This window comes from Protopterus annectens, chromosome 11.part0 (assembly GCF_019279795.1).
Source record: "Protopterus annectens isolate FY-2018-M chromosome 11.part0, PAN1.0, whole genome shotgun sequence".
Classification (NCBI taxonomy): domain Eukaryota; kingdom Metazoa; phylum Chordata; order Ceratodontiformes; family Protopteridae; genus Protopterus; species Protopterus annectens.
The window spans coordinates 632,933,233-633,005,321 of NC_056745.1; positions in this window are offsets into that span (position 1 = coordinate 632,933,233).

The window sequence follows — 72,089 nt, forward strand, 5'->3', positions numbered from 1 at the left end:
AGGGTTCAATAGGTCTTTGTGTATTTTAGGTTGACCATATATAACTGGTATAACTGGAGATGAAATAGTGAGATACCCAAATAGATCTTTGTCTATTAAATTGCTCTTAAAAATATCATGAATTGTCTCATGCACATATTTAATAGTGTGTTGTACGTTCTGTAGAGAAGCAAATACATAAAAATCATCATTTAACATATTTGTCATTTTCTCTATATAGTCAGACATGTTCATTACAACAATTTTACCCCCTTATCAGCAGGTCTTACTATAATATTGGGGTCATTCTGTAATTTTCTAAGACTTAATCTTTCTTTATATGTTAGATTATCTCTTTTTTTAGATGTTTTGTTAACTGTTATTTTACTATAATAATTATGTAGTTCTTCTTCAGTAAGTTTCATATAGGCCTCTACCAGTGGGTGATGTGATGGTGTAAAATCACTTAAATTCTTGAATTTAAACGTTTCATTATCAATTGAATTGCTATTACAGTCTTTGTATATGAATTTAAGCATAATATTTCTACAAAACAGTTTCAGATCCATAATTGTATCCACTAGTTGACTTTGACATCTAGGAATGAAGTTCAATCCTTTACTTAATAGTGTTATATCATCATGTGTCAGTATAATGTTAGATAGATTGTGGACTAACAGACACAAAGAATGCACTTTCAGTTTTGCCTAGATCGTAATATAATTCCTAGAGGTTTACGTGTCTTCACGATGCCTAGTCAAGGAAGGGAATACCCGGATTTATTAGCAGAATGGCAGCGGCTTAACATAGAGGTAAGTTGCAAGTATTTGAAACTTCTGATAGACTTTTTTCGCCCAGAAGAGGCGAAATTAACAGATGACATTAATACTAAACAGCGACTGCTGTTTAGAGACTATCCTGCTGAAACTGTGCAGCCACTCTTTGAAAACTTACTGGATAGTGTTCTAGCCTTTGAAAGGAAACTTTTGCAACAGAAACGCCACAAGACCACCAGGGACATTAATGATTTCAAACAAGGTCATGTCTTCATGTGGCCCAGGCGTAATCAAGGGGCTGCAACAACTACATTAATAGAACAGAATAACAATTTTTTACATTTAAGTGCTCAGAAGCAGGATATACCTGCCAAAAAGAATTTACAAAATAGAGCCAACTTGCCTATTAAAACTGCAAGCGTGAACTCTGTAGTTAATGTAAATGGAGCTGACGATATTTGTCAGCATGATGTAGATTCGACGAATATGGACATTAATGTAACTCATGCTGATAATTTAGATAGGAATATACCTAATAATGTTATAAATGCTGGAAATACTGATCATAGTAATGATTCAGTGGATGTGATACATCTTATACATTCTGGTGAAAGTGTGGATGCTAATTTGTACCCAGATGTACAGATTGTTAAAAATAAATCAGTTCAATCTAAGCATAACAGTGATGTTGTAGTTAGACCTAAAACAACCACTAGTTCTAAAGGGCCTATCCCTGATGAACCACTTCAGTTGTCTTTTCCCCTGCCAGTGAGAACAGAGAAAGGTCCGTACAGATCACGTTCCATGAGCAGGGGGAGACAGAAGAGGAAGCTATCAGAGGAATATGTACCTCAGAAAACACTCAAGAAGATGTGGACGAACAAACGTTAGTCCACAATCTATCTAACATTATACTGACACATGATGATATAACACTATTAAGTAAAGGATTGAACTTCATTCCTAGATGTCAAAGTCAACTAGTGGATACAATTATGGATCTGAAACTGTTTTGTAGAAATATTATGCTTAAATTCATATACAAAGACTGTAATAGCAATTCAATTGATAATGAAACGTTTAAATTCAAGAATTTAAGTGATTTTACACCATCACATCACCCACTGGTAGAGGCCTATATGAAACTTACTGAAGAAGAACTACATAATTATTATAGTAAAATAACAGTTAACAAAACATCTAAAAAAAGAGATAATCTAACATATAAAGAAAGATTAAGTCTTAGAAAATTACAGAATGACCCCAATATTATAGTAAGACCTGCTGATAAGGGGGGTAAAATTGTTGTAATGAACATGTCTGACTATATAGAGAAAATGACAAATATGTTAAATGATAAATTTTATGTATTTGCCTCTCTACAGAACGTACAACACACTATTAAATATGTGCATGAGACAATTCATGATATTTGTAAGAGCAATTTAATAGACAAAGATCTATTTGGGTATCTCACTATTTCATCTCCAGTTATACCAGTTATATATGGTCAACCTAAAATACACAAAGACCTATTGAACCCTCCAATGAGACCTATAGTCTCAGGTTGGAATTGGGTTACTGAACACCTTTCCGTCTATGTTGAGAAACATCTTAGATCTGTACTGAATACTAATATGGTGGTATTAAGAGACTCAAAACAATTCTTAATTGAATTTTATGAATGTATAAAAAATGTAACAATCACAATGGAATATATCTTTGTCACTTTTGACATAAAATCCCTTTTTACTGTAATTCCTAATGAATTGGGACTAAGTTATATTACAGAATATTTGAAGGAACACAGTAATTACTCTGCTGTATCTATTGATTTAATTGTACATTTCTTAGAGTTAGTATTGGAAAACAACTTCTTTATGTTTATGAATAACATCTATAAGCAAAGAGAAGGTGTAGCTATGGGCACACCGTGTGCCAATAGCTACGCAAACATGTTTCTTGCATATTGGGAAGAGCATGTTTTGTTCCATGATGATATGTTTAAACAACATGTAATATTTTATCGACGTTTTGTCGATGATTTATTCTTACTTTGGAAAGGTTCACTAGAGGAACTTCAACTTATGCATACTATTATGAATGACCTCACACCTTATCTTGAATTTACTATGCATTATTCATCACATAAAATTGAGTTTCTAGATCTGTATATTGAGAGGCTTGATAACAATCTTATAAACACTGGGGTACATAGGAAGTCTTGTTATACAAATACTCTGCTTTTTAGATCTAGTATGCATCCACACTATGTTTTCAAAAACATTATAAGAGGCCAAGCTATCAGAGCCTCTAGGTTGAATCCCTTAGACGAAGGATTTGAAACTGAATTAATGGGCCTTAAGGGTAGACTGATGGATAGGGGTTATAACACTACTGAAATTAATTTACAATTAAATGATGCACATCAACTACGTTCCTCAAAGGCTGAACCTTATTTTGGGTCTATAAATTTTAAGAGCACTGCTGACAGAAGTATAAACCATAAAGAACATGTTAAATTCTCTACATACTATTCTTCCGACTACTTAGAGCTTAGGGAAGTGATTAGTAAACAGTGGGATATTTTGCATGTAGATAGTGACCTTAAGCAGATTGTTGGTGATGAACCTAAATTTTTATATAGAAATAAGAATAATTTAAAAAGGAAGCTTTGCTATCCCACGCTTGGCTCTAAGGATAAGAATGATGGTTATACTAAGCCATGTGGCAACTGTAATTTCTGCTCATTTATTGACAGTACAATGCATTTTTTTCACCCTGATTTGCAGAAAACATTTAATATACATGCCCAAGCCGATTGTATGACACCACATGTCATATATTTAGCTATCTGTCAATCATGCTCCTCATTCTATGTGGGGAAAACCAATCGCCCACTTAGAGATCGAATGAGAGAGCATGTATATCATATGAAAAAGGGCACATTACATAATGCACTAGCAAAGCACTTTATAACACATGATTCTGAACATACATTCCTATTTAAAGTATTGGAAGTAATAGTCCCTAATCTGAGAGGAGGTGATATAAAAACTTATACTGAAGCAAAGGAAACAGAATGGATTATCTTGTTAAAAGCCGATAAAGGCTGTGGGCTGAATGAAAGGGCTTCAATTAAACCGAAGTTGAGACAAAGGAGGAATATTAAATAACATAAAGTTTTTAGATATTTTAACTACTTTATGACTATTTATTTGCTGTTTTTATTTATTGCTAGCTTTCACAAGCATATATTAGTTGTTTTCATGTTTTATATGTTCATAAGTGTTATTATTAATGTATACACTTGATGCTTCTATGTTATGTCTCTTTAAATGCTGTAATTAATAGATTGCTTACTTAATTGTTTAATCTGGATAAGTATATATTATAGAGATATTAATTGAGTATGTATTGGATCTGAAGAAGCTACATAGCGAAAGCGCTCATCTGATTTATTTTCCTGTTGACTTTGGATTAAAGTTGGATTTTTTATATTCTGCTCGATTGGATTTTTTTCATTCAGTAACCAGTTCCTGCTCACGCTTTGGTTCATTTGTATTCAAGATTATTTTCTTGTGAGAAATAGTATTTAAACATTACTAACAACCATGTCTCTAAGGCCCTTCTAAATTACATAATTTTTGACACTTAGGTTTTCCCAATATTCATATTGCATCACCTTAACATCTGGTCTGAGTTCTCAGGCCACAAACTGCATTATTTAGCAATCTAACACCTGCTCAGAACTTACAACAATACAAGGCATTTCACATGTATATTCTAACAGAAACTAGAGTAATAAAGCACCTTCTACATCTAAATTCTGGTCATAAACTTTAGCCTTAAAACAATGGGCATGAAACCTTCATCCAGCCGCACTGGAGCCGAGTTGTAAAACATTAAAGAGATTCATAAGATCTTTTCAACTTAAAAAGACACAGTTGAAATACTTGGCTTGGGTTTCCTTACAGTAGATGGGAATGTTGCAACAATCTTGAAGTTCACATTTTACAGTGTTGTCTTACATTTAAAACACAAGCCTGTATTTTACATTTATTTATACAGTTGATAGAATTATGTATCAAATTCTATTTGACTAGGCTGGCAGCCTTCTACCATCTCTCCCCAATCGTCACCTCTCTTCCCCCCAAGGAACTCAAGCAAGTTTTTCAAGTGCCCCTTGAGAAAAATCGCTTGAGAGTGTGAGGTCTATCTGGGTGTACCTCACCCCATTCCCTGTCTTGAGAGCCCATCTACAATGGCATTGCTACTCCCACTGTGGTGCTGCACTGACATATCATATGCTTGCAACCCAAGACACACCCTTAGTAACTTGGCATTTTGCTGACTGGCTCAGTTTAACCATGTTAGAGGGTTGTGATCTGTCATCACAGTGAATTTTCTTCCACACAGATAAGGCTGAAGTTTTTGTAGTGCCCACACTATGACTAGACATTCCTTTTCTACCACTGCATAGCATTCCTCCCTGAGTTGGAGCCTGCAACTCAGATAAACCACTGGGGTACTCTTCTCCCTCTGAAGAAATCTGGCTAACTACAGCCCCCACCCCACAGTTTGAAGCATCCACCTGCACAACAAATTATTTGCTATAGTCTGGACTAGGTAACACAGGGAGTCCTCTCAAAGGTTCCTTAAGCTTCTGAAATGCCTGCTCACATGCTGGGGTCCACACTACCTTATCTGGCCTGTTCTTCCTTGTCAGGTCTGTAAGGGGAGCAGCTATGGTACTATAATTGGGAACGAACTCTCTGTAGTACCCTGCTGTCCCTAAGAATGCCCTCACCTGCTTTTTGGTAACAGGTACAGGCCATGCCTGAATTGCTTCCAGTATGGCAGGTTCTGGCCTTATCTTACCACTCCCCACTGTATGTCCTAGGTAGGAGACCTCTGCCATACCCACCTGACATTTGCTCAGCTTAATGGTCAGCCTTGCCCTCTGTAGTCTGCCCAGCACCTCCCTGACATACTGAAGGTGCTCTTGCCAGGAATGGTTGTAGATAGCAATATCATCCATGTAAGCAAGGGCAAACCCTCCTTCTCCTGCTAAGATATGATCTATCAGCCTCTGGAAATGCGCTGGGGCATTCTTCATCCCAAAGGACATCTTTGTGAACTCATACAAGCCAAAAGGAGTCACAAAGGCTGACTTCTCTCTACCACTGGGAGTCAAGGGTACCTGCCAGTAACCCTTGGTTGACCAATGGTTGTAAGATACTTAGCCCCACCCAGCTGCTCTAGGGCCTCATCTGTCCTAGGCATGGGGTAAGCATCTGCCTCTGTGTGATTATTTAATTTCCTGTAATCCACACAAAACCTGGTGTTGCCATCCTTCTTTGGTACCAGTACCACTGGGGAGGCCCAGGGACTGTTGGACTCCTGAATCACCCCTAGTTCCAACATCTCCTGTACCTCCTCCCTCAGAGTCTGTTTGACTCTCTCAGGCACCCTATAAGGCATTTGGGGTCCTGTATCCACCTGGTGCTGCACCAGGTGGGTGCTCCCTGATTTCCCGGTGAACATGTCCCCAAACTCTTGCAACACTGCTCGGATTTCTCGAACCTGGGTAGGAGACAGCTGCTGGGATATTGCTACCCCTTCCATCGAGGTGTCAGCTCGAGCCTCACTGAGGAGATCAGGCCCCAGATCTCCCTCAGACTCCTCCTGCAATCCACTGCAAATGCTCAGCACAAGGGCCTCCCTATCATGGTAAGGTTTCATCATGTTAACATGGTACAATTTGTGCCGCTGCAGTCTGCCTAGCACTTCCACCATGTAGTTAACATCACTTAACTTTCTTACCACCTTGTAGGGTCCCTCCCAAGCTGCTTGCAACTTGTTGTGTCTGACAGGAATGAGAACCATCACCTGCTGCCCTACAGCATACTCTCTAGCTTGAGCATTCCTGTCATACCACAACATTTTCTGTTGTTGGGCTTCTGCCAGGTTCTCTTTGGCCAGGCCCATGAGTTCTCATAGCCTTGTCCAGAGGTTCAGGACATATGCCACAACAGACTCCTTGTGAGACTCACACTCACCTTCCCATTCATTTCAAATTAAATCTAGAGGTCCCCCTCACCCTATGCCTATACAACAACCCAAAGGGTGAAAAATCTGTGGATTCCTGGGGAACCTCTCTCTAAGCAAACAACAGATGGGGCAAATATTTGTCCCACTCCCTCTTAAACTGATCTGTAAATGCCTGTAGCATGGACTTGGTTGTAGACTTTAACCTCTCAACAAGACCATTAGTCTGGGGATGGTAGGGGGTGGTCTTCATGTGCTTCACCCTACATGACTTCCACAGACAAGCCAGCAGCTCTGACATAAAATTGGCACCTCTGTCAGACAGTATTTCCTTTGGGAAACCTACCCTGCTGAAAATCTCTAACATAGCATTTGCCACCTTCTCAGCCACAATGGAGCCACTGCCTCAGGGTATCGTGTAGCATAATCTGCAATCACTAGGATATACCTTTTCCCTGTGGAACTTGGGGTACTCAGAGGACCCACAATATCCATAGCTACCCTCTGAAATGGCTCCTCAATCACAGGCAAAGGCATCAAAGGAGCTCTCACCTTATCTCTTGCCTTGCCTACCTTTTGGCACTGCTCACAGGTCATGCAGTACCCTGTTACATCTCTGGAAATTCCAGGCCAATAGAAGTTTTGCATAATACGCCTCTATGTACATTTTATGCCCATATGACCTGCAAAGGGAATATCATGGGCTATGGCTACAAGCACCAGATGGTAAGCTCTAGGCACTACCAACTGCTGTACTCTCTCATCTTCTAGCCCTCCCTCAGGGGTCCACTCTCTGTACAGTAACCCTTTGTTCCAGTATACAGATTCCCCCTTCCCTTGAGAATCAGGTGCCTCCCTAGCTACCTGCCTCAGGCCTTGCAATGTAGGGTCTGAGAGCTGAGTCTTTCTCAAGTCTCTCCTGGTAACCCTTCCCAGCTCCCCTTTCACAGGAAGTCTGGCATCCTCTGACAGTGGTGCCTCACTGTCAGCCTGGGTACTACTACTCACCTCTACCTTTGCAGTTACCCTGTCCAAGGGAACATCAGTACCCACAAGCAGTCGTGGCCCACATTCAGTCTCACTGCTACAGAGTAGCTCACTCCCTGAAGTAACCACCTCAGCAGTCCTGCCTGAAAGTATGCAGTCTATCTGGGTCTCCTCCAGGCTACCAGACCCACATGCTTGACTCCTAGCCTCACTGCATGTAACTGCATAAGTATACAGTACTGCCTGATCCAAATCCTTCCCTCTCAAGACATTTGCAGGATAGTGTGCAAGATATTTGTCTCAATACAACCCACTGTTGGCATTTTGTCTTTCCCACTTATTGGCTCCCTCATCTCTGGTTCCCCACCTTGCCTCCATGGACACTTGTATGCCACATGGCCCCAATGGTTGCATTCAAAACATTTAACCCTAGCTCCTGGACGTGTACCTGGACTAGTGGCTTCCCCTGCTACTGGCGGATTCTGTTGGGGCAGTCTGTGCTGCCCACCATGGGTTCCTTTATTCCCATGAGCAGTACTGGGGGTCCCTTTCCTGTGCAGGGCTGCCCTGCTTGCTAGGTACAGGTCTCCCTTCTTCCCCAACTCTTCTGAAGTAGCACACTGTCCGCTAACCAGATTCTCATGTCCTCAGGCAAAGTGATAAGGGCTTGTTCCCTTACCAAAAGGTCTGCCAGCCCTTCGACACTGGTGACCTGACATCTACTCACCCAGCTATGAAAATAAGTGCTCAGTTCAGCAACATATTCATATACATTTTCATCTGCCTTGCGTCTATGCTCACAAAACTTTTTCCTATACATTTCAGATGTTAGCTTAAAACATTCCAACAAGTGTCTTTTTACAGCAGTATAATCAAAACAGTCAGTGTCATGCATTTTTCCTAAAGAAGTTACAGCTTTACCATTGAGTAAGGGGGGCCAGGAACCATACCCAGAGCCCTTGGTCAATTTCATACTGTTTACATACCCGTTCAAACATATGAATGCAGCTATCAAAATTATCCCCTTCTTTGAACTGTGGAAGAAATTTACTCACCTTTTGTGCTTCTGGGGTCCGGTTACTCCCTTCCCCATTACCTCCATGACTCTGGCGAAAAGTCAGCATTTCCCTCTCATGCCTCCACTGCTGTTCCTTTTCCTCAGCTTGTAGACTCCTCATTTTCTTGGCTGCTTCTAGTTCCATACGCCTGGCCTCCAACTCAAGTCTCTTTAGCTCCAGCAGGATTTTTAAGTCCACTGCAGAAAGGTTGAGCTGTTCATTCTCCGAGGACATTGTATCTCCACTGTCAGTCTGATTGTCCTCCAGGCTGCTGTTTTCTGATGCAGCTGTAACCAAGGTTGCAATCAGGTCTGCTTTAGTCAGGTTTCCATGCACCAGTCCCCTATCCTGGCACATCTCTGCCAGCTGGCTCATTGTCAGCTTTCCATACTCTTCTGCTGACATGCTGCCTGCTCACCCTGACTAACACTAAGCTAACAAAAGAAATAAAACAATTGTGATCTGAACTCCGAGTATACACTGCGTGGCTGTTTTACAGTGCAAAACACTTTCAGAGATTACTGTACATAAGCTGCAGGAATTCGCTCTACCCACACCACTACAAACCAATTAGTATGTGAAGTAGATCCCACCACTGCCACCACTTCTGATGACCGTGCCCTGGCCCAGCAATCAAGGAGCCTCAATTCTCACCACTAACACAAGTGTGGTTGTCTCATAGAAGAGAAAAGGATAACTAATACACACAATAAAGTACAATTTCCCTTAAGTGCACACAGAGATCACAGTCAGTCTGGGGCTGGCTGCTCCCTTGCTCACCAGATCCCCAAGAAGACTCCCCACTGGCACAGCTATAGGGTCCAGGTCTCAGCCTAACTGGGCAAGCTAGAACTTCCAGTACCCTCTCTGTCCAACCAGTGCTTCGTGCATAAGATCTTTTCAACTTAAAAAGACACATTTGAAATACTTGGCTTGGTCTTCTTTACAGCAGATGGCAATGTTGCAACAATCTTGAAGTTCACATTTTACAGTGTTTTCTTACATTTAAAAACACAAGCCTGTATTTTACATTTATTTATACAGTTGATAGAATTATGTATCGAATTCTATTTGACTAGGCTAGCAGCCTTCGCCCATCTCTCCCCAATTGTCACAGTCGACTCCCAAAAGAGTCATGTAAAATGGAAGTCCTTCCCAGACTTTGTAAAGAAATATAAAACCAACAGTAAAAAACAAAAAACAAAAACACTGTGGCAACACAAACAGCTGCATAAAAATTTGAAAGTAAAGCAATACAGTTATAATGTAAATATTTAGTATTATTCAATAAAAATAACCCGGCTAAACTACTCTAGCATAGACAGAGTTAAACAGATAGCCCTTTATGCAAAATGCCTGAAAAAAGATCCAAATGCTAAAAATAATCCACTGTACCTCTAACAGAAGTCATTTTGACTAATTAGCAAATGCATTAAACAGAAGAAGCTGAGCTGGGATGATAAAACAATTGCTCTCCCAAGCAGCACTGAGCGCAGTTCTCATAGCTGACATTAAAATCACTGATAAAGTCCATAACAGATCAAGAATGGAATTACCAGCTGTCTCCAAGGAAGTTTGACATAATAGCAAAAAGGAAATAATGAGTTTCAAGAGCAATGGAGAAATATCCATAAACATAAACAGTTGCAATCCATTTTAAAACTTGGATGTGTTTGGCAAAAACAGGAATCACATTGTACAAGGAGCAAAACAACATGGAAAAAAAAAAAAAAAAAAAAATTGTCTCCATAGGCAGCTATCTAACGCCATGTTTGGACTGATGTTATCTAATCTCCACCGTAATGCAACAACTTAGGGAGAGGGATCTTGCTTGAGAAAGATAAAAAAAAATCAATATAGATGAGTACTATTGTGATTTTCTCAACTCCAAAAATGATGCCAACATAGCAATTAAAAACAATTAAGGAAGTAACTGAGGTCCTAAATGCTAAACAGGGTTATACTGTACCAAATGATCATGAGACCAGGTTACAAACACATTTAAATAGCATTATTTTAAAGTCTGAGTAGTCAGTTTCAGTCAGATGAGAGCTCAGGCGACCTCATTTCATTTAGTAGCATGGGTGTCTAAAGGAGCTGGAAGAAAAAGGTGAGCATGCGCATCCTATGGGAGAAAGGTGGAGTGGAGTCGGCTGTGCACTGCCAAACAACTTCACAGGAAAAGCAGCAACACAAGCGCACAGACTGGGATGGGTATTAGCTGTAGTTGCAGCCTTCAGCAAATGTATTCAGAAACATGCACTCATGGGAAAAACATTGTAGACATCCATGGAAATGAGATTCACATTCTTCTATGTCCAGGGGCAAGGTTAGGGCTATTACAAATGACCTCACTGGTGTGATTCCAGTAAGGACTCAAAACATCCTTATTGCTGCCTGAATGACATCTCTTCTGGACGGCTCTTGCTGTTACAGTGGGTAAAACTTCCAGTGTTGGGGAAACTCTGGGTGAAGTGTGATAGGCATGGAGGACAGAAAGTGTGTGTGTGTGTGTGTGTGTGTGTGTGTGTGTGTGTGTGTGTGTGTGTGTGTGTGTGTGTGCGTGTGTGTGTGTGTGTGTGTGTGTGTGTGTGTGTGTGTGTGTGTGTGTGTGTGTGTGTGTGTGTATATTAAAGTATGGGGTAGTAACCCTACCAGTTCCAGTTCTATTCCTTTAATTCACTACCACCTTTATAAATCCATATGACATGGAAATCCCTGCTTATTGCTTAAGAAGGTCTCAGCTGGATAGCCAAAGAAATTACTGAAAAAAAAAAAAAAGAACAACCACATGACTTTTCACCTGCACCACTGCTTATAATCTCTTCCCCAAAATCTGGACTTTAGACCCATGTCTAACATACTACCCATAGCTCAACAGGTTGAAAAGAATGCACATGGATAATTATTAAAGTGTGTGCTAGTAAGTATGGGTTATTTTCCTCTAAATAACAGTGCTTAAGGAGGGTGTTCACTACATTTATGGCCTTCTGTTGTGCCACAGACATTATTTACTCTAATATGAAGACTGGTTAGGTGACAAATATACTTTCATGTGGCCCTGATCATAAATTTCATATCTTTAAGTTATGATGATTTGTTGTTGAAATATTAAATTATGCTTATATTTGCTTTGAGACTAAATGCTAAGAAATGTATAATCATACCCTTCAGTAAAATCAGATATCCCTGCAAATTAGACGCAGTGGCGAGGGACCTATGAACACGCACATACTAATCTAAATTTGACCACCAGGTAGCTACAGTAGTAAGGAAATTCTTCTGTGTGGGTTGGTATCAAGATCAAAGGAAGTCATAGTGCCATTGTACTCGGCCCATATCAGGCCCATAATTTAGTACAATGCTCCCTTCAGCCTAACCAGGCACTTACACCAACTGGACTGGCCCCAGAGGTTTTTCATTAAAATAATACAAACTATAAGACATGTCTTATGCAGGCTGACTACATGGCCCAAGCTCTTTACTCCATCTCATATCGTTTACTGAGTAGTGACTTATTCCTGACCTACAAGGCATTCTCTTTTCCAATCCTGATGAAAATATTACATATTCCCAAGAAAAACTATATAAGGGCTACATGTTCCGTGGACCTGAGCCTTATTTGAGACTCTAACAGAACTTCCTGGAGAGAGAGATTCATATCCCAAAGGCTACCTCATCTATGGAATAAACTTCCCATCTTTGTAAAGCAAAGGCCTTACACCACTCTCTTCAAAAAGAATTTGGATGAATGCATGGGGAACTGTAAATTCACTTCCAGGGCTCTGCCCATGTCCCTTATGGACAGAAGCAGTCTGTAAAATGACTCAAGGGTCCAAAACACAAAGACCTACTACCCTGAAACTACCCTATCCCATATCTGGAGAAATTAAAATATAATACTGTCATATTCTGGGTATTATTGGCTAGGCTTGTAAAGGCTCTTGTGCCATTAGCCCAGGAATCATCTATCTACCAATGAAGACGGAAATGGATAGCTTAGCCCAGAGTAAACTAGGATACCACTTTATGCATAAAAGAAGGCTAAGTTCTCAAGGCAACCTTATCTTTGTGGAAAATTAAATAAAGTTGACCAACTATGAGAGGTTGCAAGTCAGACACTCTTCTTGCAGAAGTCAGAGCAATTAACAAACATGTTTTTCCAAAAGATACCCACACCTCCAGGTTAGTGGCAACGCACGAAGCATCGGAGACCATCCAGGTGCAACTAACCATAGGCAAAACTGCCTTACAGTTTGTAGCATGCTACAGACCACCCTCTCAAACTCAGGAACCCCACACAGCCTTCCTGAAGACATTGGAGAGTATGAATGTCTCTCCAAATACCATCATATTGGGAGACTTCAACTACCCAAACATAGACTGGGAACATTACTCAAGCCCCAACACCCTAGCCCAAAGGTTCCTAGAATTCATAAACTCAAATGCGATGGAACAACTAGTCACCATTCCCACAAGAGGAGACAATATACTTGACCTGATCATCACAAACATGGGGACAAAATGCTCCACACCGGAAGTATATCCCTCATTGGTAAGATCAGACCATAAATTAATCTCACTGGAAATCCACATCCCGCCCCCACCCCCTGCACAAAAGACCACAGTGAAGAACTTCTCAAAAGCCAACTTCACACTTCTTAAGACTAAAGTGATATTCTACAAGGCCCCTGGGCCAGAGGAAACCACAACCCACACTGCTGAATCCTTTACAAATGCCTTCTACGGGCACCTTCAAGAATGCATGGATCATGCAATCCCAAATAAAACCAAGACCCATTCCTCCAAAGGCAGGCGCCCGGTCTGGTGGACCCCAGCCATAAACAAACTTTACAACAGGAGGAGGAAGCTACTACATGACAGAGCAAAATCCCTAAAAGGGAAGGCATCTCTGATCAGTACTAGCAAAAAACTACGATCACTCATAAAATCATCCAAGGCCAACTTTGAGAGAAAAATCGCAAAAGATACAAAAGACAATCACAAGGCCTTCTTTAGCTATGTTAGAAACCTGGGTGGAAACTCCCAGATATGCTCAGAGTTAGTCCAAAATGAGACAAAATACACTGAACCCACTGACATTGCCAACATTCTGGCAGACAGGTTCAGTGGAAATTTCTCCTCCCCCTCCCCCCCAAAAGAAGAAATAACTATCCCAGCAGAGTGTAGCCTCCCTAACATCTCAGATGCCCAGGTGAGAGCCGCCCTCTCTAAAGCTAAAAACACAGCATCAATGGGACCGGACGGTGTCCCGGGCTGTGTGCTACATGAACTCCAAGAGGAACTAAACCCACACATAAGGCTGCTGTTTAATCTTAGCCTTACTACGGGATACATACCCAAAGAGTGGCGTACGGCAACAGTGGTCCCACTTCACAAAGGCGGTGCTTCTACGGACCCTGGAAATTACCGCCCCATAAGCTTGACGAGCCTGGTCTGCAAAGCTATGGAGAGGATCATTATGGAACTCATAAACAAAGACATTGGGGACCTACAGACATTGGATCCTACCCAATTTGGCTTTGTCAAGGGCAGATCCTGCCTTTGAACTTGGTCGACTTTTTTGAAACAGTCACTAAGGCCATTGATGAGGGTAAGGCAGTTCACACAGCCTACCTTGACCTTGCAAAAGCCTTTGACACAATACCCCACTCGGGCATCATAGACAAACTCACCAGCTTAAATGTAAACCCATATGTCACAAGATGGGTTGCAAACTGGCTCAAGGACAGAACCCACAGGGTCAGAGTTGCTGGAGCTATGCCAGACTCTAAGCCGGTCACAAGCGGTGTCCCACAGGGCACAGTCCTGTGACCCCTCTTGTTCGGGATTTATTTTTCCGAGGAACAGGCAAACAAAGGAGGATTGTGGTTGACAAAGTTCGCAGATGACTGCAAACTGGACGCCATAATTGATACCCCAGCGGACACAAACATCCTTCAGAGAGGCCTCATAGAAATGGTAAATTGGTGCCAGAGCCATGGCCTTAAGCTGAACACCAAAAAATGTAAAGTCATACCCTTTGGGAAAAACAAGGTACCCACAAATTATCACATAGGTGGTAATCCATTAAGTACAGAAGAGGTAATCAGGGACCTAGGGACCCAGGTTGACAGTAACCTCTCATTTGACACTCACATTGCCAAAGTGGTTAGGAAGACCTTCTATATTGCCCACCTTATCATGAAGGGTTTCACATCTAGATCAAGAGAGGTCATTGTGCCCCTGTACTCTTCTCTTATCAGGCCAATGATTGAGTACAATGCCCCATTTGAGATGTATCTTACCCAACACCTGCAGCAGTTGGAAAGACCCCAAATGTTCCTCACCAAGAGGACAAAGGGTCTTAAACATATGTCATATGCTGCCCGACTGAAAAAACTCCAGCTCTATTCAGTCGCATACCGCCTACTCAGAGGTGATCTGTGCCTGACGTACAAGGCCATGTCCAACCCGGAATTAATGGACATGCTCCACCTCAGAAAATCCAAATCCATCAGAGCCACGAGAGCAAGAGACTTAAACCTCAACACAGAAATAAATAGGACGTGCTGGAGGGACAGATTCATAACCCAGAGGCTCCCTACACTCTGGAACAGAATCACAATCCATGTTAGGCAGAGCCCCTCACTAACTCTATTCAAGAGAAATCTTGACGAGTGGATGGGAGATCGTAGGTTTACCCCGGGGGTCATCTCTGTGTCACTACTAGACAGAGGCACAGTAAACTAAACCCTAAATGGGCGTAGTATTCTCATCCTAAGGGGTGGTGAAAGCCACACACACTCTGGCTAGGCTTATAAATGCCCTAGGGCAGATAGACTAGTATGAACCTATGAACCTATAATCTTATGAACCTCAAGTCAGTCTGATGAGCTGACTCAAATGCAAAGAGTTAATTTTTCCAATACAAAGTTAAAATCCCAGTAACGAGACACCTGTTTTCCAGGTGGCTGAGTACATAGCACCCCCTTTCAAAAACACTTTAACATGTGAATGCATTTAAAGGGAAGGATCCATGGGCAGAGTTGCTGATATGGGTAACAAATGAACATTATGGGATCATAGGATCACAGGAGATTACCAGGGTATCGACCTATAGGTAATTTTAAGCCTAGCCGTTTCATCCCAATGTGATACCACAGAAATGCTAATCAATACCCAAGATTGCATTTAGTGATGACTGCCCATGTCCAGGAGGGTTGTGAGCTCTATCCACAGTAAGAATTTACAGTGCTCCATTCACTCCTCCAGGTTTCTCTTGAACAGTGTCATAGAGGTGCTCTGTTTCACATGAATTGGTGGCCTGCTCCAAAGATGAGGCAGTCACTAGGAGATTAATCTGTCCCTCCAGCATGTCCTATTTAAGTCGCAGGCCATTATGTAGGTCCCTGGAAAGGGTAATGTAGTCCCGTTTGATTTACCCATATACAGCGAGTTCATTAGGTTTGAGTCTCGGATTACTCTGTAAGCCAGGCATAAGTCTCCCCTAAAAAGTCTATACAATACAGAATATAGAGATAGGGACTTTAGTCAGTCTTGTTACAAACCTTTGCGGTCTCTCTAATTGCTGCTGGTGCTTAGTACAATACACGCCAAATGGGGTGTTATACTCAATTATGCGCTGGATAAGTGACAAGTATATGAGGGTTATAACTTTTTTTTTGCTCTTGAGGCGATGCTTTTACTAATCAAGTGTACTACGCATAAAGTTTTCCTTACTACAGTAGACACATGGTGGAGGAAGTTAAGGTCGCAGTCAACTTGTGATCCCGGGTCCCTTACCATTTCATGGGTGCTTAGGGTACTGTTGTTGATTTGATAGTGTGAGGGGATATTGTTTGTGCCAAAGGGAATGATGATGCATTTCTTTGCATTCAGTTTGAGACCATGACTAAGACACCAGTCGGTGGTCTGCGCGAGACCCTCCTGGAGTATACTGACATCATTTGGGGATTCAATCATTGCACCTAGTTTGCAGTCGTCTGCAAACTTGGTCAGCCACAACCCTTAGTTTTGACCTGAATTTCTGAGAAGTATATACCAAACAGTAGGGGGCTCAGGACTGAACCCTGTGGCACCCCAATGGTAACAGGTCTACTGGTTGATGTGCAGTCACCCACTTTGATAGTGTGTGTCTGGTTTGTGAGCCATTTGGCAATCCACCTTACAAAGCAGGGGTTTACATTCAGTTTCCAAAGTTTATTGTTAATGTCTGAATGTGGGATTGTGTCGAAAGCGTTTGCCAGGTTGAGGTATGCTGTGAGCACAGATTTGCCCTTGTCAGTGGCCTTGGTCACATTTTCAAAGAAATCCATCAGAATTACCAGGCAGGATCTGCCCTTCATGAAGCCGAATTCGGTATGTTCCAGAGTTTGGAGGTCACCTACGTCTTTATTTATGAGGTCCATAATGATATGTTCCATGGGCTTACAGATGAGATTGGTCAGGCTTATGGGTCTGTAATTCCCCGGGTTTGTTGCTAGGCCACCTTTGTGGAGGGGAAAAACTGTTGCTGTTCTCCATTCTGCAGGAACAAAGCTTGTGGTTAGGCTATGATTGAAAAGGGTACTTACTGGTGATGCTAGTTCATGTTTTAGCCTGTTTAGAAGACAGCCTGGAATGTCGTCTGATCCCATAGAGTCTGTGCTTTTCTTGCCTTGGACAAGGCTTTGAGGACTTGCTCTTCAGATATGTAGGGTGCAGGGGGAGTTTGGGGAAGGTTTATTTGTAAGTTAGGAAGGTATAAGGGAGTGAAATTTTCACCAAAACTATCCACTAGCAGATTTGCTATCTCTATGGGGTCAATGTGTGTGATTCCGTTGGTTACTAGTTCTGTATATGCTTGGGATCTACTCTTTACGTCACGTTTGTAGCTGTAAAAGACCTTATTGTAATCCTTGGCTGTACTTGCTAAGTTTCTATCAAAGGAACCCTTGGAGGTTCATAGATTAGTACTAGGCTAACTGTCCTTGTGAGCCATTTTAAGCCTAGCCAAGTATCCCTTGTGAGATTCAAACCCTGCACCTTGTGTTTGTAAGGCAAACACCTTAACCATTAGGCCACCCTCCCTGTGACAAGTTGTCTTATTTGCCTGTTGAGGCTTAGGAGGGTGCTATTCTACTGTTTGGGGCCTTACCTGTGTTTTCATGGACAGCAACATTTTCCATTTATTGTAAAGTTTGTTGATTCCGGATGTCCATCATAGCAGCTTGTTTTGACTAGGGGCTCTGGCTTTGATTCTTTCTGGTACGGCCGAGTTTATACACTTGTGCAAGTGATTGTACAGGGCTTTTGTGTAAGCTTCGGAGTAGTTACCACCTCCAGCTTGGGGTGGGGCTTGGAACACATTTATACCCTCACCTAGGAGGGTATAATTTGCCTTGGCAAAGTTTTCTTAGTCTAATTTCACCATTTTTGACTTCTGGTGTTAATGCCAGCTCGAAGGTGACTGATTTGTGGTCAGTTTTAACTAATGGGGGTCCGACAGTTGCTCAGTGCATCAGTTTGATATGTTGGTGAGGATCAGATCCAGAATGTTTGTTCCATTTGTCAGGATATGGACAATTTGTTCCAGGACATTTGAATTAACAATGTCAAGAAATTTTGCGCTAGGGAGTCATGGCTAGCATAAGTTTCCGAGTTGATGTTGGGATAATTGAAATCTCCCATAACTAGTGTGTTCGGTAAAATTTGGATTGTCTCCAGTGCTTCATGGGCATCGTGACCCATGGAGGTAGATCTATAACTCGCTATGACTTGAATGGGGGTCTTACCCACAGTAACATGGACCTGGAGTAACTCCATGTAGCTGTCTAGTCTAACTAGATGGGAGGTGAATGTATCTCTAATATAGACTGAAACACCACCTCCTTTGGTTTTCACACATTCATTTTGCGGTCTAAAGGTGTGGAAGGCATTGTAGCCTTGCAAGGTTGGGGTACTCTCTGACACCTTGAACCAGGTTTCTGTTAATGCACAGACATCACATCTTCGAGTGATAGAAGTGTTTCCAGGGAGTGCAGTTTTTGGCTTAAGCTCCCAGCATTTAGCAGCATGACCCTTATTTTGTTAAGATTGGTTAATCTCACATCGGTAACGTTGTTTTTGAGACCTTGTTTAAAAAAGGCACTATGGAGGAGGCAAGAGCCTTTGCCAGCAGACGAAAGACTAGAGGCGCCCGGTGCAAACCATCTCTGGCAAAGCAGCGAGGTTTGTCGACCATGGCTTCCCAGGCTGACAGGAACTGGATCCCCTTTGAATGAGACCAAAAACTGAACCATTTATTGAAATCAATCATTTTTATTATACCATGGCATCATTCTAGGTGAGGGTAGTATGCTGTTCAAGGCTAGGGCCATACCTGCCTGGGACACATACTCAAAGAGCTCAACTATGTCTCACCATGTAGTGCAGTAAGGTACATCTCAGGTCATTCACACCAACATGAACTATGACAGAGTCATAATGGTACTTGTTGCTGGGAGATCTCACTCCACGCATGATCTGACGAATCCTGGCACCGGACAGGCAGCTGACCATGACTTTCTCTTTGTACAATGTGGTGAGTGGGACATCCGTGTGCCTCATTACTGAGTCTCCAATGACAAGAAAATTAGTTTTTTTAAGTGTTACTCATTACTGGCTTGGTGGGTGAGACACTGGTGTCACTGTGTGTCATGGGTGCCGTGTGGAGTGTATTAGCCCTGGTTTAAGCACTTGGGCTTTAGGCCAGTTATTTTACGTTAATAAGGTTTGTGGTCTGCACTCTTGTGGGAGAAGAGGCTAGAATCTGCCCTTCTGAGCTGGGAATTTCTGGTTAAAGGTTTATTGCGCTTGCTTATTTGAACTGTTTCTTTCTGAAATTGGTGTGCCTTGTTTGCTGTAGCATAGACTATATTCAGGCCTGCTGAATCTAGCTTTGTTTGTATAACTTGAGCACTAATCCAGGTCATCTGTTTTGGAGAAGGTTCTCCTGCACTCTAGTGGCAGTAGTGTGCAGTTAGAACTTGTCTGATTGAAGACTGCTGGAACAGGGCTCAGTTTTGAGCTTTTTTACTGGTTAATTGGGGAATTTGTTTAAATCAGTTTGCTTGTTTTCAATTGTTATATATATATAAAAAAATGCACTTTATTCATCTGCTTTTACTGCATTTGTATTTCTTCCTACTTTATTTTGCTTTTGCTGCCTGTTCTTAAAAGTACTTAATTACATTTATTCTGCTGCATTTATTACTGCTTGTTAGTAGCCTGATTAAATTCTAACTGTTGTTCTAAGCCTTTGGTTTAAACACTTGGGTTTCAGACCAGTTGTTTTACATTAAGAAGGCTTGTGGTCTTCACTGTTGTGGCAGAACAGGTAGCTTACATCCTTCTAAGTTGGGAGTTGCTGATTGAAGGATTAGTGTCTGTTATTATAAAAGTGTATTAGTTCTGGTTTAAGCATTTGGGCTTAGGGCCAGTTAGTTATTTTACATTAAGAAGGTGTGGTCTGCACTCTTGTGGGAGGACAGAGTAGATTCTGCACTTCTGAGCTAGGAGTTGCTGGTTAAGGACTTATTGTGCCTGCTTATTTGAACTGTTTCTTTCTGAAATTGGTACGCCTTGTTTGCTATAGCACAAGACTAGATTCAGACCTGCTGAATCTAGCTTTGTTTGTATAACTTGAGCAGTAATCCAGACCATCTTTTTCTGGAGAAGGTTCTCCTGCACTCTAGTGGCAGGAGTGTGTAGTTAGAATTTCTCTGATCGAAGACTGCTGGAATGGGGCTCAGTTTTAAGCTTTTTATTGGTTAATTTGTTTAAATCAACTTGCTCATTTGCTACTGTTATACTAAAAAAAAAAATACACTTTATGCATTGCCGCTTAGCTAGGGTTAAAATATTCCCGGCGCCATAAAGTCTGTTCTTCAAATTTTCCTTTAGAACTAACCAGTTTTTTAGTTTTAGCACTCAAATCTGTTTCTTTGAGCTCAGCACTTGTTCAGAACTCATTGTAAACACTAAATAAGCTACAAATTACTACAGCACTCAACTTTCCTCACTTGTCTAGAGGAAAACAGTTTTTAGTACTTAATAAATAAGCACCTATGCAGGCATGTCTATGGGTCAGCTTTCTGTGTTTTCTCCTGTCTACCTGATGAATCTGGGCATCTTAGTGCAATGCAGCAATTGCCTCATGAACACAGACAACCCTCTCCGCCTACTACCCAACACTACAACCTGTGAGGGATGCACTTATATAGCCAAACTGGAAGCAAAGCTCTCTTCACCCAAGACTGGACTAGACACTCATGAGGAGAGGATAAGTACTTGCACCACACCACACTCATTACATAGTCCCTCAAAACCTACACCACCAAAACACACACACAGAAACACAAAACACACACGTACATTCATGAAGGCTCTCAATAACAATCTGCCCAAGCAACAGAGACCTTCAAAGCAGAAGGGCGAGCACCCTCCACCCCCCAACACAACCCAAATGACACATAGCTCACAAACTCAGTGTGCCACCCAACCACAGCCCAAAAGGCATAACAACGTACCCAACACTCTAGTCATAGGGGACTCTATAATCAGGCACACTGATGTTCCACTCACCAGGCTAAACAAGGAGAAAGTTACTGTCAGCTGCCTGTCGGATGCCAGGATCCGCCACATAATGCACATACTCAGGTCACTCACAACAAGTACAAACATGACTCTGTCATTCTCCATGTTGGTGTGACCTGAGACGTACCTCCCTGAACTACATGAAAAGAGACATGGAGGAGCTCTCTGATCTTGTAGCTCAGGCAGGTATGACCTTAGCCCTGAGTAGCATCCTGCCATCACCCAGAATGATACCACAGTACAAGGACAAAATGACTAACTTCAACAATTGGCTAAGCTTCTGGTGTCATTCTAAGGGGATCCAGTATCTGTCTGCCTGGGATGACATGATCGACAGACCATGATGGTTTACCAGAGATGGCCTGCACCCATCACCCTTGGGATTTCGGATACTGGCTAAGGCTCTTGCCATCCCTATAATGCCTTTTTTAGGCAAGGTTCAAATGACAAATTCACCACCGTAACAGGTACAAGCAAGCAAAATCTGAGAGTAATGCTACTCAATGCTAAAAGTCTAAACCTCAAAATGCACTCACTTGAGGCACTCCTTAAAATGGAGAACATAAACATCTGTGCAGTGACAGAGACCTGGTTCAAGGCTCCAGAGAGCACCCCTTTATTACCAGGCTATAATTCATGCCACACCTTTTGGCCACCTAACCTGGACTGAAACACTAAAAGCGGAGGCGTGTCCATATTCATTAAGGATATCCACACCTTCAGGCTAGTTGCTCAGCATAATGCACCTGAGATTATCCAAGTGCAACTAACTCTGAGCAAGACCACAATCCAAATTGTAGCTTGCTACAGATCCCCCACCATGCCCCAGGATTCCCACTCCTCATTTCTTGATACACTGGAAAATATAAGGATACAACCTAACACCCTAATTATGGGCGATTTAAACTACCCCACCATTTACTGGGAAAACTACTCATGTGCCAACTCTTCTGCTCAACATTTTCTGGAATTCATAAATTCCAACCCCTTGGATCAAGTTATCCACACCCCCACCAGGGGCAGCAATATCCTAGACCTGGACATTACCAACATGGGGGACCGATGTTCCACACCAGAGGTCAATTCTTCCTTGGTCAGATCCAACGACAACCTAATCACCCTAGACATCCACATCCTGCACCCACCCTCCATTACGGAAACCACCGTAAAAAATGTCTCCAAAGTCAACTTCACGCTTCTTAAGAGAGAAGTGACAAATTTCACGACACCTATGCAGACGGACAATAGAGGTATGACTGCTGAATACTACACAAACGTACTTTATAAGCACTTACACGAGTGCATGGATTGTGCTATCCCTAACAGAACCAAGATGCTATCCTCGAAAAAAAGTTAGCCAATCTGGTGGTCCCCTGCCATAAACAAACTCTACAACAGTCGAAAGAAAATGCTGCAAAAAAGAGCAAAATCCCATGATTGGAGGAACTCCCTGGTCAGCCTCAGTAAGAAGCTGAGACCCCTCATAAAATCCTCCAAAGCTAGTTATGAAAACAAAATCGCCAGAGTTTCTAAAGACAACCACAAAGCATTCTATACCTATATGTCAAGAATCTCAATGGCAACACGCAGATCTGCTCTGAGTTACAGCACAATGGCACTAAATATACAGAACCAACTGATATTGCCAACATCCTGGCAGATAGGTTCAATGCTAACTTTATCCTCCTCTCACCCCCTTAAGGGCCCATCTCTATACCGGAGGAATGCAAAGTTCCTGTAATCACGGCTGCACAGGTAAAAACCACACTCTCCAAAGCCAAGAACACAGCATCTATGGGACCTGACAACATCCCAGGCTGCGTTCTACACAAACTACAGAACAAACTGGCACCCCACCTAAGTACCATGTTCTATCATAGCCTCACCTCAGGTTTTGTGCCAACTGAATGGCGCACAGCGACGGTTATCCCACTCCGCAAAGGGGGATCCACCACTGAACCCAGGAACTACTGCCCCATTACCCTGATGAGCCTGGTCTGCAAGGCCATGAACGTATCATCACGGAAATTATAAACAAAGACATTGGTAATCACCCAGTTTGGGTTTGCAAAAAAGCAGATCATGCCTCTTAAATGTGACAGACTTCTTTGAAGCAGTCACCAAAGCCATAGATAAGGGTAAGGAGGTTCACATCTCGCCAAGGCTTTCGACACCATCCCCCACTCTGGAATTATAGATAAACTCACTACACTAGGTATAAATCTTTATGTCACAAGATGGGTTGCTAACTGGCTCACTGACAGAACCCACACTGTGAAAGTAGCAGACTCCAAATCCAACTTCAGACCACTGACAAGTGGAGTACCACAGGGTTCAGTCCTGGGTCCTCTCCTGTTTGGTATCTACTTCTCTGAAGTACAGGCTAACACAGAAGGTCTTTGGCTAATGAAGTTCCCAGATGACTGCAAACTAGGAACCATAATTGAAACTCCTAACGATGTGGACATCCTACAAAAGGGCCTCACTGAAACAGATGCCTGGTGTCAAAGCCATGGCCTCAAGCTCAATGCCAAAAAGTGCACTGTCATCCCTTCTGGTAAAAACTCTGTACCCATGAACTACCACATAGGCAGTAGTCTACTTAACACCGAAAGTGTGATAAAAGACCTTGGGACACAGGTGGACAGTAATCTCTCCTTCGATAATCACATTGCCACAGTAGTCAGAAAATCCTTCTATGTGGCACACCTCATCACAAAAGGTTTCTCATCCAGGAAAAAAGTAATTGTTCCCCTCTACTCATTACTCATTAGACCCATTCTACAGTACAATGCCCCTTTTGGTATGTACCTCACAAGACAGCTACAACAACTGCAAAGAGCGCAGAAAAACCTCACAAAGAGGATTACTGGCCTCAAACAGATGCTCTACGCAGACCATCTAAAAAAACTCCAGCTTTACCCCGTTGCATATTGCCTACTCAGAGGCGATCTCTGTCTAACATACAAAGCTATGTCAAACCCAGAGCTGTTGGACATGCTCCACTTAAAGAAATCCCAATCCCTCCAAGCTGCATGCTCTAGGATCCTAAACCTTGTCACCACAAAAAACAGAACATGCGGGAGGGATAGATTCCTGTCCCAGAGACTTCCCATATTCTGGAACAAACTACCTACCTATATCAAACAAAACTCCTCATTAGGCTAATAGTGGTGGTTTGAGAGTGGGTGTGCTGTGTTTTTTTTGGTTATGTAGTGAGGCTTCTGACTGCCATGATAGTTAACAGGACAGTTTTGGGATTTTGTTCTGCATCAAAAACAAGCATGTTAGAAGTCTTTATCTTTAACCTTTAGCTACTTTGCTGGTTTTTGTATTTCATTTTGTCCCAGTTAATCCTCCAATCCCCTATGTTGAGACATATCCCTTATTAACTTCAGCTTTTTTAGAATTTGTCTTTCAGTTTTGGTGGGATGTTGTTGTGGTGCAGAAAAAAAAACTACTTTAGAAATTCCCTTCAGTTTAAATCCTGTGCATTCGCATTCATAGTAGCTTTAGGTAAGCCTTTAATCTACATGCATGATGCTGTACTCTGTTGTATGGTCTAAGGTTAATGGAGAGTGCAACTTTCTTAGTGCTTTGTGCTATAAGGTGTGTTTATAAGAACACACGTGTAAGTGTCTTATTTATATGAAAATGAAACCTTGCTGCTTTGGTCTTCCAGTATGTTTGAACAAATATTTTAATTCATGTCAAAAAAAATCTCAAATCGGAAGCATGATTTCAAATGCTTGGGCTTCATTGTTCAGTGTTTGTTTTACCCAATAACTGCGTGTTAACTTTAAATCTGTGCAAATAATTTAAAATATGTGATTTATTACTTGTATAGAGCTGCATGTGATGATGGTGTTTATGCAGATGGATGACATTATCTACAGGCACATCTTCCTGTGTCTCCCGTCCTTATGCTAGACATTTGTACTGCTGTCCCTCCTGTAGCTTGTGTAAGATTACCTGAGGGTCCCTTCCATTTGTTGCTGCCTTTTCTCCAGTTATACAGAAAGTTTACCCTGGGGATCACTGCAGTGGCTGTGCTGGACAGAGGCACAGGGAATTAATCTAAGGGAGTGGCGAAAGCCAACACATTCTGGCTAGGCTTATAAATGCCTTTGGGCAGATAGCCTAGTACCTAAATATGAACCATATATGAACCATATTAGCACTCTTCAAGAAAAATCCTGATGATTGGATGGGAAATAGGAAATTAACCCCGGGGATCACTTCTGTGGCTCTACTCGACAGGGGCTCAGGAAAATAATTTTCTTGGGTGGCGAAAGACATGGTACCTTTTTGTCTAGGGTGCCCTAGAGCCACTAGCCTAGTACCTACCTATGAACCTATGAGTGTGTTAGCTGTAGCAGTCTTGTGTTTTGGAGGTTTTTAGTGTTTCGCTAAGTTTTTTGAGAGAACCTTTGTGTTTGTGAATTTACGTTTGATGCATACTATGTATATGAGTAGTGGTATGTGCATGAGCAGTGGTAGTATGAGCATATGTAGTGGTGAGTTGACAACCTTCTCTGTTTTACTGTTTTGAGCGAGACAGAGCATGGATTCTAGATTTTTGGTGTAAATACATCTCTTGCCCTCTGTACTACAGAGTATATAGTATATAGAGTGTGTACAGAGGGTTGTCTGTGTACATGAGGCAATTGCTACACTGCCTCAAGAGACCCAAGTCAACAAGGCTGGCAGAAGAAACAAGGGTAGTCCAACTGTCCATAATGCTAGGTTGAAGAATGTTGTCACTAGCGATGGCTATTCAGAATCGATCATGAGGAGCTCAGTGGATGGATATTTCTGCCTCGTTTTTTAGGGAAAATTTATTGAATTTAACTGTCCAGCTTTGGGGGTTGCCCAACCTTTAGAGAAGGCACACACACTCACGCACCTACCTGCATGTCTTTTAATATATTCTGTTGATTGCAAGGAGGACATGCACACCCCACACAGAAGGCACTCCAGCCGAGAATCAAACTGGAGATCCTCTTGCACAACAAACGCTAACTGCTGCACCACTACGGCTGACCTAAAAAACAGAACTTGAAAAATTAAAAAGATTCAAAAGGACCAATGAGTATCCTTATTCCAAGCCCTAGACCAGCCACCCTTTACCAGACAGGTCCCAATCAGCACAATTCTCTTACAAAAGTGCAGATAGACCTCTTCCAATCCAAGATGGCATGGAAAATGTGCGCAGAACAAACAAACCACTACAAAAGTTCCAGAAGCAGAAAGCCTGTATCTGGACTATGCTACAGCTACTAGCTACCCTAGTTTCAGTGGGAAACTCTGGACAATGTTTAAAACAGCAGAAAAATAGCAGTGAGACACTAAAAAAAGTTTAAAACATCAGAAAATCAGCACTGAGACTCTAAAGAATGTTTTAAACAGTTAACAGATCAGTTATTTAAACACTGATTGGTGGGAAAACCAGATTAAGAAGAACAGATAGTGTAAAACAGTGAAAAATACCAGTAAATACCTAAACAGTGAAATTACAAAAAAGCTTTGTAAACAGTGAAAACAGCAATAAAATTCGATCTAACAGGCACAGTAAAGCAGACAATTGCAGTACAACAGTGTAGTTTAGTATACAGTAAATAAATACAGTATAAAACTGGGCGCCAAGTAATAAAAATGTGCAGTAAATAGCATAAATAAGCAAAAAAACAAGCAACTTATTTATTTTTTCTGGAAGCTCAGAAGCCTCAAGTTGTTTGGTATCTCAGCTCAGAGTTGTGGCTGGTTAGACAACCTCAGTTCAGCTCGGTACAAACATGCAGAAACCTACGTAAATGCAGGGCCTAAATACCAGAAGCTAAAAACTTGAAAAAAAAAACTTAAAAAGATTCAAAAGGACCAATGAGGATGCTTATTCCAAGCCACAGACCAGCCTCTCGTTAGCAGACAGGTCCAAATTAGCACAATTCTCTCATAAAAGTGCAGATAGGCCCCCTTCCAATCAAAAATGGCCTGGAAAACATGCTCAGAAGAAACAAACCACTACAAACAGTTCCAGAAGCAGCAAGCCTGTATCTGGACTACGCTACAGCTACTAGCTACCCTAGTTTCAGTGGGAAACACTAGAGAATGTTTAAAACAGCAGAAAAATAGCAGTGAGACACTACAAAAAATTTAAAACAGCAGAAAATCAACAAGGAGGCTCTAAAGAATGTTTTAAACAGTTAACAGATCAGTTATTTAAACACTGCTTGGCATGAAAACCAGGACAAGCAGAACAGATAGCTTAAAAACAGTGAAAAATACAAATAATTACTTTAAACAGTGAAACTAACAAAATAGCTTTGTAAACAGTGAAAGCAGCAATAAAATTTGATATAACATGCACAGTAAAGCAGACAGTTGCAGTACAACAGTGTAGTTTAGTACACAGTAAGTAAATAAATACAGTAGGCAGCAGGCAATAACAAAAGTGCAGTAAACAACAGAAATAAGCAAACAACAGACAATTTATGTTTTTTAGAAGCTCAGAACCCTTTAGTCATCTGGTATCTCAGCTCAGATTTGTGGCTGGTAGAACACCACAGTTCAGCTCAGTACAAACAACCTTGATAGAACAGTAAGAAAGGTCAGGATAATAGAATCATAGCACTACTAGCCTTAAAAGCATCCTGGTTCTCTTCTTGGCACCAACTAGAAGATTTACTTAAATAGATTTACAGAAGATAAGGTTTCTTTGCCTCCATTAATACCTGCTGCATTTCCTCAGAAAATAGGTGACAAAAAGGTATTAAAACTCTTATTAGCCAGGCAGTAAGCTGACGTTGTTTGAAGATCAGTTGTATCCAGCAACAAGTCTGCTGTGAGTAGGTCCAGTCTGTGAAGAAGATTGTAATAATCATCCTCAGCTATTTCCAAATGAAAGCAGAACCAGTGTTGCATTATCCAGAAGGGAGTCACCACAATGACTTTTGGGGGAAGGGGGCTTTCTGAATCTTCAGAATGACTTTGTGTATCAGGGGAAAGAGAGGAAAGGCACACAGGAACATTAATTTCCAAGGAAATTAAAATGGATCTGTTTTCCGGATTATTAGGGGATCTTGGAACATAATTTTGTCAGTTGTTTGCTGTGAATGGAGGCAAAAAGATCTAACAGAAGTGTTTCCCATAGCTGAATCAAAATTCCCCTGATTCAGTTTCCATTTGTAAGGGATCTGTCCTGGTCCTGCTCAGTTTGGATGTAAGATGTCTGTAGAGGGAGATTGTGCTCAATTGCTATATCCCAGGTTACCATGACTAATGTATACAGAGGTTAAGTTCTGGATCCCCATTGTTTGTTTATGTACTACATCACTATGTGTATTGTCTATAATCTCTTGTAATGTCCCAAGGACCATATGTGACTGAGAGAGTTGAGAGCATTTCTGATTGCCAACATTTCTTTTTATGTTTATGTGTTCTGGTCTGTCCTTTTTGCTCCAAAGACTGTGCAGTTTTACTTGTAAAGACACAACTCCCCAAGCAAAGTCTTGGAAGTCCATAGTTACAGATTATACTGGAGCTAGAAGGGAAATGGGACACCTGGATTCAGGTACAAATCGTCTCTCCATCAAAGTAGTTTCCTTTTCACAAATCCCAAAAATGGAATCTGGAATATCTGGGGATGTCGCTGTTGGGAGCATAGAGATTTTAGGTACCACTGAATTTTTCTTATGTGGGGTCTCAGAGAAATTCTCTTGCTGAAGTCTTGGAGTGATTGGAAAAACTAAGGAATAGATCTAGATATAGCTCTACTTTTTCTTTGGATGGAAAGCTCTTCGGACTGAGGTATATAGAAAACATACCAAGAAAACAATCCTCTGAGGAGGAGTCAAACAAGACTTTTGAATGTTCTCTTGAAATCCAAGTCTACGATTTCCCACCCAAATGAAACTCCTGACACTCTGATACACACTCTGGGAAGCTAAGCCATTCATCTAAATGCAGAAAAATGTGAATACCTTGCTGTCTGCAATAGGCTATCAGTTGGGATAGACAATTTTTGAATATTCTTAGAGCAGTGGATAACTCAAATGGTAACGCAGAGAAATGAAAGTGTAATCCAGACACAGAAAATACAATAGGCAGAGGTAGAGAGAATATAACCAGATTATGGGGGATGAACAGAGCCCTACTTTATATCCCTACAGTGAACTATGAAATTATTTACTCAACAGAAGGATTAGAGAAAGAGAAGAGTGAGCCAGCTGTTAGTGTCATAGAATATTAGTAATGAAGATGGCACATGGCCACATTAAGGGATGGATAAAAACAAAGGCATGGATTTTAGCCAGATTCTGTTGACATGATATTATTTAGGAAATAGAAAACTTTTGCATGGCTTGCTCAGAATGCCAAAAGACAACACCAAAACAGGCTTTAGGAACACTTTGATACCATTGACTTTACCAGAATTCTCATCTGAATGAACAGCAGTGGAAACTGTAGGCCCATTGTAGTGGAGTAAGGGCCAACAATATTTATGGTAATAACCATGACAAACATTTCCTGAAGCAATAACTTTATTAAGAGTCAATGCCAAGTCTATAGCTAAAAAAAGTACTACATTTATTCTTGAGAAGGAATTCCAAGAAGTAGAAAATTCCATCTGAAACAGCACCTCATGAACTCATGCCTATCCCCAGAATAAAGTCAAGACCCCATAAAGTTTTAAATACCATATCATCAATTACATCCCCTAAGACTCTACTCCAGTTTACTCTACTTACAATTCCCTTCAACATCTCTACCAGTTACTCTACTTTCATGTGTGTTTGCTACAACTTGCTTTTTACTTCTCCTTTCATTTCTAATTCACTTAAATCCTCACTGTGTATTCCTCATACTTTCTTTTATTTTTTTCTATTATATGAGTAATATTGTGGATTATATCACAAAAATATTCTGATGCACAAACTACATCATTCAAATAACCCAAAATTGTATAAACATTCTTATTGCTTGTAACTTCTACTGCTACCTACTCAACGGTATTGATGTATTATTTAACTTCACTGTATATGTATTATTCAAAAATTGCACCATTTGTGAAAGCCTTGTATCTTATGTTTGTTTACTATATATAATTATGTTTGTTGGAGCTTTTCTTCACGGGTCTCTTTTGAAAGTGGGTCTTTGCCCAGTCAGATTTTCCCAGTAAATGAATGAAAATAAATATATCAAATTCTTACAGGCCAAGGAACTTTTTAAACAGCAGCGAAGACACTCACTAACACTAATCCTCATGCCTACATTTGCCTTTGCTACACTAGTCTCTCAGTCTTCTCAGAAATACCCCCACCTCCCAATTCAAACATTTCCTCATAATCCCCATAAAGGCTGTTGCATCAATCCCAGTAGAATTCTGGCCAGTATCTATTCATTGTCCTATAACCAAGACATTTAAAAAAAATAATCTATGATCAAGTGATAGACCATTTAAATAAATACACCTTATGTACTGATTAACACCACGGCTTCAGAAATGGCCACAATACCTTCTCCAATTAAAACCCAGTCACAAAAATATATTCATCCATGGAAAAGTACATCTGACTGGATCTTTATTTGTACATCAGTGCAAACCTTTCAAGAGAATAGGATCATAGGAGATTACAGGAAGTCATTTCAAGCCTAGCCGTTTCATCCCGATGTAATACCATAGAAATATTAGTTAATATCCGAGACTGCATTTAATAATGACTGCCCATGTCCAGAAGGGTTGTGGGCACTATTCCCATTAAGAATTTACAGTGCCCCGTCCATTTGTCCAGGTTCCTTTTGAACAGCGTCATAGAGGTGCTCTGTTTCACATGAATAAGTAGCCTATTCCAAAGACGCGGCAGTCACCGGGAGATAAATCTGTCCCTCCATCATGTCCTGTTTAAATCATAGGCCATATTTAAATTCTTGGAACAGGTGTCCCTAGTCCTGTTTGATTTATGGATATGCAGCAAGTTCATTAAGTTTGGGTCTGAGATTTCTCTGTAAACCAGCCATAAGTCTCCCTTAAGAAGTCTATATAAAAAAAAAAAATCCAAAAGATTTAACAGCCAGGATCTGCCCTTGAGAAAGCCGAATTGGATAGTATCCAGGTTTTGGAGGTCACATATATCTTTATTTATGAGGTCTATAATGATACGTTCCATGGCCTTACAGGTGAGGCTGGTCAGGCTTATGGGTCTGTAATTCCCCAGGTCTATTGCTAGGCCATCTTTGTGGAGGGCAATAAGTCCTGCTGTTCTCCATTCCGCAGGAACAAAGCCTGTGGTTAGACCATGATTGAAAAGGGGTACTTAATGGTGATGCTAGTTCATGTTTTAGCCTGTTTAGAAGACAGTCTGGGATTCCGTATGGTCCCATAGAGACTATGTTTTTTGCCTTGGACAAGGCTTTGATGACTTGTTCTTCAGATATGTAGGGTGGGGGTATAGGGTTAGGAAGATTTGTGACAGATTTGGAGGGGATGGGGAGGGTGAAATTTTCACCAAACCTATCTTCTAGCAGGTTTGCTATCTCTGTGGGGTCAGTGTGTGCGATTTCAGTGGTCGCTAGTTCTGCACATGGTTGTGTCCTACATAGCTGTAAAAGACCTTATGGTTATCCTTGGTTGAGATAGATAAGTTTGACTCAAAGAGGCCCTCAGAGGATTTGACAAGTTGTCTTATTTGCCTGTTGAGGCTGAGAAGGGTGCTCTTCCATTGTTTGGGTCTCGTCTTTCTTTTCATGGACACCAACATTTTGCATTTATTGTAAAGTTTGTTGATGTTGGATGTCCACAATGGCAGCTTGTTTTTATATGGGGCTCTGGCTTTGATTCTTTCTGGTACAGCCAATAATAACTCCGAACACAGTACTAAAGCTTACATGAACTGGTTTTGGAACTAATAGAGTATCATGGCTCAGCAACTATCCAACAAACAGAACATTCACAGTGCAATCTGGCAATATCAACACAGAAATAGGCACTTTTTCTTCAGTCACGTCCCAAAGTTACAAGTAATAGCATGACATAACATAAGTCTATTAACAAGTAACAAATCTATAAATATTAAAAAAAAGAGTATGAAATTCAGTGGAATACCATACATGAGGTCATTTCAATGTACAAACAGTCAGTAGTAATACAAGAACCTATTATATATTTTTTTGTGCATTTAAAAATAGGAAAAAGAGGGAAAAGTAACAGAAGGTGTAGGGTATATAAGGAAAATATATTGTGTAGAGAAGAAGAGAGAATAAATCAAGTAGGGGGTTGACAAGGGCAGGACCATGTCTTTTGTAGATAAAGTTTAAGTTCTTGTTTGAACAGGTATTTTTGAGGAGTGCTTCTTATATTGAGGGGGAGTAAGTTCCAAGCATGGACTATGGAGTATTTATAAAGGGACTTTCCAATGTTTTTATTGGGTTTGTATATGTCAAGAAGTGTTTGCTGGTAGTACGGAGGTGGAGTTGGGGGTTAAAGTATGACAGTAGATTAGGGATGGAGGGGCAGAAAGAGGGATCATTCAGGATAGAGTGTGCAATATGTAGCTGAGAAAGAAGCAGTTGTTTAGGGAATTCAGGCCACTGGAGTGTCCTAAGGGCGAGGCAGTGATGGGATTTGTATGGAAGATTGGAGGCAAATCTGGCTATGTTGTTATATGTTTGCTCTAGTTTGGAGAGAAGAGATATTTGAACATTAGTAAGGATGGGGGCAGCATAAAGAAGACAGGGTAAAAGGAGTTACTGAGCTAGGGAGGGTTTGCAGGAAGGTGTAAGGAATTTCTGGTTGCGATAGAGAAGAAGTTTCTAGTGTTTTTTTATACATTCTTGGATATGTATATCGAATTTTAGTTCATCATCATTGATTACTCCAAGTAGGTTGGCATGGGGTTCAGGTTTGATACTGAGGGAGATGATAGAAAAGGAGGGTTTGTGCAAAGCAAGTTTTTCTGGAAGGAAGAGAAGGAGTTCAGTTTTTTTTTTTGGATTTAGTATGAGTTGATCATCAGGAAGCCAGGTTTCGACAGAGGAGAAGGCGTGCTGAGTGACAGCTAAAAGTTCAGGAATGCTGTGGGCAGAGGTGATGAGAGTGGAATTGTCGACATATTGTAGAAGTGTTGAGAGGTTAGTAGCAGAGTGAAATTTGTTAGTCTTATCAATGACATTAACACTATTAAGCCTGCATCAAACACCACTCTTTGCACAGATGACATATTCTTGTTCTCCCACAATAGTACAAAAAAGGCCTTCAGAGAGGCAGACTTTAATATGCTCTGTAAATGGCTTTCATACACCTCCTCACTCTTAGTATCTCCAAACTTCTTGACGTGTTTTTTGGTACTGACCAAAAAGTATACAAAATTACTGGCTTGCAGATAAAAATTCAGGACAGTGAACCCATTCAATCAGTAGTAGAATAAAAGTAACTCAGCCTTACACCTGACTCAACACTACCTTTCAAAAAACACACAGATACCTGTATAGCTAATATCAGTGTACAGTTCTCATCCCTATGGCCAGAAATGCTATAGCAAAAATGTCCTCATTCCAAGAATCAAATATCCCCTTCACATTATCTCACTTAAGTCATCCTATAACACAGAGGCACCAAAATAACTGCAATGCCGCATGCAGGTTTATTAATCTCTGAGCACTGATTATCCCTCTAGAAAGCTAACTACATCTCAATCTCAGCATGCTCAACCCACTTACTATTCTCTCTCACATTTAAAATACTAAAAAAGTGTCTCTCCCCCTCCCTCAAAACAAAACTCAGGTTATAGCCACCTTAAACCTCTTACTGCCCCCCTGCCATTCTTGCCATAGGAGAAAAAAGCTGCTCAAAAATTATGCCTGTTAAATGGAACTATCTTCCCTATAAGTACTATTAACTACAAAGAGTTCAGGAAAAAGCTATACAACCATTTAGACACTGTATACAAATGTACAAGCTCTAAAAACAAAGGTTAAAAACAGCTAACCTCTGTGAATAAGTCCTCACAATGTTATCAGCATCATGCAATTCTCTTCCTAAGTAGCATAACTAGCTTTGTACATATGCATTCACTTTCTTAACAATCGCTGTAGAAAGTTCTCCTTGCAATCTCACTGCTAAATACTATACCCACACATATTTATCAAAGAGAAATGCTAGAAGAATGTATTTCTCTTTGTTAAATTACGTATTCACTATATGGTTGCCTCACAGCAAGAGGTTCTCCCGTTCGATTCTCGGCTTGGGTTGGGAGTGCCTTCTGTGTGGAGTCTGCATGTCCTCCCCGCGGTCGAGTGGGCATTCGAAAGACATGCGTTGAATGGGCGTGCCTTCATTGAAGGTTGGGCTGACAACTCGACACCATAATAACCAGCTGCCACTTATTAGCGGACCTGAGTTCCGCTGTGACGACCCCTAACCGGGAAAAGCCGAAAGACAAACAACAACTATATGGTTGGTACTTTGAATTTGTTTGATGAACTAGATGATGTATAATAGTTAAAACAAATGACTGTTCATAAACGCTACATACTTTTGATAAGTTGTTACTATATTCCCACAAATGTTAGTGTTTACATACTAAACAGAACTTATGACTTTGCATAACTATATACATGTATATATATATAAAAAAGCTGAAGTTTTGGTGGTATCTCTTCAAAGTGTCTTTTAAGAAGCAGGGAGACTACATTTTTGTGAATTTTAAATCTGCTGGGCAGCGTTAAGCAGCAGCTATATAAATACAGCATGTATTTTGTTGTTTACACATTGGCTTAACGAATATGGCATCAGGAGCTTTTTGTAGCCCAGAAAAGTTATAAGATGGTATTTCTCTGCACAAATTTTAAATTAAATCTATAATCATTAGATTTAATTAATCGGCAAGGATACATTTATTTACTGGAAGGGACATACAATGTCATAGCAGTCTGCAGATATGGTTTGTGTTTCAAATTTTTGGGCAAAAATGCTGTAAAATATTTAAAGTTTATAATTAATAAATATAATATATAATAATATAATTAATTAAATGTGTTTGTTTCAGATCTGCTGAAGAAGGCTTATGTAGCTGAAATCAGTTTGAATCCTGCCTAAATTGTTGCTGTTGCCTTGTGTTCGTCTTCAGTGAAAATAAAATAATACTGGAAAGTAAATATTTACCCAAGGGTGCTGGAAGTGTTTTTGTATACAAGTAGCAGGTTATGGTGGCTCCCCCTCCTCCCTACAGAAAACAATGTTTTAGGTTATACATGTACAGAAGTTATGCTCGGAGCACACATATACAGTTGCTGACATTGCAAATGTTGATTTTTATGTATTGACATTCACAATGTCGACATTTGAGCATTACGGAGTATTCCAGTATACCACTTTATATATATGTCTGTATATCTATATGCACGCAGTCACATACAAATACACAAATACAAACACACATATATAAATACACACACACACACACACACACACACACACACACACACACACACACACACACACACACACGCATGCTATAATGTCTCCTACCCTCAGGTCAGCTATTCAGAAAGTGTCCAAAGACCAGCACTAGAGGCAACAAATATAAAAGGTTCATGCCAGAAGATTATAAAGCTCTACTGAAGAATCTGAAAGTTTCTCCCTGACGATGAGCACACACCTACACAATTCATTTCTTTTAAATCCCAGTTTCACTGTAGAAGCTCAAACAGAAGAAACCATAACAAAACTAAGAATCTCTACAATTCAAACAGAATGTACAGCTGTGTAAGTAATCTCATATTGTCAAAAAACATTGAAAGTGCAGACAAAACATTCCTCGTACATTCACAATTAGTCAAAATAAACATATCAGCCTGACAATTCAAAATTCTAAAAAGCAAAGTGGCAGAAGCATACACTTATTCCCATACATATTAATTATTTTCCCATATTTGTCAGGGGTCTATTATCACTTTATCGAATGGCTATTCAGCGAATAGCAATTCATTGAACCTCTATTTATCAAAGCCACTCTTCATCAAATGGCAAATTTTAACTAGGGCAAATCAGCTGTTGGCCACTATCTGGAATTTGTCCTTTTCCCCACTGTAGTCCGGTATGATCTCGGAGTTGGTATATTTAGTTGGGAGTGTGTGGGGGCAGAGCCTCCCCCCCACCTTGGTAGGTTTTAAATAAAGAAGTTATGCACTCACCATAACATTCCATGTATGTAGTCCATCTCGCCGAACATTATTACATGTGGGTTCGGAGCCGATCCTTGGCTCCGACTCGGCCGCTTAGAAAGCCTGAAAACTTCTGATTGGCTCGTGGCTAATAGGTATCCCATGATGCATGCGCACATTCCCCAGATCTTGTTTGTTACTAGTCTACCAGAATCAAACATGAAAAAGGAACAAAGGTCCGGAAGAATAAACTGTAATAAAAGGAGCCCTTGTGGCAAAAAACACTGTAGAAAGGGAAAACCTGTATCCAGATCCTCTAGGAAGGGGGCTGGTGGGTGGGTTCGTAATAATGTTCGGTGAGATGGACTACATACATGGAACGTTATGGTGAGTACATAACTTCTTTATGTTATGTAGTCCTATCTCGCCTCCATTATTACATGTGGGACAGCAGCCCTAGCATCTTGAATGGGAGGCTCACTGGAAGATACTTCTGAGTACCGTGGAACCAAACGAAACTCTACCCCTGGAAGTTAAATCCAATTTATAATGGAAAATGAAGGTATGAGGGGTAGCCCATGTTACTGCTGCACAAATACTATAAATAGGTATCCTGGCTTGGAAAGCAGCAGAAGTAGAGAAGGACCTGGTGGAATGTGCTTTAACTTTAAAGGGTAACTCCTTTCCTTGAGAAATGTAAATAAAGGAAATACAACTAGAGATCCAGTTCGAAAGTGTAACCTTGGAAACTGGCAAGCCCATTCTCGCCTCAGCAAAGGAAATAAACAACTGTTCTGATTTTCTAAATTCTTTGGTCCGGTGGATATAGAAACGTAGTTGCCTGTGTACATCCAACTGATGGAATGTATACTCTGCTTTGTTGGAGTGATTAGGGAAGAACACCGGCAATTCAATTGTTTGGTTTAAGTGAAATTGAGAACAGACTTTAGGAATAAAAGAAGAGTTTGCCTGGAGAGAGAGAGCCTATCTTTGTGAAAAACTAAGTATGGAGGTTTAAAAGACAGAGCTTGTAATTCAGAAACTCGCTTGGCTGAGGTTATTGCTACCAGAAAAAGAGTCTTCCAAGACAGAAACTTCAACTGACAACTATGGGCTGGTTCAAAGGGTGGCAGAGTAAGTCTAGACAGAACTAGATTCAGGTTCCAAGGTGGAATGGGGTCTTGCACAGGAGGTCTTAACATCATGGAACCCTTAAGAAAGGATTTGCACAGTTTGTGAGACATAAGACTGGAATCATTAATCCCCACATGAAAATTAGATATTGCTGCTAGTTGAACTCGGAGTGTAGCAGCCGCTAAACCTTGGTGAAAGAGTTCAGAAAGAAACTCTAGAACAATAGTAATGGGAGCTGTAAATGGATCAACTTCTCTATTGTATGCCCATATGGAAAATCTTTTCCATTTACTATGATACCATTTTCTGGTCGAAGACTTGTGAGAAGAGGAAATAATATGAGTTACAGCTGGAGACAAATCATGAAGCCTGACTAGTGATGGAACTGGAGCAGCCATGCTGTCAGTTTGAGAGTGTGGAGACTGGGGTGAAGAGAACCGGACATGTGTGTCAGGAGGTCTGGTACTGGGTCCATCGTCCATGGGCAGTCCAACAGGTGAGGCCCGAGAAAAGGGAACCAAATCTGACGAGGCCAGTAAGGGGTGATGAGGATCATCTTGCTTCCCAACAGCATTGCTTTCTGTATGACCTTGGGGATGAGTGGAAAAAGAGGAAAAGCATAAAGGAGTCCCGGGGGCCAATCGTGGACTAGTGCATCTCTTGTAGACTCCCCCGGAGGGGGGGATGAGAGAGAAAAAGGTGCTGCATTTAGTGTTGATGGGACTGGCAAAGAGGTCGCAGCAGGGTTGTCCCCACTTGTGAAAGATCATACTGGCTATTTTCTGGTTGAAGGACCATTCGTGAGGTAACAAAGTTGCCCTGCTTAGCTTGTCCGCTATTAGGTTGGAAGTCCCCGGGATGTGCGTTACAATGAGAATGCATTGGAAAGAAATCGCCCAATCCCAAACTCGTATGGCCTCCCGACATAAGGGGTATGATCTGATTCCCCCTTGTTTGTTTAGATACCAGACAACGGACATGTTGTCGGTCTGGATAGCTATCGTCCCAAGAGGGAGAAAGTCATGAAGTGCTTGCAACGCTAGAAGCAACGTCCTTATCTCTAGGACACTGATATGTAGATGGGTCTCCTGCTCTTGCCATGTGCCTTGAACAGTCCTGCCAAGATAATGCCCCCCCACCCTATCTGAGAGGCACCCGTGGTCACAGTGTCAATGGGTTGGTGTGGTAGAAAGGGAGTCCCTGTGGTAAGATGACCTGGTTGAATCCACCAGCGTAGGTCCTTTTTGCAAGAATCTGTAATCAGGATCTGATGATGTAGAGGCAACTGTTGAGAAGACCACTGGGATGACAGGAGCCATTGGAGTATTCTCATATGTAGCCTTGCTAAAGGTACCAAGGTTATGGTTGACGCCATAGTCCCGAGAAGCTGCAACACCACCTTCGCTTTGACTCTTTGAAGGGGAAGTATTCTGTAAATTTGTTGCACAAGATTCTGTATTCTGTCTGTAGGCAGTCTGGCTATCATCTCAACCGTGTCTATGTTTGCTCCTATAAAAGTTATAGACTGAGTGGGCAAAAAAGAGGATTTTTCCCAGTTTATCGAGATTCTCAACTGGGAACAGAGCTTGATTGTGGAATCTCTCGATTGAATTAGGAGATGCCTGGTGGTGGCGGTCAGGAGCCAATCGTCCAGGTATGGAAAGACTTGGATTCCCTGGTGCCGCAAATGAGCTGTGACTACTGCCATGCACTTGGTGAACACCCGGGGGGCTGTGGTGAGACCAAAGGGCAGCACCCAAAACTGGTAATGATTGGCTCCCAGCCAGAAGCGTAGGTAGCTCCTTGATGCTTTGTCCATCATTACGTGGTAGTAGGCATCCTGGAGATCTACTGAGCACATCCAGCTGTCTCTCCCCAAAAAAGGGAGTATGGATTGTAGAGTGACCATTCGGAACTTGTACTACTTTACATGCTCGTTTAACCTGTTCTTTTTGGAACTAAAAAGAACCTAGAGTATGTTCCGAATCCTGTCTGGTCTGTTGGGACCTTTAGGATGGCTCTTTTTTGTAGCAGCTTTTCTATCTCTATAGCCGCTTGATCCCTGTGATTGGGTGGCACATCTGGGATCCTTTTGGGAGGGCGTGGTGGATGGGAAAAAGGTACAGAGTAACTTCTGGTAATGATGTCTTGTACCCACTTGTCTCGAGTGAGATTTAGCCAGGCTTCTGGGTACAAGAACAGGCGACCCCCGACCGGATTCAGAGACGCACAGTCGGGTTCCACATCAGGAACGCTGATAGGGATGGTCACGAAAGGAATCGCAACGTCCCTGATTTTGTGGGCCTCCCCTGCCTCTAGGGCGATGTCTACCATTATTTCCTCCTCCCCTGCCTCTGAAGAAGGAATCACCTTGTGTGTCCAGGAAAGGTCTCTGTGATTTCTTGAACCACATTTTGCTGCTCTGCTGACCTTTAGGGTAAGGTCTAGAAGGAATGGTAAAATGGACTCCCACAGCAGAGAGAGTCTTTCCTTCCTGCTCACACCTGGTGAGGGTATCTTTCACCTTGGGTCCAAAAAGAGAGGATCCGTCCATGGGAGCATTGGCGAATGTAGACTTGAAAGGCTCAGCAAAGTTGCATAGACGCATCCAGGAATGTCTCCTTAATGAGACTCCTGAACCTGCCGCCCTACTCGCACCATCAGCTGCATATGAGATCAGCCGCATGGAGGAGTTAACAATAGATGTGAGGGTAGCCAACTGAGCCGACACTGTAGATGGGACTGCTTCAGTCGAGGTACCCTGAAGAGCATGTCCTAAATTCTTTAGGAAATCTCTCTGAAGTCTCATAAAATGTGATAGTTCAGCGATCGAAGTGTAAAAGCCACTGAAGAGAAGATATGCTTCCCGTACCTATCCATCGTTCGGGATTCCTTGTTAGGTGGATGGATAGAAGAAGTCTCTGCTAGCTTCTTCTTAGTGGCCACCCGCCACCACCATGGCATCAACAGGTAAACCCTCAGATAAAAACTCTTTGTCCTTAAGGGCGGAGAGAAATTTATTCGGCCTCCTGGGGACCAGTTCCACGGCATCGGGAGTCTGCTATGCCTTCTGACTCATGAGATCTAGCAAATCATCAAATGGATGAGACACCCATGAAGCTGAGGGTTGAGACCCAAAAGCCTTCAGGTACACTGACTCCTCATCGGAAGGGTAATGGTGGGCCAGACGCCTCTCTGCCTGAGGATCTCCAAAAAGTCTGCAAAGGAGACATCTTCAGAGGACGACTTAGGGGACCCCTCCGACTCATCGAGGTCAGTGTCAGATATGGCAGACTCATCAGGGGAGTCTACATGCTTCCTCTTACATGATCTTTTCTGAAGGGACTCCTCAGTAGGGTCTTCTGGGGAGGTCTCGGAAGATCGGGGATGACCCAAACAGGGGTCCTGAGGCTGTGAGTCTCTACCATCCTGGGGGAGAGAGGATGCTGAGACCGTAGTCGGCGCTTGAGGGAGTATAGCATCGGTACTCCTATGTGGTATGGATGAACTATCCAACATGCTCCTCATCTTCACGAAAACCGATTCCTCCGGCTCCGAACGATGCCCCGGCTCCGAGGAGAGCGTAGGTGCTGATGGCTCCAAAGGAATCAGCTCCGAGAACGATATAGGGTCCGAGCTCACTCGGGCCGACGCACCAAGAGGAAGACTCGGCACTGAAGAGGTTCGGTTCCAAGTGTCCCCCTCGGGCCCGACCGAAGAGCTTCGGACCTAGACACTTCGGACGGCGCCGACAGTGTCAGAGTGGGGCTCGGCTCTGAGCAACGACCCAGGGTGCTGGAGCCAAGGACACCACTGTAGTCGGTACTGACAGCATCAGCTCCAAAGGCCCAATCTGGGTTGGAGGAGGAAAAAGAGCAGGGTCGGTAACAGGAGTTGGCTCCGAGACAGAAGTGGTTGGAGCCGATAAAAATTTTGGCAAGGTCGACGACTTAAGGAGTCTGAGCACCACTTTCTCAATGTCTTCTTCAGAAAAGCTCCTGGAGGATCTGGAGGACAGTGTTGGAGGCCTCGTTCTCTCTAATATAGGTAATTTTAAAGTAGGGGAGACCAGTGGAATGTCTGAAAACTGGCTCCGAAGAGGACTGCTTGTGATCGGCACTGAAGCACTGGGTGCCGACATTACAATGTTCGTGTCCAGAATCTCGATCGGCTCCGAGGACAGTGGAGTCGAAGAGACAGAGACCATCTCCGATTTAGGTAACTTCTGTGGAGGTTCAGAGACAGAAGTTGAGGCTGGGGAAGGCCTTTTGGAGGTCTTGCCCTTATCTTTACTGGAAGAATGTGACCTAGTAGAAGAGGACGAACTGGCTAGGTCTTCCTTGAAAGAAGGTTTTAACAATCCTTTTAGAATCAACTTATTCTTCTGTTCCTGGAGCACTCTAGGACTAAAGAAATGGCAAAAGAGACAAGTCCCTTGAAGATGTATGACCCCTAAACAGTACACACAGATGCTATGTCCATCAGTGATGGACATTTTTTGAGAGAATTTAGTACACTTTTTAAATCCTGACTGTTTATGCTCTTTATGTTCTTCAGACATAATGGCAGTCTCAATATAGACGACTGAAGAGAAAAAACAACACACTTACTCAACAAGAGAGGAACTACATCCTCTAACTTAAACAGATCTAGCCCTATTTCTCACAACAAAAAACAAAGGGAAGTGTTACTAGGTTCTCTAACTTAAACAAACCTAGTGTAAAGGAAAGGGAGCAGACTAATACCTCTAAGTACAACAGTTTAGTCAAACGCACACACTCACGGGATCACACACAAAAAAGGCCAACAGGCCCAAACTTTTATGGCAGAAAAAGTCAAATCTAGGAAAAAGTCAAGTCCGGTTAAATTGACACCATCGGTTATCACAATAAGGCTAACAGCAATATGAAAAGCACTTCACAAAAAGTTAAAAACTTCTAACAAGCAGAATAATAAAGAACTAAATCACTTAGCCACGGCCAACCAAAGGAAGCTTCCGATTGAAGACGCGGCAAACGAGATCTGGGGAATGTGCGCATGCATCATGGGATACCTATTAGCCATAGGCCAATCAGAAGTTTTCAGGCTTTCTAAGCGGCCGAGTCGGAGCCGAGGATTGGCTCCGAACACACATGTAATAATGGAGGCGAGATAGGACTGCATAACATTTTATGTTTTTTTTTTTTTGCATAGTGGCTTGGTTGGCCAACCACAACATTTCCCTAGTTAATATTCACCATTTGATAAAGAGCGGCTTCAATAAACAGGGCTTAGATGAATGGCTATTCGATGAATAGCCATTCAATAAAGTGATATAGACCCATTTGTCAAAAAAATATAGGACTGGAATTAAATGTTTAGAAACAGTAGGATTCACTAAAGCTGTAGCTGCTGGGTGAGGGTTGTAATGAGTGTATTAAAAGTTAAAAAAGACTGAGGAACTTTATATAATCTGAATTTTTAGGAGCAGCTGGCTGACTATCAGGATAATTGCAAGCAGTGACATACACACACATCCTCAAAAGCTCTCAGCACTGGAGTACTAGATAAAGGTTTTGGAAATTCCATCTGTAACAGCTGTGTGTGTATTTTCTGAGGGACTGAGAAACCTCAGCATTCTTCCACTGAAAACACTGGCACTTTCTCTGGAAATTCCATCTGTAACAGCTGTGTGTGTGTATTTTCTGAGGGACTGAGAAAAGTACAGCTGGGTACACTTATCATAAATGTAGATGCTCGAGTGTGTTCACTGTTGCAGTCATTACATTAGGGTAATCTGCCTGTAGGTTGCCCTCACTCGGCCTGATTAACAAAGTCTTGGGTCCTGCATCGGTTGCTGTCCCTTCTTCAAAGACGTCAGGTCATCAGGGGTATAAAACATGCAGCCGACACCATTACATCAGTTTTCCTTGCCCCAGATGTCAGGTGCCCCCCTAATGGGGAGCAATTAAACATAAAAATACAAAGGTATACCTCCAACAAAAAAGCAAATACACCAAAAAGGCTTTTAAGCATAGTAAAGGAAAGTAGATGTAAAGCCAAAAAAAGTTAAGGGGGCAGGAGGGAGGATAACCAGGACTGCAACAGTGAATACAATCGAACATCTACATTTATGGTAAGTGTACACAACTGTACTATGTTCTTCGTGTTTCACTGTTGCAGTCATTACATTTGGGTAGATTCCCAAAGCTATGGTTGGGAGGAGGAGTCTAGATAGCATTAGAGCCAGCTATAAGGCCCTGCAAGACTGCAGTGGCAAAGCCAGCTCTGGATTTAGAGAAAATTGGCAAATGATAATGCTTGGTGAAAGTATGTACAGAACTCCAGGTAGCAGCTTCTAGGATGTCCCTGATAGGCATGCCTCTGAGAAAGGCTGTAGAAGTAGATGCAGCCCTGGTGGAGTGAGGTCTGATCCTCTGGGGGATAGGTTTTCCATGGTGCTTATAGCAGAAATGGATGCAATGGCTTATCCATTTAGAAGTGGCTTGTTTTGAAATAGCCTTCCCCTCTGCCCCTGCAGCAAATGCTACCAGCAGTTGTTCAGATTTTCTTTGAGGTTTAGTCCTGTCCAGGTAGAATCTAAGTTGTCTGTGCACATCCAAGGAATGCAGAATCCGTTCCCCTTTGTTCTGTGGATTGGGAAAGAAGGCTGGCAAATGAATGGACTGATTAAGAGCCACACTGGATACCACCTTGGGCATGAAGGATGGATTAGTTCTGAGTGACACCCCGTCCGCATGAAAGATGATGAAAGGCTCCACTGCCATAAGGGCCTGTAATTCAGATACCCTTCTAGCTGAAATGATTGCTAAAAGGAAAGCTGTTTTCCAAGAAAGAAATTTTAAGTCTGCCGTAGCAGCTGGCTTGAAAGGAGGTAGAGTGACTTTCTCCAATACAAAGTTATGGTCCCAGGCTGGGGTTGGAGCTCTCCTGGGTAGTCTCAAATTTTTGGCCCCTCTGAGGTACTGCTAGAGCAGTGGATGAGAGAAGAGGGGAAATGGCTCAGGAGTGGATTTTAATGGAGGAAAAAGACAGGCCCTTGTGAAGCATATCAGTTAATTATTGTAAAATCTGAGGTAAATTGGGCGCTGCTGTGCTCATCCCTTGAGATTGGGTCCAGGCACAGAATCTTTTCCATTTTTCAGCATAAGATTTTCTAGTACTAGGCCTCCTTGCCTTTAAGATGACATCCATCACAAGTTTGCTGAGGGATGCTAAGGAAGAGATTAAGTAATTAGCCAGGCTGCAAGGTTCAGTGTTGGAAGCTGAGGCTGCCGAATCTGGTTCTCCTGCTGAGACAGCAGGGAAGGAGTCTGAGGCAGGTGCCATGGAGATAACCGTGACATACTGCGCAGGAGGGGGTACCAGTGTTTGCGCGACCAGTCTGGAGCAATCAAAATCATCCTTGGTTTGTCCTGTTTGAGTTTTAGTAGTACTTTGGAGAGCAGAGGCAGCGGGGGGGGGAGGCATCGACTGATAGCTTTTTCCAGATGAAGGACAGAGCATCCACTTTCCAGGCTTGTTTGTGGGGAGTCCTTGTGCAAAATTTGTCCAGTTGGTAGTTCTGGGGGGAGGCAAACAGGTCTATATCTGGGCTCCTCCATTCGCTTGTCAACATGTTGAAAAGCCTTGGTTTCAGTTTCCACTCATGTGGGTCCATGAGGTTTCTGCTTAGTTCGTCTGCCAGTGTATTTAATTTTCCTGGCAGGAATTGAGTTTGTAGGTGCACTTGATAGCTCAAGGCTGTGTTCCACAATGCCATGGCTAGTCTGCAGAGGGGGTAAGAATGTGTACCCCCCTGCTTGTTTATGTACTACATAACCATGGTGTTGTCCATCTTTACCATTAGTTGTCCTGGAAGAATGTAGTCTTGAAGGCTGTCAGAGCATTCTGTACAACTAACATTTCTTTTTCATTGATATGCAGGTGCATTTGACTTGGGTTCCATTTGCCCTGAATGCAATTCCCTGCCAGTTTTGCCCCCCATGCATAGTCTGATGAATCTGTTGTTAGGGTTTGGGGGTGGTGTGAAAGGTAGTCCCTTGTTTTGGTGGCAGGCCTCTGCCCACCAGAGGAACTCTAAGCGTAGGCAAGGTATGATAGGAATCATTGTTTCTAGGCTGTGAGAATGTTGACTCCATAGGCTTTTTAGATAGCACTGTAGTTTCCTCATATGCAGTCTTGCATAAGGAATTAGAAGAATGCAGGAGGCCATGAACTCTAAGGCTTGCGGTATTTGTCTTGCAGATAGCAGGGTTTTTGTGGCCACTTGTCTGAAGTAGGTTGTCAAATGAATTTGCTTTTCTGGCTTGAGGTAAGCCATCTGTGAAGTTGTATTCAAGCTTGCTCCCAGGAATGTAATTTGTTGACAGGGTACCAGTTGTGATTTATTTTTGTTTATGGTGTACCCCAGACAAGTTAGAACCCTTTTAACAAATGCCAGATGATTCAAAAGTATGCCCTGGCTTTCTGCATGAATTAGACAATCGTCCAGGTATGTGTATATTTGAATACTTCTTTGCCTGCAAAATGCAATAACTGGAGCTAGGCACTTTGTGAATACCCTGGGCGCAGTAGATAAGCCAAAGTGTAGTGCAGAGAACTGATAGTGCGTGTAGCCTGCTTTGAAATGTAGGTATCTTCTGCAAGATTCCCTGATTGGGATGTGCAGGTATGCATCTTTTAAATCTAGTGTTGCCAACCAGGCGTCTTTGCCTAGCATAGGAAGTAATTGGTGAAGAGTCAGCATCTTGAATTTTGGAATCTCCAGAAAGGTGTTTAGAGTAGACAGGTCCAGGATTGGACGCCATGATTTGTCTTTTCTGGGTACCAGGAAAAGTCTGGAGTAGAAACCTTGTCCCTTTTCCTCTTCTGGTAAAAGTTGAATAGCCCCCATGCTTAAGAGAGAAAGTACTTGTTTTTGAGCCTCTGCCCACTGATTTGGGGGTAGGTCCAGCCACCCACGTGGCATTGGCAACGTGTGGAAGTGAAATCTGTATCCCTGTGACACTATATTTAAAACCCATTTGTTCTGGGTAATGAGTGCCCAATTCTTTGCATAAAGAGCAATCTTTCCCCCCAAAGGGGTAGTCAATTGATAAGTGCTTGGAAATTTTAAAAGGAAGTCACTGAGACAGTTTACCATAGGGGGGTGTCTTGTTATTCCCAGACTTGGAAGTGGAGGCCCCCCACTGCTTAGTTCTGTGAGTCCCCTGGGACTGAAACCTGGGGTTTTTGCTGTGTCCGGGTTTGGCTTGAGAAGACCTTGAAGGGGCTAAAAGGACCAATTCTTAGAAAGCCAGTGCCTACTAAATTTAGGAGGCTGAACTTGTAAAACATTTTTAACAGTTTGCATAGATTTAGCTTTATCTTCCATCTTTTTAAGAACTTCTTCAGCCTTGTTGCCAAACAGGCGGTCCTGATTTAAAGGAGCATCCAACAATTTAGCTTTAACATGATCAGGCAAAGAATGCTCCTTAAGCCAAGCATGCCTTCTAAGCACAGACCCAGTAACAGCAGCCCTGCAAGAGACCTCTAAAGAATAAAAACCACATTGCAAAGTGTGTTTTCCAACTTGTTCAGCAGAATGCATTAAATCCTGTAAATCTTTATTTTCCACACAGTCAGGAATCAACATCATTTTCTGTTTAAGCAGTCCAATAACATGTTGCTAGTATTTTAACATATCAAATTGGCAGTTTAAAGCTCTAATTGCCAAGTTGCCGAAGTATAAACCTTTTTTCCCCATCTATACAGTGCCCTGGAGTCTCTATCAGGAGAGGTAGAATTTTTAGCAGTAGAAGCCTTAATGCCCTTGGGCCCCTGTGAAATAGTCTCTGGATCTGCAATAGGATTTTTGAAAAGGAACTTGTGAGACTCTGGGACCCTATAGTATCTGTCAGGTTTACTGGGAGCAGGAGGCAGGGAATCAGGGGACAAACTGGATTCCAAGAAAGCATCATCAACAATGTCTAGTACAGGAGGAATAGCCAAAGGCCTATGCTGAGGTAGGAGAAGGAAATCCCCAAGTCTCTTTTTTGAATCAGAAAATTCCTGGCTTTCCCAGTGAAAATGCTCCCTTAGAGTATGTAAGGTTTCCCCAAAAGAAAAATCCTCAGGAGGCGAAGCAGAGGGAATAGAGTCCTCTGCATCAGAATCCTCATAAGTAGGTAAGGACAAATCCAGGTCATTAGAAGAGTAAGAAAAAAACAGAATCCTGATCAGAAGATTCATAATCAAGCTCAGCCCTAAGCCTCTTGGGGGGGGGGGGGGGGGGTTGGCTACCCTTCATTAGAGTTATTAAATCTTCAATCATTTTTATCATTTGTTTTTTAGGCATAGAGGCCTGAGCATGTGGCCTGGGCATCAGTTTTTTAGACATGGATCGAGATTTAGGCCTTAGTAATGAAGGAGGCGTCGATTTAATATGCAAGTTGGTAGGCCTGAATACACCCTCAGAAGCCGGTGCCTGCACAGCGGTTCCGGACCTATCCAAGGTAGAGACATCCGCGGGTTCCATAGCTGAAGTATCTCGTGGCATACCAGACTCGGAATAGGTCTCAGTAGAGGCCTGCGAATCAGAAGTAGCAGGTATCAGGGGCTGTGAAAGCGCCTCATTGAGTACCGGCGAACTGGCGATTGGCTTAGGAGAAGAGTCATCGACAGTTTTGGCCTGTCTTTGTCCTTATCTTTGTGTTTTTTCGGAATCCCGGTAGTCGGATGGCTAACCGACGACATTTCTGGATAATTAAATAGAGAACCTAAATATTTACAGGCAAAAATATACCGATGACGGATAGTGCGCTGATTAAATAAAGCACAAAACTGACAGCAAGGTACGTCGTGGTCAGGGCCTAGGCAAGGAATACAGTACGAATAAAAATCTTTATGAGGTATTTGCTTTCCACAAGTAATGCAGTTATTAACTTTTACTGACATCGGGAAGGAGCAAGAAAAAGTTTCCCCAATGGGAAGACTTCGGTTCTGAAACTCGAAAACAAGAAGTTATGTACACACCATAACGTTCGATGTAGGTAGTCCATCTCGCCTCACATTCTTACCCGTGGGTTCGGAGATGAATATCGGCTCCGACTCGGCCGATTTTACTAGCTCGAAGTCTTTCATTGGCTGGGCTAAGCAGGTATCCCATGGTGCAATGCTCCATATCCCCAGATCTAGTTTGCTGCGAATCTCATTTGTACTCCATGCACACATCACATCCAGGAAAGAATAAGCTAAGCAAGGGAACTCTGCAGATAACAAACTAACCACCAAATCCTCCAGGAAGGTGGAAGGTGGGAGGGTAAGTAAGAATGTGAGGCGAGATGGACTACATACATCGAACATTATGGTGAGTACATAACTTCTTGATGTTATGTAGTCCTATCTCGCCTACATTCTTACCCGTGGGACAGCGTCCCTAGCACCAACATCCTGGGTGGCTCATAGGAAAATACTTCTGAGAACTGTGGAGCCAAAGGAAGACCTGCCCCTGGAGACCACATCCAATTTGTAATGAGAAACAAAAGTGTGAGGAGAAGCCCAAGTAGCTGCAGCACATATATCCTCCATTGACAATCTGGCTTGATAGACTGTGGATGTGGAAACAGCCCGAGTAGAGTGAGCCTTGACAGGAAATGGCAGATCTTTACCTCCTGCTTGATAGATGAAAGAGATACAACTAGATATCCATCTAGACAGGATGACCCTGGAGACCAGGGAACCCATTCGGTTTTCCAAAAAGGAAACAAAAAGTTGGTGAGACTTCCGGATATCTTTTGTTCGGTGTAGATAGAAGCGTAATTGTCTGTGTACATCCAACTGGTGAAATCTAAATTCTGCCTTGTTAGAAAAGTGGGGAAAGAAAACGGGCAGCTCAATGGATTGATTTAGGTTAGACACGGAAGCCACTTTAGGAAGGAACAAACGGTTTGGTCTAAGAGAGACCCTGTCTTTATGGAAGATTAAATATGGAGGTTTGACAGAGAGGGCTTCAATTTCTGAAACTCGCCTTGCTGAAGTGATCGCTGTTAAGAAGGCTGTTTTCCAGGTCAAGAATTTCAATTTGCAGGTAGCTGTAGGCTTGAAAGGTGGTAAAGTAAGGGCTTGTAGAACAAAATTGAGATCCCAGGGCATGATTGGTTCGGACACCGGGGGATGGAGCAACAGAGTATCTTTCAGGAACGCCTTGCGTTCTATGCGCCATGAGACTAGGCTCATTCGCTACATGGAAATTAGAGATCGCTGCCAGTTGAACTTTGATGGTTACTGATGCGGAACCCTGATGGAAAAGCATAGACAAAAACTCCAGGACTGAAGTGACTGGAGCTGTGTAAGGATCAATGCCTCTGGTATGTGCCCAGATAGAAAACCTTTTCCATTTACTAGAATAAATATTTCTAGTGGATGGTTTATGAGAGGACAATAATATATGAACCACTTCTGGTGAGAAATTATGAAGTCTGACAAACGATGGAAGTGGAGTAGCCAGGCTGTCAACCGGAGGGTCATCAGGGAGTGATGGAACTGTCCCGACATATGTGTCAGTAAATCTGGTTGAGGGTCCAGAGTCCAAGGAGTATCCACAATGAATTGCTGAAGAAAGGGAAACCAAACTTGGTGAGGCCAGTGTGGAGCAATCAGAATGATTCTGCTTCCCAAGGATTGCACTTTCTGAATCACCTTTGACAGCAGGGGAAACGGAGGGAAAGCATAAAGCAGACCGGAGGGCCAATCGTGGACCAGAGCGACCCTGGGTGACTCCCTCTGTGGGGGGATCAGTGTGAAGTAGTTGCTACATTTTGCATTGAGGGGGCTGGCAAAAAAGTCGCAGCAAGGCTGACCCCATCTGCTGAAGATTCGCTCTGCAACCAGGCGATTCAGGGACCACTTGTAAGGCATCAGAATAGCTCTGCTTAGCCTGTCCGCAATCACGTTGGACTTCCCTGGAATGTGCGTTGCCACCAGAAACCGCTTTCTAATCTCTGTATAATCTTCCTTACTTATTTTCTCTTTCCATTCTATCCAGCTTGCAGCACAAGTAATTTCAAGTAACTATTACCTGAAACTAATCTTCCTGGAATTATAAAAACAGCAACTTGAAACAAAAGAAACTACCCTCCTGCTCCCTGAGAGGCCCGTGTTATTAACACAGTGAAAGTATGTGCTGTTCTGGATTATAGACCATTGTTTCACTAATTTCAGGATTAAGAATTCCTTGTTATGCTAGGCAAGTTCCCTGTTAAGGATAGCCAGCAGCCTACTACTTCCCCAGCTTTCCTGCTTCGATCCTTTTACCTAACGCTTGTAAACAGCCAATACTCTCTGCTTTTAAAAGTAACCTTACTCCCTCTCATATAGCCTGATACCCTTGTAGATGAACTTTCAGTCACAATCAGTTACTGTCCACTAGGTGGCGCTTTACCATTTCCAATCTGTATCTCACCTCATTACATTAATTTCTCTAATAGACCTCCCCACCCTGTTTCTTTCTCTCAATTCCTTCTCTTTATAGACATTCTTATACACCTCCCTCCCTTTTCCTTCAACTTACTTTCTATACTCTACCTCTCTGTTAGGTATATCTTCCTCATACCAGCCTGTTTACTTACCTCTACTTCTTCCTCACTTTCTACCTTACCTGCTAAATTCTCTCACTCCACTGACCGTTTTCCTTAGTAGTTCACTCTCTTGTCTCTACCCGCTCCGTTCGCCCTATGGGCTCACTCTGCTCCCCTACCCTGCCCCCAATTCCCACCTGCCCCCAGAGGTCCTACATTTATACCAATAATAGACACACCCTATCCAGTTCACTCCAATCAGATTTCTAACATCCCTAACTAACCCAACCCTCTTTCTCAACACCACACCCACTAATTTAACCTAGCTCCTCCCCTATCTTAACACCACTCCCACTACTTTACAAACCCACCTTAACCCCTATCTTCCTTCTCTCACATCTACCCCACACCACACCTTTAAACTATATCTCACCTATTTACTAACCTCCATATAACATAATATGCCTATATCATCCATCCATACACAACTTAAAACACTTATCTGTCTGCTACTTATATATTCTCTTATATCTACTTACCTCTTAACCTCATATGAACATCCACTGAATTTTTCTCTTTCAAGTCCTTCAAAATACACCTCTACCTCTACAACACATTTATCTCCTACCTTCTTAAACCCAACCACACAAGCCAACTACCTATTAGCCAAATACCATAGACTAGCACACTTCAAATTCAAGAAACCTAGATCCAGGAAAATATTTGACTCCTCCTATAAACTTCCCCAACAAAAATATTTCATACTCCTCCACCTTCTACTAGATGAAGATATTCATCCTAATCCAGGCCCACATCATAATAAAACTATTACACACAAAATACAAAACAAAACTACATCTCTCTCATTCTCCAAACCCACCAATTCTCTCTCTATTGCCCATCTCAATATATGAAGTATATGTAACAAAACTAGTCAGCTTCATGCCCTTCTAGAAGTCTATCAATTTGATATTTTATGTTTAACTGAAACTTGGCTAAAGCCTTCAATTAATGACAGTGAAATCACCCCACCTGGTTATAACATCATTAGACTCGACCGTACTGCCAAAAAGGGAGGAGGGGTAGCAATTCTGTATAAAATAAAACTCCAAATTAGTACCTTAAATCTGACTCTTACCATAGACAATAATACTGAAGTAATCAGCTCTAAACTTCAAGTCAATACTACTAAATCCATAAATATCATTTGTGCTTATCTCCCTCCTGGAAATAATATCAACACCCTTCAACATATCCTTGACCTACTATCAACCAAACTCCCTCAATAAACACTAGTCTTAGGAGACTTTAACATAGATTGGCATTCTTGTAACAGTAATGACCCCACTTCCCATATCAACCTATATGGCTTCAAACAACTCATTAATAGTCCCACTAGAACTAATAAAACCAATAATACTGAAACCACATTGGACTGGATTCTTACTAATACTCCCTTACAAACCTACAACTCAGGCATCCTTCCAGATGATCTTAGTGACCACTCTCTAACCTATATCATTAGATACAAAACTAACCTAACCTTACCTACCACATATAAAACTCTACGTACAAAAAAACATTTTAACTCTGCACAGTTTCTAGCCGAACTAATACATTGTAATTGGGCCCCACTAAAACATCTGCCATTTAATGAAGCAGTTGAATACTTCAATTTTACATTCCTATCTATCCTAGATCACCATGCCCCAAGCCGTACCATTAGAACCAAAACGAAAGCAGCACCCTGGTTAACCAAGAATACGAAGCAAAAAATTATTCTCAGAAATAAATCCTGGGATAAATGGTGGTCTTCCAAAAACTAAACTGACCACCAAAACTTTAGGGAACTGAGAAACAGCACCAAAAAAGCTATTCTGACAGATAAAAAGAACTATTACTTTCAATTACAGAAAAACACCATAAAAGAACCTAAAAAATTCTGGACTAGTATTAATAATCTTCTATCCCCAGGCCAAGCAATCATACCAAACCCTCAGGATTCTGACCCAGATAATCCCACACAAATAGCCAATGACTTCAACTCTTTCTTCACCAATGCCATCCAAACTCTTGCAAACCACCTTTCTTCTGACACTTCTAAACTACTCTCACCTAGTTCAAAAACTACTCTTCCTCCCCTTCACCTACAACCTGTATCTACCTCCTATATCCAATCTCTACTCCGAAAACTAAAACCTACCACCCTTCTGCAGACAAGTTTCCTGCAGAATACCTGCAAATAGGAGCTAAAGCCACTGCCTATCCCATTGCCATCCTAATAAATAGATCTATAAAAGAGGGTATTGTCCCTTCTATCTGGAAGATATCCCATATCATTCCCCTACATAAAGGGGGCAAGTCTAATGACTTCTCTAACTTTCGTCCCATAGCACTCTTATCACCCATAGCTAAAATCATGGAAAAATGTATCCATAAACAACTACTAAACCACCTTCTCCATAATAACCTACTTGCCAATAGTCAACATGGATTCAGACCGTCCCACAGCACCACTACTGCATTACTCTCCTTTACCAACTCCATCAACTATAACCATAACATCAATAATCTCTCATCTTCTCTCTTCATAGACCTATCTAAAGCCTTTGATATAGTTAATCATAAACTTCTTCTGTACATACTAAAATCTCATGCACTTGATCCCTCCTCCTTAACTTGGTTTACTTCTTATCTTGAAAATCGTCAGCAGGCAGTACTCTGGAAAAGTTCACTATCTACCCTCCTTCCTATCTCTATAGGAGTACCTCAAGGGTCTATCCTAGGCCCACTTCTATTTTCTATCTTTATTAATGACCTCCAATCAGCTATCCCTAACACCACTTGCATACAATATGCAGATGATTCCACTGTTGAAGAGTGGTTCTCTGACCATTGTCTACTCCTTAACCCCAAGAAAACCAAATTACTACTGTTCTCACCTACCCGCAAATCTACTTCCTTAAACTTCTCTATTACTTCCACTGATAACACTCATATTACTCCTGATTCTTCTACAAAACTACTAGGTATTACTATTGACAATAATCTTAACTTTGATTGTCACATCAACAACACAATAAAAGTAGTTAACAAAAAGATTGGATCCCTTTACAGAATCAAATCCTTCCTTACACCTGAAGCCCGGACCACCTTAGCCCAATCTCACCTCCTCTCTACCCTTCTATATGCTTCCCCTATTTACACTAATCTCTCTAAAAGTAACCTTAAGAAACTTGCTTCATTTTACCATAATATTACTCGATTTGACACAGGATCCCAGTTTAGAACACACCACTGCCTGAACTTAAAACAACTAAACTGCTAGTTTCCTTAACAAAATCTAATAACCTAGCTGGTGACTTCCTCTTCTCAAATGCCTTGAGTAAACACTGGAATCAACTTCCTACTGAACTTACTTCCATGGCATCTACTATTTTGTTTAAACAAAAACTTAGAATTTACCTGAAAAGCCACTGGATGTGTCCCTGTTCAAATCCTGATTAAATGTTAATTCCTTACCTACCACTCTCTTCTCTCCCTTTTCTTACGCCCCCCCCCCCTTAACTGGCCATCGCTACCTTGCCTCCTTCTCCTCACAAATCCTATTCCTTGTGTCTCTGACTCTATTCCCAGGAAGCTTATATCTTTTTCAACTCTGCACTGTCCTTCTACTGCTTTTTTTTGCTAACTCCTGACCCTTTACTCTCTCTTCTCATGTTACAATATGTAATAATGCTAAAGACAATAGTATTTAGATAGTCTAGGTAGTTTAACCCTTTGTAATCTAGTTTTAGGTTTCAATGTTTTAGTTCTTTTCCCTGGTCTTTCTTATTATTTCTCGGTTTTTAGAAGTTGTAATGATGTTTAATATAATGTATTTTAGTTTTATCTTGAAATTTTTCAGTCGCCTTCTTTTTGTAATCAAGATGCATTTGTTGAAGTGCTACAAGTCTGTAACCTGTTATTTGTACTCATTATAAATCTCTTATGTCCATATGTGGAGCTTTTCTCCCCGGGCCTCTGCTGAAAATGGAAATATATCCAGTCAGACTAGCCCGGTTAACAAATGTAAAATAAAATAAAATAAATAAATAAAATAAACTGGCTTGAACTTCCTAACAAGCTTATTTATCAACAGATCTTAATAGCTCACAACATTCTATATCAACCATCAAAAACACCAATACTCTCTAACCTCCTTACTCCCTACAACAACCTGAAACAACTACGTTCTTCAGATAAACTACTAGTTAATAGTACCAAACCCAATAATGCTGCAGGAGATTGTCTTTTTTCAAACTCAGTTGGCAAAATGTGGAACAAACTTCCACCCAATATCTCATCTTTGTCCACTCTTCCACTCTTTAAAAAACAACTGAGAATCCATCTTAATAAACACTGGCTTTGCTCCTGTACCAACCCTGATTAACCTTTCTTCCTCCTTTCCTCTACCACAATACTTCCTTCTCTCTATACTACATCCTGACTGATCCCCACTGACATAACATCCTTGTGGGTATAACTTATCTCATATATACTATAAAAAAAAAAAAAAAAAAAATTGACATTGATATTAGTATGACTATGTATTATTTACACTACGTTTTGATATTATCAAATTGCGTATTGCAATTATTTAATAACTTTTTTTAGGAATACTATCTTGTTATGTATATTTTCTCTGACATGTAGATTACCTATACTAAAGTCTTATTATCCTTTATGCTCAATTTTTGTTTTGTTTTGCTTTGTTATTTTTTGTATTCCCTATACTTGTTATAACCATTGGAGCTTTTATCCCCGGGCCTCCACTGAAAATGGACATATATCCAGCTGGACTAGCCCGGTCAACAAATGTAAAATAAAATAAAATAAATAAAATAAACAATGCCACACTCGCATGGCCTCTCTGCACAGAGAATAAAACCTGGTTCCCACTTGCTTGTTTAGATACCACATTACTGACATGTTGTCTGAGTGTATCGCAATCGTCCCTAGAGGAAGTATACTCTGAAGTGCCTGCAACGCAAGTAGCACTGCTCTCATCTCTAGGACGTTTAATATGCAGATGTATCTCGTGTTCTTGCCACGTGCCTTGGACTGTCCTGTCAAGATAATGTCCCCCCCACCCCATCTGGGAGGCGTCCGTGGTCACTGTGGCAACCAGGATGGGTGGAACGAAGGGTTTTCCCCCGTCCAAATTGTTGGTGCACAGCCACCAATCGAGGTCCTGCTTGCATCTGTCCGTGAGCAAGATGGGATGAGACAGTGGAAGTCTTTGGAGAGACCATTGAACAAAGAGGGGCCATTGGAGAATTCTCATGTGCAATCTCGCTAGAGGGACCAACATGTTTGTTGCTGCCATGGTCCCTAGGAGCTGGAGAACCCATCTGGCCTTCGCTTGTCTCAGGGGCATCAGCATGTGTATCTGTTGTTGTAAGACTCTGATCCTTTCCTGCGGTAAAAATGCTTGCATTCAAATGGTGTCTAATTCTGCTCCTATAAAGGTGACAACGCTGCGAGGGCAATAAAGCAGATTTTTCCCAATTTATTGTTATACCCATACACTGATGGTAGCGTCCCTGCTTTGAACTAGTTGATGCCTGGTGGGGGCGGTAAGGAGCCAGTCGTCCAGATACGGAAACACCTGGAATCCCTGACGTCTCAAGTGAGCCGTCACCACCGCCATACACTTGGTGAACACCCTGGGGGCTGTGGTGAGACCAAAGGGCGGCTCGAAACTGGAAATGACTGGCTCCCAGCCGGAAGCGTAGGTGACTCCTGGATGCCCTGTTCATTTTCACATGGTAGTAAGCATCCTTGAGGTCGATGGAGCACATCCATACCTCCTCTGCCAAAAATGAGAGAATCGATTGTAATGTGACCATACGGAACTTGGACTTGTGTACGTAGTTGTTCAGTTGGCTGAGATCTAGTATGGGTCTCAGGTCCCCTGTTCTTTTCGGCACCAAAAAGAATCTTGAGTAAGTCCCTAATCCGATTTGGTCTGAGGAGACACGCTGGATGGCTCCTTTTTCTAGCAGCTGTGAGACCTCTGAGGCTGCTTGATCCCTTTGACTGGGTGGTACGTCTGAGATTTTTCTGATTGGCGGGGGTTCTGATGTAAATGGAATGAGGTAACCTCCAGAAATTATCCATAATACCCATCGGTCCTGGGTAATGCTTTCCCAGACTTCCGGGTATAAGGAAATTCGACCCCCGACTGGCTCCGGATATGCGCAGTCGAGCACACCCTCAGGAACGAGAGTATGGAGAGCCACGAAAGGAATCGCTGTCTCCCGAATTGCGGGGGCCCCCTCTGCCTCTGGGGCGACGTCTGCCTGAATAACCCCCCTCCCTTGCCTCTGGAGGGGGGTTCACCTTGTGCGGCAGGGAAAAACCTCAGTGATTTCTTGAACCACACCCCCCCCACTGGGCCTTGGGATAAGGCCTAGAAGGAAGGGAAAAATGGACCCGAACGGCAGACAGGGTCTTTCCCTCTTGCTCGCACCTGGTGAGGGTGTCTTTCACTTTGATCCCAAACAAAGAGGAACCATCAAAGGGGGCGTCAGTGAAGGAAGACTTGATAGCCTCCGTAAGGTGACACAGGTGCAGCCAGGCTTGCTTTCTACGGGTGACCCCTGAGCTTGCTGCCCTACTGTCTCCTTCGGCTGCATCTGAAATGAGCTGCATGGATGAGTTAACAATGGAGTTGAGGGTAGAGACCTGGGCGTTAACCGTCTGAGCCACCTCCTCAGGAACGTTACCCACAAGAGTTTCTCCTAACTCTTTGAGGAGATCTCTCTGGAGCCGAGTGAAGTGAGACAGGTAATTCAGTGACCGTAATGTAAAGGTTGCTGACGAGAGGGTACCCTTCCCGTACCGATCCATGGTCCTAGACTCCTTGTTAGGAGGATGGACGGATGAAGAAGACTCTGCTACTTCCTTCTGATCGTCTGCCGCCACCACCATGGCATCTACTGGGACTCCTTTAGACAGAAACTCTTTGCCCTGGGGGGCAGAAAGGAACTTGTTGGACGCCTGGGCATGGGCTCCACAGAATCAGGGTCCTCCCACACCCTTCGACAAATCAGGTCCAGGAGTTCGTCAAAGGGTGAAGACACCCAAGAGGCGGAAGGCTGAGCACCAAATGCTCTATCTTACAATTTCTTCCAGTTTAACAATGTTATGTACAAGCAGACGAATGGTGTGGCTATGGGGCAGCGACGGCCCCTAGTTATGCTAACAACTTTATGATAGGCTGGGAAAAAGAATACATATATAAATCAGAGTATGTTAAAAATATTGGCTTTTACAAACATTTTGATGATTTATTTTTTGTTTGGGATGGGAGTGAAAAAGAGCTTCAGGACTTTATGAAATATCTTCATGAATGTACCGACTATTTAAAATTTACATTTAATTTTAGTAAAGATTTTATTAATTTTTTTGGACTTAAAAGTATAGAAATCTGCCGACAATTTGAAAGTTAAGAATTTTAAAAAGGAAGTACAAAGTGACAGCTATCTTCATTTTAATAGTATGCATAGTTTGAAACTTAAAGAAAATATAGTAAAGAGTCAGTTTTCTAGATTAAGTAGGTTAACAGATGAAAAAGATTTTTTTGCAGAAGAGAGTAACGATTTAAAAAGGAAGTTTTATGAACGAGGGTACCCTAGAGACTTAGTAGATAAGTCTTTTTTAAAAGTTGCAAATAAAAAGGGAAATATGATAAATAGAAGTGAGATAGAAGCAGGTGATATGTCTGTAGTGAACAAAAAAAAAAACTTTTCTCTGGCCTGCGTTGTGGAGAATTCAGTAGATGAGAACAAAATTAGGTCTATTATTAAAAAGAATTGGAAGTTTTTAAGTAATTTTCAAGAACTGAAAGATATTCGAGAAACTCCTGTTTTTGTCACCAAAAGAGAGGAATCTGAAAGATTATTTTAAGAAAGAGTTTTTTTAAGCAGTCTACGGGAGAGTCATCCATTAGGGGCATGATGAAATGTAAGAATTGTAAACTGTGTCAGTAGATAATAGAAAGTTCAAATATTGTGGTTGCATCTAGAAATTAGGCTATAAATAAGTTATTCAATTATAAGTCTAAATATGTTGTTTATTTGGCAGTTTGGGAATTATGTCCGGCATTGTACATAGGAAGAGCCATTAGAGAGTTCTTTATGAGAGTTTATGAGCATCTAACAGCTATTGATAAAGTGGAGTATGATCTAGCTAAACATGTAAAACTTTTAGTTATGTACTTACCATAACTTTAGATGTTTGGGATCCATCTCGCCTACATTCTGTACTGATGGGTTCGGAGCCGATCCTCGGCTCCGACTCGGCACGCTATGCTATAGAGCGAAGTCTCTTATTGGCTGAGCTATTCTATATCCCAGGATACACCACCACTACTTCCCCAGATCTTGTTTGTCCGCACTCATGCACACACACATAACTGTTTATATAACATTGCCAGATGTTTCAAGATGAAACGATAGTACTCGGACCGTCCGGTCTCTTCTGATCTCCAAGGCAGAGGGAAGGAGGGTGGGTTATTAGGAATGTAGGTAGATGGATCCCAAACATCTAAAGTTATGGTAAGTACATAACTAAAAGATGTTATGTGATCCTATCTCGCCTACATTCTGTACTGATGGGACAGCGTCCCTAGCACCTGATTCCTGGGTGGCTCACTGGAAAACACTCCTGAGAACTGTGGAACCAAATGAAGCTCGCCCCCGAGATGCCACATCCAATTTGTAGTGGGAAATGAAGGTGTGCGGAGAAGACCACGTAGCCGCAGCACAAATGTCGCTAATGGCAAGCTTAGAATGGAATGCTATTGAAGTAGCCATAGCTCTTGTAGAGTGAGCTTTGACAAAGGTTGTAAGCTCTTTATTAGAAGAGGAATAAGCCTGACTAATACAGTCCCTGATCCACTTGGCAATAGTGACCTTTGTGACGGCTTTGCCCAATTTATTGTCCGAAAAGGACACAAACAATTGATCTGTTTTCCGTGTTTGTTGGGTCCTATCTAAATAAAAGCGCAATTGCCTGTGAACATCCAATGTGTGAAAGATGTATTCCGCTTTGTTTGAGTACTTTGGGAAGAAAACTGGAAGTTCTAATGACTGTTGCAGGCAAAAACTGGAACAAACTTTAGGGACAAAGGATGGGTTAGGCCTGAGGGATACTCTATCTTTGTGAAAAACCAGGTACGGTGGTTTGACAGATAGAGCTTGAAGCTCTGAAACCCTTCTGGCTGAAGTAATCACGACCAGAAAGGCAGTTTTCCAAGAAAGAAATTTCAAATCACAGGTTGCTGCCGGTTCGAAGGGGGAGGAGGTTAAGGCACGTAATACCACATTGAGATCCCACGGAGGAGCAGGATGAGAAATCGGAGGTCGTAAAAGCGCAACACCTTTTATGAAGGTTTTACACAATCTGTTGCTCATCAAAGGTGGGTTTATAGATTCATGAAAATTGGAAATAGCTGCCAATTGGACCTTGATGGTAGAGACTGAAGAATCTTGACTGAATAGGGAAGTTAGAAACTTCAGGACTTCTGACACCGGGACAGTGATGGGATCTAGACCCCGGAGTTGAGCCCAAATAGCAAATCTCTTCCATTTGCTAGTATACAATTTCCTAGTGGCAGACTTGTGGGCCGAGGATAAGATACGTATGACTTCCAGGTCTAAAGTATGATTCCTGACTATAGTCGGAAGAGGAGGAGCCAAGCTGTTAACTTCAAACAGTGAAGGGACTGATGAAGTTGTCCCGACTGGTGAATTAATAGGTCCGGGATCTGATCCAGGAACCATGGACTGTCCAGTGCATACTTCCGAAGATAGGGAAACCATACCTGACGAGGCCAGTAAGGGGCAACTAAAATCATCTTGCTCTCTAAGTGAGTCGCCTTTTGGATCACTCTGGGAAGGAGGGGAACCGGAGGGAAGGCGTATAGCAAGCCGGTGGGCCAAGGATGGGCTAAGGCGTCCATGGGAATCTCCCCCAGAGCTGGAGTGAGAGAGAAGAATTTTCTGCACTTCGCGTTCAGCGGGGTTGCGAAAAGGTCGCAACAAGGAGTTCCCCATCTGCTGAAGATCTGAGTTGCCACTGCATCGTTCAGAGACCACTCGTGAGGAGAGAGAATAGTTCTGCTTAGTCTGTCGGCTATCATGTTGGATCTCCCAGGGATATGAGTCGCTACCAGAAAACGTCTGGTCGCCACTGCCCATTCCCAAACTCTCATGGCCTCTCTGCAAAGGGGGTAGGATCTGGTCCCTCCCTGCTTGTTCAGATACCAGACTACTAACATGTTGTCGGACTGAATGGCAATTACGCCCTGAGGGAGGTAATCGTGGAGGGCTTGTAGAGATAGAAGCACCGCCCTCATTTCTAGAATGTTGATGTGAAGGAGACTCTCGTCGGAATGCCAACTGCCTTGGACTGACCAGCCCAGGTAATGCCCCCCCCCACCCTGTCTGGGAGGCGTCCGTCGTCAATGTGGCCATAGGAGGAGGTGGAACGAAGGGTCGTCCCTGATCCAGATTGGAGGACACCAGCCACCAGCGAAGGTCCCGTTTGCAGGTTTCCGTGATCCGTATGAGGTGACAGAGGGAGATCCTGAAAGGACCACTGGGTCGACAGGAGCCACTAGAGAATTCTCATATGCAATCTAAGGGGACTAGGAGAACAGTGGCCGACATGGAGCCTAATAGCTGCAGGACCATCCTGGCTGGGGCTTTGGATTTGAGAAGCAAGGCTCAGACTTGAGCCTGTATAGTCTGTATCCTTTCTGTAGGAAGATAGACCAGCATTTGGTTTGAGTCTATCTCTACTCCGATGAACTTTATGCGCTGAGATGGCAGCAACACAGACTTTGGCCAATTCTAGGTGATTCCAAGGGAAGTGCCTAGTGATATGGTGGCTGCTAGGTTCTGCAATAGTAGACGCCTGGAAGTGGCAGTTAGGAGCCAGTCGTCCAGATACAGAAACACCTGGAATCCTAGACTCCTCAGGTGAGCAGTCACGACCGCCAAACATTTGGTGAACACCCTGGGGGCTGTGGTGAGACCAAAGGGCAGTGCGCAGAACTGAAAATGACTGTCTCCTGGATGCCTGATCTATCAGGATGTGATAATAGGCGTCCTTGAGATCTATGAAGCACATCCAAACACCTTTCTCCAGCAGTGGGAGAATGGATTGTAAGGTGACCATTCGGAACTTGGACTTCTTGACTGATCGATTTAGGTTGCTGAGATCCAAAATGGGCCCTCAACTCCCCGGTCTTTTTTGGCACCAAAAAGAATCTTGAGTAAGTCCCTAATCCGATCTGGTCTGCGGGGACCGGTTGGATGACTCCTTTTTGAAGCAGCTTTGAGATTTCGAAGGCTGCGATTTCCCGTTGACTGGGTGGCGGGTCCGGGATTTTCCTGGACAGCGGAGGGGAGTGAGAAAAGGGGATGGCATAACCTCCAGCGATGATTCGAAGCACCCATCGGTCCTGAGTGATACCCTCCCGGGCTTTTAGGTGCCTCAAAAAATGACCCCCGACTGGCTCCGGAGCTGCACAGTCGGGCAATCCTTCAGGGATTGTGGAAGGCTGAAGAGCCACGAAAGTACTCGCGGTCTCCAGTGTTGCGGGGGCCTCTGCCGCCTCTGGGACGGCATCTTCCAGAAAAATTTCCCACTCCTCTGCCTCTAGAAGGGGGATTGTCCTGCTGTGAGGGATAAGACTTCTGGGATTTACGGAACCACATTTTCCCTCCTCTTTTAGCCTTGGGGTAAGGCCGAAAGGGAGTAGAAAACCGTGCCCCTACGGCAGTCAATGTCTTACCTTCTTGCTCACAGCGGGTCAATGTGTCCTTTACCTTGGGTCCAAACAAAGAGGACCCATCAAAGGGAGCGTCAGCAAAGGAAGACTTAAAGGCTTCCGCAAAATGACACAGGCGGAGCCAGGCTTGCCTCCGTAGAGCAACATCCGTACCCACCGCTCTACTCGCCCCCTCGGCTGCATATGAAATGAGCCTCATGGACGAGTTTGATATCGATGACAGAGTAGACAACTGAGAGCCAACCGTCTGGGCCAGCTGCTCAGGTAGATTACCCAAGAGGGTATCTGAAAGCTCCTTGATCAGATCCCTCTGAAGTCTAGTGAAGTGCATCAAATAGTTCAGGGACCTTAAGGTAAAGGCCGCTGAACTGAGGGTGCGCTTCCCGTACCGGTCCATGCTCCTAGACTCCTTATTAGGAGAATGGACGGACGTCGAAGCCTCTGCTACATCTTGTTGGGTAGCAGATGCCACCACCAGGGCATCTACAGCCACACCTTTGGTCAGAAACTCCTTCTCTGGGGGTGCTGATAAGAATTTATTTGGGCGAACCGGCACCGGTTCCACAGAGTCTGGATGCTCCCACGCCCTTCGACAGATCAAATCTAGGAGCTCGTCAAAGGGCAGAGACACCCAGGAGGCGGAGGGCTGAGCCCCGAAGGCCTTGAGGAACACCGACTCGTCAGCGGAAGGGGGTTTGGAATGCCAGCCACCTCGTTGTTTGAGGGCTTCCAAGATGTCTGCAAAGGAGACATCATCCGAGGACGACTTAGGGGACCCCTCCGCATCATCAAGATCGGTGTCCGACGTGAGAGACTCATCGGGGGAGTCAACGTGCTTCCTCTTGCACAGTCTTTTCCTTGGGGGTTCCTCCGAAGAAGCTTCAGAGGGACCTCCAGGAGGGGGGGAAACCCCACTGGGGGTGACCTCAGGCTCCGGGGCTCCGCTGTCTAGCGACAGGGGGACTACAAAAGACCCAGTCTCCGTGTGTAGGGAAGGTGCCGGTGAGACCGTGGAGGTAGCCAAAGAAGATTTGGCCAAAGCACTCCTCATGGCCCTGAAGGCCGGACCGCCAGAGTCCTGGGAAGGTCCAACCCCCGGGGCCACAACAGTAGACGGCACCCCCGCAGCCGACACACCGAGAGGAAGGCTCGGAACCGAAAACATCGGTCCCGAAGCGTCACCCCCGGGGCCGACCGAGGAGGTCCGTGTACCGAACTCTGACCCGAAAGCCGGGGTTGGAGTAAGGGTCGGAGCCGACCCGAAAACCTCCATCGGCTCCACCAGCACCGGCTCCAACGGTGCCGAGGCTGTTGGAGGAGGAACCAGAACTACAGGGTGGGCCATCGGCTCCAAAGCCGATTGGGCTGGAGCCGAAACTAATTTCTGGAATACAGGAGACTGAAACAGTCTTTGGAGCACTCTGTCGATGTCCAAATCCGACATCTTGGAGGATCGGGAGGAGACCGACTGGGTCCGAGCAGACTTCTCCATCGGCTCCGAAGGACTGGGGGACTGGCTCCGAATAGACTCGATCAATATCGGTGCCGAGGGAGATTCCATAGCAATTTCCCTCGGTGCCAAAGAGGGCTTCGGCGCCGAAGGGGAAGAGTCTGAGCCGGCAACCCTCATCGGCTCCAAAATCAGTGGAGCCGATGAAGGTGACCCGCCTCTCGAAGCCCCAGCCATCGGCTCCGAAACCAGAGGGGTCGAGGCTGGAGGCATCGAGGCAGACCGTTCCGTCCTCGGCTCCGAAGTCCGTGGAGCCGATGGAGAAGGCTGCCTAGATTTCTTAGTGGTCGGTTCCGACGGGCTGGTTGGAGCCGACGATTTCTTTTTCTTAGCTGGAGAGGAAGAGGAAGATAAGGCCTCTTCGAAGGAGGGTTTGATAAGCCCTTTTAAGATCAATTTATTTTTCCTCTCTTGGAGGACCCGAGAGGAAAAAGCGTGACACACGCTGCAAGACTCCTGAAGGTGTTTGGCACCTAAACAGTACACGCATAAGGAGTGATCATCCGGGATGGACATTTTGTAGTTGCATCTTGTACATTTTTTAAATCCTGAGGGTCTATGCTCCTTAGACATAATGCTTGTAGACACTATTTACTTTGTCAGAGAAAAACACTATGGAATTCAGTACCAAAGGTTTACACAACAAAAAATTCCTTTTTTTTTTTTTTTTTAAAACAAGAAAACCCAAGAAAAAAATACACGAATGACAAACACACCAACAGGAGGGCCAAGAACCCTCTAACTGAAACAGGTACTTGACCTCTCCGAAACAACAAGAAGACTCACTAAAGAACGAGGGGAAGGCCCCTCTAACTTAAACGGAAACCTTTCCCTGTCCAGACACCAAATTTTACCACAAATTTTCCACAAAAACACAATTATACACAACGATAGCTGTTAAAACAGCTTTTGGGTTAAGATTAAAGAAATTCCTGACAGAAAAACTCTCAGAAGAAAAGCACTTAGATCAGCCAAGTTCGAGACCACGTCCTAGCTTGTAAGCGGCAAACGAGATCTGGGGAAGTAGTGGTGGTGCATCCTGGGATATAGAATAGCTCAGCCAATAAGAGACTTCGCTCTATAGCATAGCGTGCCGAGTCAGAGCCGAGGATCGGCTCCGAACCCATCAGTACAGAATGTAGGCGAGATAGGATCACATAACATCAAACATTCAGGAGAAAAGAACAAAATGATGTTTACAAAATTTAATAATTGATCAAGTAAATGATTCTAATTTTAAATTTGATGCTGAAGATGAGCTTGAGTGGAAAGAATATTGTTGGCAGATAAAACTTTATGCATGTATGTACCCTGGTTTAAATAATAGAGAAAATTTAAGATAGTTTTGAAAAGGAAGGGGTTAATACATTAAGCTCTGAGTCACATGCTGAATAATTATTTAAATAACATTTCGAAATGGTACAACTTGGTCTGAAGTACTTACCAGTTGTTTTAAGTGTATTGTATTCAATAAATTCAGTTTGAGTTTTATAGCTGTTCATTTTTTATTATTTTAGTAATTTATGGCTGTTTTGTTTGTTTTTGGAAGTTTCATGGTTATTTACTTGAGTTTTAATGGCCTTTTCAAAAATGATTCCGGCTCCCAGCCTAATCTGAATTCCAGCTTTTTACTAGTGCCTTTGGGGTTTACCCTGCATGATACTCCAAGAGATTCCTTATTGGACAATAGCAGAGGACTTGTAGACAAGGTTGTATTGCAGACAGACAGAGTATCATCTATAAGTAATGGATCTGCCTCCTCAGATAATAACAATTTGGGTGCGATTCCAAAGAGAACTTTAAAAACTACCACTGTGCCTACTGTGCCTAATAAAGCAGATAGCTAGTATGCTGTTTAATTGTTTAAAGGACCTGTTAAATCTGTTTGTAAATGAAGGCAGTCTTTCTAACAGCAATGTCCTTAACAAGCCAAATTTAGGTGAAGAATATTTGGTCTTGGAGAAAAATGTCTTGAAATATAAAAGATGGCAGTAGGACATTTTGTTTTTTGAAGCTTGTTTATTGGTGAATCGTGTTCCCAGAGGATTAAGGGTATTGTGAGCACCAGCAGGTGAAAACCTATCTAAAGAACTCACTGATGCATGGCAAGCACTGAATGAGAGTACGGGTTTGCACTATGTGCGGTTGCTGTTGGAAGAGTGCAAACAGACTTTTGCTGACTTAAGCAATGCTATCGTTTCTGGTTTTAATCATTTGAAAGCTATTATTTCCACAAGTAACTTTAAAGGAAAATGGTCAAGGGTGCTTGAAAATATCGCTATGGAGAATGAGGAACAAAAGAAGAGAAAAAATTTCTACGAGATAAAAAAAATAGTATAAAGAGGGTTTGAACTGTATGTTTAAGAAGGAGAGGCCTTCTTCAGGTGATGTAATGGAGTATAATGATGAAGGAGGAGTTGAAAGACAAGATAGAAATGGAACTAGAATGAATGGAGCAGTTAAAAGATTGAGTTTGGAAGAAGATTGAAGGGAAAAAGAACCTCAGATATTAAATAAAGACAATAAAATTAATAAACAAGGCAACCTTGGGGCTGCAGAACGATCGTACAATCAAATATTCAAAAAGTGGAAGTTTAGCAGGACGGACGGACAGGCAAGAGGTCTTGGGCTCAGATTACAGCTCAGGGACCACGCTAGCAATCAGAAAATCAAACAAAGAGTTATTACTGGAAGAAAAAAAGATGGCAAGGAGGTTTCCAAGGAAAGAAACAATTTAACAAAGGGAATGTGAACAATGTTTATCCTCGATAAATGAAGGTACTGTGACTGACTTATTTAAAATAATAAATCTGTCTAAAATATTAAGTGATTTGCACCTTTCAGTTTTAGGAAAAGGTTGGACTTTTGTGCCCCCACGAAGGGCAGATTTAGTGGGGTCCATTAATGCTATTAGAGAATATGTTAGAAAATTGAATTTAAAATGTTTGTTTTCTTCTGTGCAACATGAACAAGTATATAAAAATGGAAAAGCATTGTTTAAAAAGCCGAGTGTGTTTAATCCGGTATTAAAACTGGAGTTAGAAGCTTTTTTAATTACTTGTGAAAATGACATTCAGCAAATTGTTAAATGAAAAAAGTGAGCCTTTTTTTACAATTTATCTAGAAAAAAAAAGAAGCTTTGTTAGAATTAAAAAATAATAATGATGTGTATATAACTAAAGTTGATAAAGGGGTGCATTAGTGGTCTTGGACTCATATTATATAAATGAGATGGAAAAAATGTTAAATTATGTAAATTATTATAAAAAAGTATCTTGGGCTACTATAAAAAGAGCTTACAGTGTAAATGATGCATGTTTAGAGAAATGGATGACAGAATGTTTAATAAAACAAGATTTAGAAGAGTTTTTCAGTGTAAAGAATCCCAAATTGGGAAGATTTTTTGGATTTCCTAAAGTCCATACAAATTTTGGATTTTCCTGATATTAGACCATTAGTAGCTAGCCAAGGTAACAAAACAGAACCACTGGCTATTTATGTGGATAGATATTTGCAAAAATGTGCCTTATCAGGAGGTTCTTATGTGAAAGACTAGCTTGAATTTAAAAATATGATAAAAAATGTGGTTATGAAAGATACTATGTGGTTAGTCACAGCTGATGTAGTTTCCCTTTATACAGTTATACCCAACTTAGAAGGGTTCATAGGTTGATATTAGGCTATCTGCCCTAGGGCATTTATAAGCCTAGCCAGAGTGTGTTTGGCTTTCGCCACCCTTTTAGATTAGTTGACTGTGCCGCTGTATAGCAGGTCACAGAAGGTAGCCCTTTTAAGGTTAGTTTACTGTACTTCTGTCAAGTAGGGACACAGAAGAGATCCCAGGGGTAAACTTACAATCTCCCATCCATTCGTCAAGATTTCTCTTGAAGAGGGTCAGTGACGGGCTCTGCCTGACATGGATTGGGATTTTGTTCCAGAGTGAGGGGAGCCTCCGGGATATGAATCTGTCCCTCCAGCATGCCCTATTTATTTCTGTACTGAGGTTCAAGTCCCTGGAGCATGTAGCTCTAAGGGATTTGGATTTCCCGAGGTGAAGCATGTCCATTAAATCTGGGTTGGACATGGCCTTATACATCAGACACAGATGGCCTCTGAGTAGGTGGTACGCAACTGGGTAGAGCTGGAGTTTCTTTAACCGAACTGCATAGGGCATCTGTTTGAGCCCCTTGATCCTCTTGGTGTTGGGGTCTTTCCAGTTGCTGCAGGTGTCAGGTAAGGTACATCCCAAATGGGGCACTGTATTCAATTATGGGCCTGATAAGTGATGAGTAGAAGGGCACAATGACCTCTCTTGATCTAGATGTGAACCCTTTCGTGATAAGGTGGGTTATATAGAAGGTCTTTCTAACCACTTTGGCAATGTGATTGTCAAAGGAGAGATTGCTATCTACTTGGGTCCCCAAGTCCTTAATTACTTCTTCCGTACTTAATGGATTACCACCTATGTAGTAATTTGTGGGCACTTTGTTTTTCCCAAAGGAGATGACTATGCACTTTTTGGCATTTAGCTTTAGGCCATGGCTCTGGCACCAGTTATCTGTCTCTGTGAGACCCTTTTGGAGGATGCTTGTGTCAGCCGGAGAGTCGATTACGGCACCCGTATTGCAGTCATCTGCAAACTTCGTCAGCCATAGGCCACCCGTGTTAGCCTGTATCTCAGAGAAATATATACCGAACAAGAGAGGTCCCAGGACTGAGCCTTGTGGGACGCCACTTGTAACTGGTTTAGAGTCTGACATGGCACCTGCTATTCTGACCATGTGGGTTCTATCCCTGAGCCAGTTTGCAACCCATCTTGTGACATAGGGGTTGATATTTAAGCTGGTGAGCTTATTTATGATGCCCGAGTGGGGTATTGTGTCGAAGGCTTTTGCGAGGTCCAGGTAGGCTGTGTGGACTACCTTCCCTTCATCTATGGCTTTGGTAACTGTTTCAAAGAAGTTGACCAGGTTCAAGAGGCAAGATCTGCCCTTAACAAAGCCAAATTGGGTAGAATCCAGTGTCTGGAGGTTCCCAATGTCTTTGTTTATGATTTTCGTGATGATACGCTCCATAGATTTGCAGACCAGGCTAGTCAGGCTTATAGGGTGATAGTTTCCGGGGTCTGTTGTGGCACCACCTTTGTGGAGTGGGACCACTGTTGCTGTACGCCATTCCTTGGGTACATATCCTGTAGTAAGACTGAGATTGAACAGTGAATTTATATGAGGGTTTAGTTCTTCTTGGAGCTCGTGTAAGACGCAGCCCGGGTCACCGTCTGGTCCCACTGATGCTGTGTTTTTTGCTTTGGAGAGGGCAGCTCTCACCTGTGCATCTGTGATCTCAGGAAGGCTACACTCTGTTGGGACAGACATTTGCTCTTTTGGGGGGGGAGTTTGCACTGAACGTTTCTGCCAGGATGTTGGCAATGTCTGTGGGTTCACTGTATTTTTTGTCATTTTGCACCAACTCAGAGCATATCTGGGAGTTGCCTCCCAGGTTTCTGACATAACTAAAGAAGGCCTTGTGATTATCTTTAGTGTCTTGTGCAATTTTTCTTTCGAAGCTGGCCTTAGATGATTTTATGAGGGATCATAGTTTCTTGCTAGTACTGATCAGAGACGCCTTCCCTTTTTGGGATTTTGCTCTATCATGTAGTAGCTTTCTCCTTCTGTTGTATAGCTTATTTATGGCCGGGGTCCACCAGACAGGTCTCCTGCCTTTGGAGGAGTAAGTCTTGGTTTTATATGGGATAGCATGATCCATGCATTCCTGTAGGTGTCCATAGAATGCTTTTGTAAAGGATTCTGCATTTTGGGCTGTATTTTCCACTGGCCCGGGGGCTTTGAAGGATTCCAACTCGGTTTTGAGAAGTGTGAAGTTTGCTTATGAGAAGTTCTTCACTGTGGTTTCCTTGGCTAGGGGGTGGGGACGGAATATGGATGTCCAGTGAGATTTGTTTATGGTCTGATCTTACCAATGAGGGGTATACCTCTGGTGTGAAACATAGAGACCCCATGTTGGTGATGACCAGATCCAATACGTTTTCCCCTCTTGTGGGAATGGTGACCAGTTGTTCCATAGCATTTGAGTTTATAAATTCTAGGAACCATTGGGCGAGGGTGTTTGGGCTTGAGTAGTTTTCCCAATCAATGTTTGGGTAGTTGAAGTCATCCAATATAATGGTGTTTGGAGAGACCTTCATATTCTCCAGTGTTCTCAGGAAAGCCAGGTGAGGTTCCTGTGTTTGGGAGGGTGGTCTGTAGCAGGCTACAAACTGAAAGACAGTTTTGCCCACTGTTAGTTGCACATGGATGGTCTCCGATCCTTCGTGCAGTGCCACTAACCTGGAGGTGTGGGTATCTTTGATAAATATGGATACTCCCCCTCCTTTTGTGGTTCGGTCTGAGTTTTGGGGCCAGGAATGCATGGTATGAAGTATAACCGTATAACCTGTTAGTGCTGGGGTGCTCTTGGGAGCCTTGAATCAGGTTTCTGTTACTGCACAGATATCGATATTCTCCATACTGAGGAGAGTCTCGAGTGCGTTCATCTTGAGGTTTAGACTTCTGGTGTTGAGCAGCATTACCCTTAGTTTTTTTTTTCTTTGTGTTGTCTATGGAGGTGGGTTTGTCTTTTGAGCCTTGCCTAAAAAAGGCAATATGGGGGAGACAAGAGCCTTTGCCAGTATTTGAAAACCCAGGGGTGACAGGTGCAAGCTGTCCCTAGCGAAGCAACGTGGCTTGTCAAGCATGTCATCCCAGGCTGACAGACACTGGATCCCCTTTGAATGACACCAATACTTTAGCCAATTGCTAAAATTGATTATTTTGTCTTTATACTGTGGCATCATTCTTGGTGAGGTTAAGATGCTACTGAAGGTCAGGGTCATACCGGCCTGGGCTACATGATCAAAGAGCTCCTCTACGTCTTTTTTCATGTAGTCCAGGGAGGTACATCTCAGGTCATTCACACCAGCATGGACAATGACGGAGTCATATTTGTACTTGCTTTGGAGTGACCTGAGTGCTTGTGTTATGTGGTGGATCCTGGCACCCGACAGGCAGCTTACAGTGAATTTCTCCTTGTTCAGCCGGGTGAGTGGGACGTCAGTGTGTCTGACAATAGAGTCACCTATTACAAGTGTACTAGGTGTGTTGTTTAGTCTTAAGGGCTGTGACTGCGTGGCACACTGACTTTGTGAGCTATGTGCTATGTGGGTACTGTTTCATGGTAGGGGTTGCTTGGATGTCTGCTTTGGAGGTGTCTGCTGCTTAGGCAGATTTTTATTTAGAGCCTCCGAGTATGTTTTTGTGTGTTTATGTGTTTGGTTTGCTGATCTATGTGAGACTGGATTTGTGGTGTGTGCAATTACTTTCTCCTCCTGACAGG